The 72089-nt window shown below is 37.8% G+C and overlaps 3 pseudogenes across 3 annotated transcripts; all 3 read left to right on the top strand.

Annotated features, from left to right (window-relative positions):
* Window positions 1-39971: 39971 nt before the first annotated feature.
* LOC306647163 (ATM interactor-like) lies at window positions 39972-41962 on the top strand (annotated as a pseudogene). Its single transcript has one exon. The product of its transcript is annotated as an ATM interactor-like (transcript).
* A 9539-nt stretch (window positions 41963-51501) lies between these two features.
* Window positions 51502-69292, top strand: LOC306646747 (estradiol 17 beta-dehydrogenase 5-like; annotated as a pseudogene). The gene is made up of 9 exons (XR_013766935.1): window positions 51502-51654; window positions 53294-53461; window positions 54310-54426; window positions 55087-55164; window positions 55600-55722; window positions 59589-59694; window positions 60179-60344; window positions 67094-67176; window positions 69033-69292. The product of XR_013766935.1 is annotated as an estradiol 17 beta-dehydrogenase 5-like (transcript).
* On the top strand, window positions 56633-59165 carry LOC306646464 (ribonuclease P protein subunit p38-like; annotated as a pseudogene). Its single transcript has 2 exons — window positions 56633-56699; window positions 58499-59165. The product of its transcript is annotated as a ribonuclease P protein subunit p38-like (transcript).
* Window positions 69293-72089: the final 2797 nt, after the last annotated feature.

The raw sequence follows: 72089 nt of genomic DNA, 5'->3' as shown, positions 1-72089 counted from the left end.
TATTGTCTGTAGTGAGATTTCCTTTTTCATTATGTATTTTAGTAATTTGATTTTTATCTGCTTTCTCTTCATTAGTTTGGATAAGGGTTTATCAATTTTGTTTATTTTTATGAAGAACCAACTTTTTTTGGTCAATTTTTTTGAATTGTTTCTTTGGTTTCAATTTTATTGATTTCAGTTCTGATTTTAATAATTTTCTGTCTTCTGCTTGATTTTGACTTGTTCTTCTTTTTCTAGGGCTTTGAGATATAATGTAAGGCTACTTATTCATTAACTTTCTATTCTTTTAATGAAACAGCTCAATGCAATGAACTTTCCTCTTAGCACTGCTTTCATAGTGTCTTGGAGATTTTGATACGTTTATCATCAGTGTTATTTACCTTTAAGAATTTTAAAATTTCAAGCCTGAGTTTTTCTGCTACCTGTTCATCATTCATTAGTGTATTATTTAGTCTCCAGGCATTATAATAGCATCTATTTTTAAAATTCTATTGTTGATTTCTAATTTCATTCCATTATGATATGATAGAATGTAGGGTATTATCTATTTTTTTTTACATTTGCTAAGAGTTGCTCTGTGGCATAACTTGTGGTCTGTTTTAGAGAAAGATCCATGTGCTGCTGAGAATAAAGTGTATTTGTTTATTGATAGAAGAAATATTCTATATATGTCTGATAAGTCTAAGTTATTGATTGTATTTTGTTCTATAGTTTCTTTGTTTAGTTTTTCTTTGGAGGATCTATCTAGTAGTGAGAGAGGTGTGTTAACATCACCCCAAATTATTGTGTTGTGGTCTATTTGATTCTCGAAATTGAGAAGGGTTTGTTTGATGTACATAGGTGCTCCATTGGGAGCATTTACAATTATTATGTCTTGCTGATTGATGTATAGGTCCCTTAAATAGTACGGAATGTACTGCTTTGTCCATTCTGATTAACTTTGGCTTAAAGTTCAGTTTATCTGATATGAGGATATAAACCCCTTCTTATTTACAAGATCCATGTGAGTTATATGTTTTTTTCCATCCTTTCACCTTTGATCTGTGGATGTTTTTGCCTATGATGTGAGTCTCTTGGAGACAGTTTATTGTTGGATCTTTTTTTTTTAACCAACTCTGCCAGTCTATATCTTTCAATTGATGAGTTTAGGTCATTAACATTCAAGATTTTTATTGAGATATGATTTGTATTCCTGATCATTTTGGTTTATTTATAATTTTTAATTTGAATTAGTTTCTCATTTGGCTGACTATTCCTTTAGTGTTGTTCCTCCCTTTGCTGGTTTTCATTTTTCTTTTTCATTTCATCTTTATGGAATATTTTGTTGAGAATATGCTGTAGTGCACATTTCTAGTTGAGAATTCTTTTAACTTTTGTTTATCATGGAAGGTTTTAATTTCATCTTCAAAACTGAAGCTTAGTTTTGCTGGATATAGAATTCTTGGTTGGCATTCATTTCCCTTCAGGTTTGGTACATGTTTTTCCAGGACCTCCTAACTTTGAGGGTCTCAGTTGAATTCTCAACTGAGATCTGAATTAGTCTTCCTGTATATATAATCTGATATTTTTCTTTTGCAGCCTTAAACTTCTATCTTTATTCTGTATGTTAAGCATATTCATTATAATGTGACTTGGTGTGTGTTTGTTGTAGTTTTGTATATTTGGAGTCCTGTAAGCCTCTTATATTTGATTTTCCATTTGATTTTTTAGGATTGGTAAATTTTCTGATATTATTTCATTGAAAAGATTGTGTATTCCTTTGGTTTGTGTCTCTGCACCTTTATCTATTTTGGTAAAACTTAACAAAATTTTATTTTCCTAAACCTTTACAAAAGAAATCTTAGAGAGGTAAGTTAATTAAATTTGTTGTTTAGACAAAGTAAAGATACTTTTAAAATTGCTGGCAGGCATGGTGGTGCATGTCTGTAATCCCAGTGACTTGAAAGATTGAAGAAAGTGGAGGAAAGATCATGGACACACCTCACAATTTAACAAGGCCCTCAGCAACTTAGTGAGACCCTGTGTGAAGAATAAAGTAAGTTACTAAAAGTTAAAATTCTAATGAACAAATGCAATTCTGTATGCATATATGAAGAATTTCAACTGTTTGATGAAAATACTGTAGACAGCATTAACTATTTCATCTTACTGGATAAAAAAGAGTACATTGTCGAAATTCAGAAAGTTTGGAAGGATTGTTTCAAAATGTAAACATAAAGGAGAAAGGAAGCAGCAAGTCAAAGAAAGCAATACAAGAAAGTTTTAGATATAGGGATATATTTTGGTAAGGAAAATTAAAAGAGAAAGGGAATGATTTTGGATGAGAAAGTATTTTGTATGTTAAAGTAATATTTTTGTCCTAAAGTCTGAGATGGAAATAAAGAGAGGGCAAAACTAAGGATATAAGGGTCAGGTTGTGGAGGGTCAAATGAGTCAGTCTTAGGAATTTTTTTGTTTGTGTAAGTTACCATGATTTAAGTTTTTGTTCTCTTAAGGGTCAATATGATGTACTGACATAATTATAATTTTCTATGTTTAAAATAACACAATTTTATTAAAACATTGATCCAATCTAATTTATCGATATAATTTCTTGTGTCCATTAGGTTTCCATTCCTTAGGGAAGATGAGTTTTAAAGAATTAGGGTTTGTTTATGTACCTGTTTAAAAGTCCTTAAAATTATTGCTTCATAACTCTGTTTACATAAACAACAGTTGTTTTAGGTTATCACAGCACATTTGACACCTTAAATATATGTAACGGGAGATATGTATATATCTGAGGTCTATATATGTTTGTCTGAGATTTGTTTAAATGTTATGAAAAAGCTTAAACACAAAGCTATGTAGGTTTAATATAGGCAAGGTAAACAATAAGCACTTTCTTCTATACAATATACATCGTATCTGGACCTTTCACATATAAAATGGTCAATGAATCTTTCAGCATTTCTACCATTTGTATTGGGACCCCACCTGTTTGCTTTGACTGAATAGGATTTTGTTATTGTATATCTGAGGTGAACTTGTACCTTAGGTAATAGATCTATTTTGTGGTCATTAGCACTATTTCCTAAAGTAATAAGAGGTCTAAAATTATCCTTTGATTTTTGTCAGTACTGTTAACCTCTTTAGAACTGTAATTATAGTTATCCTACAGAGCTATGGATTCCTCATTTTGTTTCAAAAGTTAAAATTAAATTAACCTAAGGGTATCTACTTAACTGTGATGTAATTATTACTAGTTTCTTTGTATGTTAAAGGTATTCATGTTCACCAAGTATACAAGCCTCCTCAATGTAAAACTCAGGAGAGAACCTTATCAAGCTGGTGTCTTCCAAACTAAAATTGTTAGTAGTGATAGTCTTTTTTTTTAGGCTTAAGTGAAAACAGAAAATTTAGATTCCTTTTTATTTATGTCATTTAATTTTTTTGTAACTGGGTAAAAGTAACCTATTACTGATAAGTTATATATGGAGAATTATGCTATTCTTTATTGGGGTCAAAATTTAAGTGTATTTTGGAAAGATAGTAAGGAAAACCTAATTTGTTTAAAGGTTGGAAATATGGCTCATGGAAATATTTGGCTACTTTTTCCACAAAGGAAGTAAGTTAAGAATTCTCTTAGCCTTTCTGTTTGACTTGTGTTTCAGATGTGAGGTTAGTATGTTAACTGATAGTCACATATACTCAGGGAACAACATATGAGAACTTCATTTTATCATATTCCTAAATAGAATGACTTAGATAGGCAACCAAGATTAGCTTCAAATATAAAACATTTAAAGATTTGTCAAAAGCCTCACTTTAGATAAGGCTCTGCCTCTTGCCCCATTCTGTATTAGGACGGAACCAAAACAGGTTATAATTTAGTCCATTTAAAATTCTGTTCAAAAGGATTGATTTTCATTGCTTAGATTACTGTGATACCACAACAGAAACAGCAATAATGCAAACAAGTAAGGGTTTGGGTAAATTTATAAAAGGTATTTAAAGGGTATAAAAGGGTTTTCAAAAGAAATAGAATTTGTAAAATATTTTGTATGTGATTGATTTGATAAATTATGCGTTTATGTAGAGTCTAAATAGGTATCAAAGGTACATTAGTGTTATTATAAAAATAATGATTATATTTTGGTTTGGAGCTATTATACAAATGGGTTTTCATCCTTGTTAATTTTATTTTGTGTTTTCCTTATAAAACTTTATAACTATTGCCTAAAACAGCAGTTGCAGAAGTAAAACTTCTAACACAGTGATGTGAGTTAATCTGAGGTAATAACTGATCACTTACAGGACAGATAGGGTATAATGTTGACTCCTAGTCCAAATACTGACCTCAATAAAGTGGAAGGGGTAATTGTATAACTACAGAAATTAAAATTAAAACCCATTAATCCAACTTCAAGAGAGGTGGGACTGGCCTTCTGGATGTTTCCAATCAGACTCGGAAACCAAAGCCAAAGAAAATAAAAGAGCTAAGATACTTAGCCAAAATTTTGCCCTTTGCCCTTTAAGGTCAATCAACAACCAGGGTATGATGGCACCATTCCACAGACTCTAAAACGGATGAGTCATCTGACCTCCTGAACAGGGAATGTGAGTACACTGGAGAAAGGGAGCCAAGCAGTCAGTGTACATTCTGCAAAGAGGAGGGTCATTAGAGTGGGAAATGTCCCTAACACTTCCTTCTGTAGGAAGCCACATGTGGTCAGCAAGGTCCTGACTCATACTGGCTGATGGCATGACTGGTAGATTTAGAGACTAAGGAGCCATGAAGCTCTTTATAATTCAAAAGTAACCCCTGAGGAGTCTTAGCTGACTTTAGCAGTAGGAAGGAAAGAGGTTAATTTTTGATCAACAAGAGGGGTCTCACCTACTTCGTCTTGAATGCACAGCCAAGAAGCATACCAAAGACATTTATTTATTTTTATTTTTAACCTTTTAAATAATTTATATATTTTAATTTGCACCTTACAGGTATACATAAAAAATGAAATTCACTGTGGAATATTTATATGTGCACACAGTAATATTTTGTCAAATGGTTTCTGCATTTTTCTCCTCTTTCCCATTCCTTCCCCTCAAATTCTTCTACTTTCCTTATCTTCCCTGTCTTTATGATGTCTTCTCAACCCCTCCCTTTTCCCCCCTAGTTTTCTCTAACTTCTGAGTATGGGAGACAAAATTTGACCATTGATTTTCTGAGTCTGGCTAATTTTACTTAGTATGATATTCTCCAGTTTCATCAATTTGCCAGAAAATAACATACTTTCATTCTTTTATGGCTGAGTAAACTCCATTGTGTATATGTACCACATTTTCTAAATCCATTCATCTATTGGTGGGTACCTGGGCTGGTCCACATCTTGTCTACTGTGAGTTGTGCCACACTGATGTGGCTATATCAATATTGTATATTGATTCTAGTTTTTTTTTGGAGAAATACTGGGGAGTAGAATATCTGGGTCATATGGTGGTTCCATTCTTACCTTTTTGAGGAATCTCCATGCTGCTTTACAGAGTGGTTTTATTAATTTGCAGTTCCCCAACAATGTATGAGTGTATCTTTTTTTCCTACATCCTTGCCAGTATTTATTATTATTTGTATTATTAAGTGTTGTCATTCTGACGGGAATGAAATAAAATCTCAGTGTAGTTTTGATTTGCATTTCCTGATTACGAGAAGTGTTGAAAAATTTTTCATGTATTTGTTGGCCATTTATGTTTCTTAGTTTGAGAAATAGCTGTTTACTTCTTTGACTCATTTATTAATTAGGTTATTTGTTTTTATATTGTTAGGATTTTTGTGTCCTTTATATATTCTGGATATTACTCACTGTCAGAGGAGCAGCTGAAAAAGTTTTTCTCCTATTTTGTAGGTTCCCTCTTCACATTCTTTATCATTTCCTTTGGTGTGCAGAAGCTTTTTAATTTGATTCTATAACACTTATTGATTCTTGGATTTTATTTCTTGAGTTTTTTTGGATTTTATTAAGGAAGTCTCTGCCTGAACTAATATGATGGAGTGTTAACCCCCTTTGTTTCTAGCAGTTGCAAAGTTTCTGGTATAATTCCCAAGTCTTTGATTCACTTTGATTCACTTCGTGCAGGATAAAAAATAGGTATCTAGTTTTATTCTTCCATATGCGGATGCCTAGTTTTTCCAGCACCATTTGATAAGAAATCTGTCTTTTTCCAATGTATACGTTTGGCACCTTGGTTGAGTGTTGGATGACCATAAGTAAATGTGTTTGTCTCTGTGTTTTCTCTTGTATTCCATTGGTCTACGTGTCTATTTTTATGCCAATACCATGCTGCTTTCCTTTCTACAGCTCTGTAGTAAAATTTCAGATCAGATGATGTGATACCTTCAGCATCACTCTTCTTGCTCAGGGTTGCTTTGGTTATTCTGGTCTTTTATTTTTCCAAATGAATTTTAGGGCTTCCACCCCCCACCCTGACCTGAGAAGAATAACACTGGTATCTTGATGGGGGAATTTCTATATTTATTTTGATATTATGGTGATTTTGACAATATTAATTCTGCCTATTCAAGAATATGGAAGGTCTTTCCATCTTCTACGGCCTACAACTTCTTTCTATACTACAGGTTTTCATTATAGAGTTCCATCACCTTCTTGGTTAGATTAACACTGAACTATTTTATTTTGTTTTTGAGTTTATTGAGAATGGGATCGTTTTCTTTATTTCTTCCTTGGCAGAATAGTTATTGACGTATAGGAAAGTTATTGATTTGTGAATGTTGATCATTTATTCTCCTACTTTGCTGAGTCATTTATCAACTCTAGAAGTCTTCTGGTGGAGTATTTTTAGATCTTTTAGATATGGGATCATGTCAACCACAGAGATAATTTAATTTATTCTTTTCCTATCTGTATCCCTTAGTTTTCTTTCTCTTGCATGATTACTCTGGCTATAGTTTCAAAGGCTATATTGAATATGTGTGGTGAGAGTGGACACCCTTGTGATTTTCTTTTCTCCAATCTGATGTTATTTTTTGGTTTGTCAAATATGGGTTTTATAATGTTGAGGTAAGTTCCTTCTATTCTTAGTTTCACCAGTATCTTAAACATGAACGGGTGCTGGATTTCATCAAAAGCCTTTTTTGCATCTATTGAGATGATCATATGATCCTCATCCTTAATTACTTTTATGTAGTGAATTACTTTCATTGATTTGAATATTTTGACCCAACCTTGCATCCCTACCTTGAAACTCACTTGATCATGGTGTATTATATTCTTAATGTGTTCTTGAATGTAATCTGCTAATATTTTATTAAGGATTTTTGGAACTATGTTCATCAGGTATATTGGTCTGTGTCTTTTGGTATAAGGGTTTTGCTGGCTTCATAGAATGTATCTGGGAGTCCTCTCACCATTTTTATTTCATGGAATAATTTAAGGACTGCTGTTCATTCTTCTTTAAAAGTCTGGTAGAACTCAGTTGAGAAACCATCCAGTCCTGGGATTTTCTTTGTTGGAATTGCTGTTTCAGTTTCATTGTTTGTTATTTGTCTGTTTAAGTTTTGTATATTTTCTTGGTTCAATTTGGGTAGGTCATATGTGTCTGGAAATTTGTCAACGTCTTCTGTATTTTCCAGCTTTAGGAGTATGAATTTTTGAAATGATTTCTAATGATCCTCTGGATTTCAGAATGGTCTGTGGTGATATTACCATTTTAATCTCCAATTTTGTTCATTAGGTCTTCTATCTCTTTCTTTTGGTTAGTTTGTCTAAGTGTTTATCAATCTTATTTATCTTTTCTAAGAAACACTCTTTGTTGCATTCGTTCTGTGTATTTTTTAAAATTTTCAATTTCATTGATTTTGACTCTGATCTTAATTATTTTCTGTCTTTCACTGATATTGACATTAGTTTGTCCTTCCTTTTCTAAGACTTTGAGGTGTAGCATTACCTTAATTTTGGGGAGTCAATCTTTTTTAATGCAGTCACTCAATGCTATAAACATTTCTCTTAGAACTGCCTTCTTCCTGTCCCAGAGATTTTGATATGTTGTATCTTTGTTTTCATTTGTTTATGAGAATTTCTTTCTTGATTCATTTAAAAGAGTGTTTTTTAATCTCCATGTATTTATGTGGTTTTGGTAATTTTTCTTGCTATCAATTTTAGTTTAATTCCATTATAATATAGGATGTGCAAGTTTATATCAATTTTTTGTATTTACTAAGACTTACATTTGATTTATTTTGGAAAAGTCCTCAGGACCTGCTGAGATGAAGTGAATTCAGCTGTTTTTGGGTGGAATATTCTGTAGGTATCTGTTAGGTCCATTTGATTCATTATATTATTAAAGTCAAAAATATCTTCATTGATTTTATGTTTGGGTGACCAATCTATTAGTGAAAGGGGTATGCTGAAATTACCCATTATTAGTGTATTGGGGTTTATCTAGGATATAATGTCAACAAGTGTGTGTGTGTGTGTGTGTGTGTGTGTGTGTGTGTCTGTGTGTATTTAGGTACATTGACATTTGGGACATAAATATTTACTATTACTTTATCTTCTTGTTGGACTGTTTCCAAAGACAAAGTGGTTTTGTCTCTTCTGATTAAGTTTTGCTTGAAATCTGCTTTGTCGGATATGAGAATAGCAACTCCTGCTTGTTTTTGGACTTTGTTTGCATGGTATTTTTTCCCTGCTACCTTTAAATTTCAGCCTATGAATGGCTTTGGCTATGAAATGAATCTCTTGCAAACAGCATATAGTTGAATCATGTTTTTAAATCTATTCTGGTAATCTGTCTTTTCATTGGGAAATTGAGACCATTTAAGTTCAGTGTTATTATGGATAAATATTGTTGTATCTTGCCATCTTGGTTAGTTTGCTATTGTTATATTAATTGTCTTGATTTTCATTTAATTAGTTGCTTTTCTACTGAGCTTCATCTATTGGGAAGCTTTGGGGTTTGTTTATGGGGTCTTCTATGTAGCATATCTTGAAATATTTTTATAGTGCTGGCTTAGTTATCATAAATTCTTTTAGCTTATTGTTATCATGGAAAGTTTTTAGTTCTTATTGATTCTGAAAGGGATTTTTGGTTGGCAATTGTGTTCTTTTAGAGTTTGGACTATTTAACTCCATGTCTGCCTGGATTTTGGGGTTTGAGTTGAGAAGTCAGAAGTGAGCCTTATTGGTTTGCCTCTAAATATGACCTGACAATTTTCTCTTGCACTTTTTGAGGTGGGGAAATTTTCTGCTACTATCTCACTGAAGACATTCTTAAAGTCGTTAGCTTCTATCTCCTTGTTCTCTTCTATACCAATGACTCTGACATTTGGCTTCTTCAGGATGCCCCAGAGTTCTTGCATATTCTAGTCATGGTCTTTTATTTTTTTCTTTTATTGAATACTGAGAATTCAAGTTCATATACCCTATCTTTAGTGCCTGAATTTTTTTTTTTTTTTTACAAGTCTTGCAGTTCTCTTTTCTATGCAATCTATTCTGCTGGTGATACTGTCAAGGGAATTTTTAATTTGATTCATTGTGTCTTTGTTTCTAGTTTGTTCTGTTTGTCTTCTTTTCAATATTTCTATTTATTTATTGAAATGGTCTTTCACTTACTGTATTTGATCTCAATTATTTCCTATATATTTTACCTTATTGAATATTTTAATAATCAGTTCTTGATAGTTTTTCTCTGAAATTTCATTGACTTTTCATATCTGTGGGGTCCTTTGTTGAAGGACTGTGAATTTTGGGGGGAGGCTCATTTTCTGGTTTTGCATGTTTCCAGAGATATTGGATGTGTGCCCCAGTTGCATTGGATTCTCTTCTTGTACACATGTGCTTTGGTGTCTTTTTATATTTTTTGTTCTACAGACTTCTCTGTTTTTGTTGTATGAGAAGATGTCTAGGAGTGTGACCTGAGGTCCCCCTCTCACTGTTCCTCCTTGGGGCCTGGTAGTTGGTCTTAGGTTTTTGTCTCCTTTATTTGATGTGTTGAAGTATTGATGAAGCTCCAGTGGGGCTAGATTGTGTGGAGTGGAGTTCACCCTTACTTGGCTGAGATATGAGTGTTGCTCATCAGCAGGATCTCTCCTGTGCAAGCTTGAAATGTCCCAATCACTTTCCAGCTTCTCTTAGACAAAGAGGGAGCAAGGACTAGCTATAGTGTCCACAACCAAGGTACAGTGTTAAAATAAATGTTTGGTGTCTACCACTTGTAGAGGAACGATGGGGTCAGCATTTAACCATGAACCAGATCAGACATTAACCAGCAGGTGTCTAGTATGTTGCACACTGTGTTAATAATCACAACAACATGTACTGGGTAAGAATTATATAAACTATTTAATTCTATCAGTGGAATTACAGTTCCTCAAAGGAAAAGAAATATGGTAGAAAGGCAAGAGAAATGTTGAAATACTTAAAAAGTAAACAGAGGAAGGCAGGTGGGATGGGAATAGGAAACACAGTAGAATGAATTGTATCTAACTTTCCTATCCTTGTATATGAACACATGACTGATGTAACTCCACATCATGTGCAACCACAAGAATGGGATCCTAATTAGAATAAGTTATATTCCATGTATGTATAATGTGTCAAAATACACTCTATTGTCAGGTATATCTAAAAAGAACAAATAGAAAATGCAAAAATAAAATGTTTAATTCATAATAAAAATTGAACAGAGGGGAAGCAGGATATAGGTAGCAGACAATGGCTATAAAGATGGAGGAGTACAAAATAAGAAGAGTAATAAAATAAAGAGAGGAAAGGGAACAGGGACATTTGTTGTTAGAGAGGAAAAGAATGAAGGAGGAGTAAAAAGAGGAACAAAACTCAAGGTACAAATATGCAAGAAAATAAAAGATCAAAACAAACCAAATCAACATAAAATTTTACCCCACCAAAATCAAGCCAAGGATAAATAATAAATGAGTGAAGAAGAGAGCAATTAAAATGAAAGAAAAACTATTTGAATATATATATTTCAAAACCTATCCATGCAGTGAGAATTCACACAGACATACCTGTGAATACACACAGAAAATCATGCAAAATGGAAAAAGTAAAAACAAATAAATTAAAAAATTAAAAATAGCAAAAAAACAATAAAAAGTAAAATTAAAACAGGTGGAAAAGTTGGGGTATAGGAAAAAAATTCTTTTTTTTTTTAGTTCTTTCTCTGTGCTGGCCACTTTATCTTATTATATATTTTTTACTTTTTTAACTTATTTTTTTATTTTTACAGACAGCATTTTGATTCATTGTACACAAATGGGGTACAACTGAAATGAAAAGTTGTACACAATGTAGATTCATATCATTCATGTAATCATACATGTACATAGGGTAATGATATCTGTCTCATTCCACCATTTTTTATACCCCACCTCTCATTTCCCTCTACGTAATCTAAAGTTCCTCCATTCTTCTTTGACACCCCCCACCTTGTTCTATATCCGTCCACTTATCAGGGAAAACATCTTCAGTTTTTTGGGATTGGCTTACTTCATTCAGCATGATATTATCCAGTTCTATCCATTTATCTGCAAATGCCATAATATTATTATCCTTATGACTGAATAATATACCTTTATGCATGTATACCACAACTTCTTTATGCATTCATCTGCTGAAGGGCATCTAGGTTGGTTCCACAATCTAGCTATTGTGAATTGAGCTGCTATAAACATTGATGTGGCTGCACCACTATAGTATGCTGATTTTAAATCCTTTGGGTATAAACCCAGGAGTGGGATAACTGGGTTAGAAGGTGGGTTCATCCCAAGTTTTCTGAGGATTCTCCACACTGCTTTCCAGAGAGGCTGCACCAATTTGCAACTCTACCAGCAGTGTACAAGTGGGCCTTTTCCCTCACATCTACACCAACATCTATTATTATTTAATAATAGCCATTCTAATTGGAGTGAGATGAAATATTGGGGTTTTGATTTGCAATTCTCTAATTACTAGAGATATTGAACACTTTTTCATATATTTATTAATTGCCTGTATGTCTTCTGTAAAGTGTCTGTCCAGTTCCTTGGTCCATTTATTGAGTTCTTTGTATTTTTGGTGTAAAGTTTTGTAAGTTCTTTATATATTTTGGAGATAAGTGTGTGTGGTAAAGATTTTTCTCCTACTCTGTGGGCTCTCTTCTCACATTATTGATCTTATCCTTTGCTGAGAAAAAGCTTTTTAGTTTGAGTCCATCCCATTTATTGATTCTTCCTTTGATTTCTTGTGCTTTGGGATTCTTGTTAAGGAAGTCTGATCCTAAGCCAACATGATGAAGATTTGGGCCCACTTTGTCTTCTACTTGGTTCAGAATCTCTGGTCTAATTCCTAGATCCTTGATCCATTTTGAGTTGAGTTTTGTGCAGAGTGAGAGATAGAGGTTTAATTTCATTTTACTGCATATGGATTTCCAGTTTTCCCTGCACCATTTGTTGGAAGGCTATCTTTTCTCCATTGTATGTTTTTGACTCCTTTGTCTAGCATAAGGTATCTGTATTTATGTGGGTTTGTCTCTGTGTCTGCTATTCTGTACCATTGGTCTGCCTGTCTATTTTGGTGCCAATACCATGCAGTTTTTGTTACTATTGCTCCATTGTAGAGTTTAAGGTCTAGTATTTTGGTACATCCTCTTTCACTTTTCCTTCTCAGGATTGTTTTGGCTATTCTGGGTCTCTTATTTTTCTAGATGAATTTCATGATTGCTTTCTCTATTTCTATGAGGAATGACATTGGGATTTTAATTGGAATTGCATTGAATCTGTATAGTGCCTTTGGTAGGATGACCATGTTGACAATATTAATTCTGCCTATCCTAGAACATGGGAGATCTTTCCATCTTGAAAGGTTTTCTTCAATTTCTTTGTTTAGCGTTCTGAGGTTTTCATTGTAGAGGACTTTCTCCTCTTTTGTTAGATTGATTCCCAAGTATTTTATTTTTTTTTGAGGCTATTGTGAATGAGGTGGTTTTCCTAATATCTCTTTCAGAGGATTCATCACTTATGAATAGAAATGCATTAGATTTATGCATATTAACTTTATATTCTGCTACTTTTCTGAATTCATTTATTAGTTCTGGAAGTTTTCTAGTGGAGTTTTTTGGAGTCTCTCAATTTAGAATTATGTTATTGACAAATAGTGACAACTCGAGTTCTTTTTTTTTTCCCATTCATATCCCTTTAATTTCTTTGGTCTGTCTAATTTCTGTGGCTAGTGTTTCAAGGACAATGTTGAATAGAAGTGGTGAAAGAGGGCATCCCTGCCTTGTTCCAGTCCTTAGACGGAGTGCTTTCATTTTTTTCCATTTAGCATTACACTGACCATGGGCTTAGCATAGATAGCCTTTACAATGTTGAGGTATGTTCCTACTATTCCTGTTTTTTCTAGTGTTTTAAGCATGAAAAGGTGCTGTATTTTATCAAACACTTTCTCAGCATCTATTGAAATAATCATATGATTCTTAACTTTAAGACTATTGATGTGATGAGTTACATTTATTGATTTCTGGATGCTGAACCAACCTTGCATCCCTGGAATAAACCCCACTTGATAATGGTGTACTATGTTTTTAATATGTTTTTGTATATGATTTGCCTGAATTTTGATAAGGATTTTGCATCCATGTTCATCAGGAATATTGGTCTAAATTTTTCTTTCCTTGATGCATCTTGGTTTGGTTTGGTATCAGAGTGGTACTAGCTTTAAGGAATGATTTGGGAGGGTTCCTTTTTTTCTATTTCATGGAATACTTTGAGGAGTATTGGTATTAGCTCTTCTTTAAAGGTCTGGTAGAATTTGGCTGAGAATCCATCTAGTCCTGGACTTTTCTTATTTGGTAGGCTTTTGATGCCTTCTTCTATTTCATTGCTTGGAATTGATCTATTCAAATTGTGTATGTCCAGCAGGTTTTCAAGATGGCGGACGAGAAGGTGGCTGCATTTCATGTTGCTCCAGGACTCAGGATTCAAAAGAGGAGATATTGAGAGAATTGGGACCAACTCAAAGCAGCCGGGTGAGTTCCTCCCGTTGGGGAGGCGTCCTGGATGGGACGGTAGTCCCGGAACGCAGGGAACTTTGTGAAGTAGAGCTGCCTGGCGAGACACCCCTCCCCCCGCTGGAGCAGTGAACTTGGACAACTGGGAGCGTTGTAGAGGAGGCTGCTCAGCACAGCGCTGGGACTCGGAGCAACCACTGGGGCTCTGGGCAGCTGCCCAGAGGAGGAGCGGTGAGGAGAGCTGTTTGGACTCAGAGCGACCACTCCTGAAAACCGGGGACCTGCCCAGAGGAGGGGGAGGAGGAGCGTGGCCGCTTGGATTCGGAGTGACTATACCAGAGCTACAGGCGGTTGCCAGAGGAGGAGCTGCGCAGCGAGCTGCTTGGACTCAGAGTGACCGCTTCTGAACACCGGGGCCTGCCTGGAGGAGTAGGAGGAGGAGGAGGAGGAGTGCGGCGGGTCGTTTGGAATTGCAGTGACTGAATTAGAGCTCCAGGCGGCTGTTCAGAGGAGGAGACAATTGGTGAGTTGTTTAGACTCAAAGTGACCACTCCTGAACACCGGGGGGCTGCCTGGAGGAGAAGCGCGGTGGGTCGCTTGGTCTCGAGTGGCATCACCAGAGCTACGGGCGGCTGCCTGGAGGAGGAGTGCAGCAGGTCACATGGATTCAGAGTGACTCAGAGCGACTGCTCCTGAATACCTGGGAGGTTACCTGGAGGAGGAGGAGGAATGGGGCGGGTCACTTGGACTCAGAGTGACTGCCCAGGGCTATGGGCGGTTGGCGGGAGGAGGAGGCATGCAGTGAGTTGCTTGGACTCCTAGTGACCACACCAGAACACCAGGCGGCTGTCTGGAGGAAGAGGCATGCGGCGGGTCTCTGGGACTCAGAGCGATTGTACGGGGCTCCAGGTGGCTGCTCACAGGAGGGGCCACATAGCCAGGCGATTAGGTGCAGAGCAGGGTCCCAGGATCTAGGAGGCTTCTTGGTGGAAGAGCCACACAGAGACACGCTTAGGGGCTGAGCGAAGGTTCCAGGACTGCGGGCAGATTCTCTGAGGAGGGGCATCCTAAGGAGATTCATCTGCGAAGGGTGAGGCTCCCAGGCCCAAGAGGTAAGTCCGGACCCCTGGGAACTTTGCAGCGGAAGGCAGCCCACCCCAGGCAGTAGCTTTAAATTGAGGGGAACCTCTAGGAGGGAAACTGACCCACGAGACCTCCCCACTGGGTGAGTCTTCCCTGCTGAGTGAGGTTTCCCCACAAGGACGGTAAAACCAGAGACACAGGCCCAAACAGGCCTTGCCTCAGCCCGCAGCCTAGGTCCCCTTTGGATGACCATTGGTCAACAAGTGGAGGCACCTCTGCCCACTAGCAGGGAATATACACCACCTGAAGGCCACCACCCCTAGAGAGGCAGCTTCCTTGTGGAGCACCGCACTATCAACTTCCTCCAAGACTTCAGCCTACTGAAGGCTAAGAGGGGATATATAGAAATCTTCAGGGACATTGTAAGTCAGAGGAGGAAATCTGCAACATCTCAGCGGTCCACTGATACCTGAACAGTATGAGAAAACAAGGAAAGAAAATGCCACAAACAAATCTAGATGTTACATCAATAAAACCCAATGACAGCATGGCAGAAGAAGTGACAGAAAAGGAGTTCAGAATGTACATAATTAAAATGATCAGGGAAGCAAACGATGAGATGAAAGAGCAAATGCACACACTGAATGATGAGATGGAAGAGCAAATGCAGGCATTGAATGATCGCACCAATTGACAGTTAAAAGAGCAAATACAGGAAGCAAAAGATCATTTCAATAAAGAGTTAGAGATATTGAAAAAAAAACAAACAAACAGAAATCCTTGACATGAAGGAAACAATAAACCAAATTAAGAACTCCATAGAAAGCATATCCAGTAGGATAGAACACATGGAAGACAGAACCTCAGACATTGAAGACAAAATATTTAACCTTGAAAACAAAGTTGAACAAACAGAGAAGATGGTAAGAAATCATGAACAGAATCTACAAGAACTATGGGATATCATGAAAAGGCCAAATTTAAGAATTATTGGGATTGAGGAAGGCATAGAGAAACAAACCAAAGGAATGAACAATCTACTCAATGAAATAATATCAGAAAATTTCCCAAATCTGAAGAATGAAATGGAAAATCAAGTTCAAGAGGCTTATAGGACTCCAAATACACAAAATTACAACAGACCCACACCAAGGCACATTATAATGAAAATACCTAACATACAAAATAAAGACAGAATTTTAAAGGCTGTGAGAGAAAAGAACCAAGTTACATTCAGGGGGAAACCAATATGGATATCAGCAGATTTTTCAAATCAGACCCTAAAAGCTAGAAGGGCCTGGAACAACATTTTTCAAGCCCTGAAAGAAAATGGATGCCAACCAATAATCTTATATTCAGCAAAACTTACCTTCAAATTTGATGATGAAATAAAATCCTTCCATGATAAACAAAAGCTAAAAGAATTTACAAAAAGAAAGCCAGCATTACAGAACATTCTCAGCAAAATATTCCATGAGGAAGAGATGAAAAACAAAGAAGCAAATCAGCAAAGGGAGGAATTATCCTAAAGGAATTGTCAAATAAAGGAGGAAACAAGTTGTGTCAAACAAATAAATAAATAAAATTTAAAAAATGAACCAAATGACCGGGAAACCAAATCATATCTCAATAATAACCCTGAATGTTAATGGCTTGAATTCATCAATCAAAAGACATAGACTTGCGGATTGGATTAAAAAGAAAGATCTGACAATATGTTGCCTACAAGAGACTCACCTCATAGAAAAAGATACCCATAGACTAAAGGTGAAAGGATGGGGAAAAACATACCATGCACACGGACTCAGCAAAAAAGCTGGAGTATCCATCCACATTTCAGACAATGTGGACTTCAAGCCAAAGTTAGTCAGAAGGGATAAAGAAGGTCATTTCATATTGCTTAAGGGAAGCATAAATCAGCAAGATATAACAATCATAAACATCTATGCCCCAAACAGTGGCTCATCCATGTATGTCAAACAAATCCTTCTCTTTAGATTAGAGATAATATTTTACAGGAGCCAAGTAGAGAATATTACCACAGAAAGACTAATTCTGATCCCAAGTGGTGACATTTATACGTGGGGTGTCCAACATGATATTAGGGATTTTTCAAAGGACATTTGTGGCTGAAGGCACTTAGGCATGGTTGTATGTGCCATGTTAATAAGTTAAAAAAAACACTTCACGAGCTCAGTAGGAAAACGAAAATACTCATGTTCATCATTGACTGCTAAAGAGTCCCATTTTTAGATGTTTAAGCAGGTAAGCTCATGTATAAGAAATAATTTAGACTCCTTTGATATTCTCAAAGACATTTTCTCTTCTGTGCCTTTTTCTAACACCAAATAATGTTTAATGTGAAAAATGGATTTTTTTCACAAAACAGAAATTAATAATAATAATATAAATAATAATAAGCTTTCTATTTCTCCCAAAAGTTCTCATTGTTCATTTTGAGACAAATCATCCTCACCTTTAGGCAACTCTTTTTCTGATACTTCCTTAGAAGCATTTTGCCTGTTATAGTACTTCATAAAAAAATCATATATTCTTTTTGTGTCTCGTTCCTTTTACTCAGCATGTCTGTGAGTTTCATTCATGCAGTTGCAAGTATCTGTGGTCCATTTCATTTTACAGTAATTCTCCCTTATCTATAGGTTTGTTTTCCATGGTTTTTGATAGTATGGTCAACTATGGACTAAAAATGTCAAATGAAAAATTCCAGAAATAATTCTTAGGTTATAAAGTGCATGATATTTTCAGTATTGTGATGAAATCTCATGCATGCCATCCTGCTCTGTCCCACCCAGGATGTGATCCATCCCTTTGTTCAGGGTACCCCAGATAAATAGCTGCTCACCTCTTAGTCACCTTAGTAGTTGTCTGGATTATCTGTCACTGTATTGCACAGTTTGTGTACAAGTAATATTTATTTTATTGAAGAATGACTCAAAAGTGTACCAGTAGTGGTGCTGACATTTGGATATGCTCAAGAGAAGCTGTAAAGTGCTTCTTTTAAGTGAAAATGTGAAAGTTCTCAACTTAATGAAAAGAAAAAATGTATTCTGACATTTATAAGAACAATGGTAAGAGTGAATCTTCTACTTTGAAGAAGGAAAAAAGAAACCCGTTCAGCTTTGTTGTCTACTTCAAACCAAAAAATTATGGCCAATGAGTAGCGAGTGCTTGGTTAAGATGGAAAAGGCATTAACTTTGTGTGTATATGTGTAGGAAAATGCACAGGGAAGGTAGGGCTCAGTACTCCATGGTTTCAGTCTAGGAGCCTATCACCTGCAGAGAAAAGGGGACTACTGTATTATTGAAATAGTCCATTGAATGGAAGCATAAACCAAATCTTGTTTATTCACCTGCTAATGGATAATTTAGTTGTTTCCAATTGCTGCAATCATAAATGCAATCATAAATTTCTATGAGTATTCATGAAACTCTTTTTTTTTTACTGTACTATATTGAATCTATTTTTTTCAACAGTCTGGGTATTTGAGGACAAAGGGGCAGAACATTCTGGTTTTCCCAACCTATCCTATACTCCTTATTTCTCTCCTCTCTCCTCTCTCTCTCTCTCTCTCTCTCTCTCTCTCTCTGATTGTGTGTGTGTATGTGTGTTCAGGACATATGCAGACAGCCCACATCTCTGAGAGGAGTCAATCTTGAATACCATTACCAAGATACACAATTGAACTGCAGGCCAGATTGTTCTGTGCTACCAGCTATAGCAGGGGCTGGTGTTGGTCCTGACCAAGTTCTTCAGTGAGAAGAGAATCAAAGAGAACTTGTAGGTACAATCTCTCCAGAATGAGGCACAGGTACTATATTGGGACAATATTTTTGAATGAGAACATGCACCATACCTCATTTATTTCCATGTATCTCTCCCCTACGGTTTTACAGGGAACTGCGTGGAAGAATGGGAAGAGAGCACTAGATTGAGAGTCCTAGGGTTTATTGTTTCTAAATCTGGCTTTGCCTCTTACTAATTCTATAATGCCTGGTAAATTTCAGCCCTATCACTTCAGCTAGTTTTAGGAGTCTTTGCACATGATAAAAAACTTTAAAGACCCTGGTTCCTGTCCTTCATCCTCTCTAACAAACTTCTAAGATTAACTCCAAATAGGATTAGTTGCTGTTAAACCATTGGGACACTGCAGGAATTTTTTGACCACCCTAGTACTTGGTATGGCTCTGTTCTGAGATTTTTCTTTATTAACTTAAAATTGTTTCTACGTCAATCTGCTCTTTGGACTGAAACCCTAAATGCAGAAATTTCTCTGAATCGACTTTTATTACTGTTTCCCCTTTTGAAGCTCATGGCATGAAAGGAACTAGATTTCAGTTTATAGACTGGCCAAATTAACAAAAGGATAAAGTCATTTCTTAAATCCTTTCTCACAGATACTGCAGATTCTCAGATGAGTCAGTGAACTTCAACTTACTTTGTTTTGAATCACAAAAGAATTTTTGAAGAATATGAAAGCTCTTTCCAATTTTAAGATGATAGCTAAAAATATTAACATGTATGAAAAATGTCCTTTTGATCATATTATTTATAATGTGCTTGTTGTAGAATACTGCATTTGAGTTTATCAATTTATAAACAAATATGGTAGGCAAATCTAAATCTCATAGCTAAAGCATAAAATGGTAAAGTTTTTGTGGACCAGAACATATTAAGGGACCTGTGAAAATGTTTTCTTTTATTCATGTTAAAATCTAAATTAAAAAGAACATAATGAATGAATAATAAAATAATACAGTAATAATATAATAATGTGTATAATAATAAATCAAACCTGATAGAACTTCCTCCATTCTGAGACAATGTAAGATGCAATTTTAATAATTTCTACAGCAGATGGGCACAGGAATGCAATACACAAATGGTATGAATCTACATCATGCACAACCATAGAAACAAAAAGGTGTACCCCATTTGTGTACAAGGAATCAAAATGCAGTCTGTAAAAAAAAAATAATAATGATAAAAAAAGGCAAACATACATAGGGGAGTCATAGTCATAGTGACCGGTGACCTTTCTCCCAAATGTGGCAGATCCTCTCCAAGACACCATCTATTGCTTGCAAACTTTCCCCTTCTCTGGCTTTCTTTCCCTATTATGAGGCCTATTTCCTCATTTGTCTAAATGCACATTCTGAAATGAAACCAGATCATGATATTAATTGACCCACAGTCTTAGTACCTAACTGTCCCTACATTCCAAAGGCAAAACCCTCTGGAATTTCCCCAGATCCTCAAGTCAAGACTGTTCCTTAAATGCCACTTTGATCCATCAGAAGGGTAACCTCTGGGGAGCCCTTTCATCCCTTAAGTTTGTCCACAAACACAATATTCCATCAACTTAAATACTGCATGATTTCAGGGTCAAGAAGAGCGAGGAGTCATCAAATGGACAGAAGTTGAAAAGTGATTGATGTAAGGGGAAATAATATTATAATGATGAGAATAAAAATCTAGACTCAAATCAGTTTTCAAAGGACCCTCCCCCCTGCCATTGGGAAAACTATACAGGATTCTAAAACATATTTCCTGAGAAAAAGATGGAAAATAGCATTTCTAGTCCCAAAGCTTTTGAGGTGTAAGTCTATGATCTGCCTCACCAGATTGTTGGTCTCTCCTCTTAGTCATCTTGGTGGATGAAGGTTAATAATACACCTTCTGGCACCTGCTCTTGAATGATAGTCAATGGATAAGGACAAGATATGAAGAGAAAAAGACTCACACCAAAAAGGGGAAACAAATAGAAATACCAATCACTGAGCAACAAGCATTCTTACAACTCACAATCCAGAATAAAGTAATCTCATTCTGTAGGTGTGTCCAATAGAGATACATCCTATCTTCTCAACAGCTAAGAAGTGGCTTAATGGAGGATCCTGGGTCGCTGAGGGTGCTCGGCATGTTCCTGAGTGAATGGTGGAAAAGAGCAACACGTCCTCACTGCCACCAGTCTCCTGAGCTAAGGACAAGAGCTGAGACTGAGCCTCAATTAACCACAGCATTTTGGTGACACTTCCCATACCCTCTAGAATATTCAGTCTGCATCGAACTGTGCCTCACTTTGGAGATAACGTCCACGTGAATGAAGGAACTGGGTGTGCACTTGCAGTCTGCACATAACAGGGAGCTTGCGCGTATGTGTGGTGGGCCAGAAGTAGGGACTTGGTTATAAATTCAGAGATCTTAGCACATCCCGAGAGCACCATCCTATAAACCTCTCTTTTATGGGTTCTTTCCCTTTTTCAGTGCTATCAATCACCTACCTTTATCATCATATCCTGAAGAATATTGACCTTGAGATATTGACATTCCTACCAGAGTTTCCTCCTTCTAGGCATGATGGTGGCAATTTCGGTATTTGGTGGAGGTGGTTTGGAAGCAGGATCCAGTTTCAGGCTATTCTCCTTGCTTTTTCTTTTATTAAAATAGAGCAAATTCTTTACAATAAGGATTTTTTTCCTGATAACCAAAATAATCCTCAAAAATTACAAAAGTTTAGAAAAAAAATCGTACATTTTCTTTGAATATTTCTTTAAGCAAAAGTTTAGGTGGGTGTGTATATGTTCTAATTTATGGACTCAAAGTCATCTTCACCATATGGATTATATGTTTTCCCTTTCATTAACATAATCATTGGTCAGAGATACTAGTCAATGATTCCAGTATACTTTGCTTGCTCTAAATAAGTGCACCTTATTAACATATTTAATTTCTTTATAGCCAAAGCATGTTTTGGCATTTGTATTATTTGATAGTGGCATTCATTCCTAATTCTTCCAGTAAAACTTATTGAATGTTTTTGCCCAGACATTATGTTATCAATAAATTGCTAAAAATTAAATTCACATAACATGACATAAGGAATCTAGTGGAGGAGATACAACATGGATTAAAAAGATGAGTTCCATTAACACACACCACCACCACCACCACCACCACTACCACCAAGGTATTCTGTTGTGAGAAATCAGTAGGTAGCACTTGGGAGGTGATTCTGCCTGGTCTCTCACATTTATTACATTAAGTAAGCAGGGGAACTGCATTCCATACTCTTTTTTTTCAGTAAGTTTGTGCAGTGTTTAGCCTTGGTATATGGAGATAGCTGCTTCCTCCAAGGAAACAGAAGGCATGTTTCTGTCAAGGAAAATAAAGAAAACGTCTCCCTCCTGTCAAAGGGCAGCCATGCTCACTGCCCATTAGGAATCGTTTGACTCCCTGAACTCAAGGGTTTTCCCCTGTGATCAACCTACTGAAGGTGCAAGTACCCCTGGGCCCCTTCCCTTCACCTGCTCCAAGTTAGAGCTCCAGGAATCAGCACAAAGGTGCTATGACAAGGGACACAGATATTGTCATGCAAAAGAAACTGTCTTTCATCTGGCCCAGAAGGCTCCTGATTTCTCCTAACGTCTGTAAAAACAGGTCAAGCTGAATTGACCTAGCAGACAGGTGAAAAATCTCAGGCCTTTCATCATTCTTGACAGTGATTTGAAGGCGAATGAAGGAAGATGGGCCGATAGGCCTGTGTGGAGGAGTGGGAGTGTTAGGTGCTGTTAAAGGGGGTCTGAGAATATTTCATTGAAAAGTTGAGAAGAAGTTTGAGTGAGCTGTAACGATGTTAGGTGAGGGAACAGTATACTGGGCACAAGGAACAGAAAATGCTCAGGATATGAAGGACAGAGAGCCTACAGTATTTTAATGAGAGTTATTAGGCTCAGGTTACTTAGAGTTTTGTGAGCATAAGATTCAGATGGAAATGGGGAACTTTATCATGTCAACAGTTGGGAGGACTTTCTTGTTTATCTGGGAGAAATGGAGAAGTATTGTGAGTTCTGAGCCAAGGAGGTTTGTGAACCAATGTTTTATTTTCTTATTTTTAAAAATTTCTACTTTTTATTGGTGCATTCTAATTATACACAACAGGGGGAGTCAATATGCCATGTTTGTATATGCAGAAACATAATTTGATCAATCTCATTCCCAGTTCCTTGCTTTTCCCTCCTCTTCAACCTCTCCTGATTTATTTGCTAACCTCCACTGATGTCCCTTCTATTATTATTAATTTAGTTAGTGCATTATAATTCTATATAAATTTTTATGTATGCATTATAATCATGTATATTATATGTGTTATACATACATATTTCATTCTTGTATATTTGTACATGAACATAGCATACTTTGGTAGTTTTTGTACCCAAGTACTTTCCGAAGACTTTCCCTCATCCCTCCCTCTTGATCCGATCCTTCTGCTCTGTTGGTCTCCCGTCTATTTTCATGAGATGCCTTAAAAAAAAATCCTTTTATCGGTTTTGCCTGCCTCTTGCCTGCCCATCACCTGCTTTTCACCTACCCATTGCTCTCTGCCCACCATCCATCCACTGATCATCTGCCCTTAGCCTGCAAGTCAGGATCTCCTGCTACCTGCTGCCCATTTTTGCCTGAAAGTCCATTGTCACAGTACCTGCAAGTTTGGTTACACACAGCTGCCACCATCTTGGGACACAAGCCAGGGTCTGGAGCTATATTGGGGTACCTGCAGATCTGGTTTCACCTGCAGTCTTTCTGCAGGGTATGCTAGTGGCTGCCATCTGGCTGTCTCTTTGCAGGGTCATTCCCTTTGTGTGAGTGCATCCCTGGTGGTCTCTCTGCAAGTTGAAAGGTCAATGAGCTCTTGGGACTGCAGCAAGGCAGAGCCTGGGGGATCTGAAGCCCAGGTTCCTCAGATTGCAGTTGGGTCTGTGTGGTCCAGTCTGGGCCTGACAAGCCTGTGAAAGCTGGAGACTAGGGGCAGTTCCCTGGGGGGAGCAGAGGTTGAAGAAACTGGAAGAAACTGGGCTCTCTCCAGCTCAGTGCGTCTAAAGTGGAAAGGGATGGAAGAGGTTTACTGCAATGGGTAGGAAGACTGGAAGAAAGTGTGAGGGCATCTTGCTATCGGCTCACCCACCCAATCAGTGTGGCACCCACTGAACCTGAGCTAACATCAAACTGCAGACAACCCCACCTATCGGTGGAGAAAAGAAACAGAAAATTTTTGAAAGCCAATGGAAGCAATTATCCAATTTTCCCCTGAGACCTTCCTTTTTATCCCTTCTCTCTCACATCTCTACCATGTTTGAATCCAAATGTGTTTCATGTATCAATTTATTGAGGATGAGATGTCCAAATAGTCTTATTACAGTTTTGTTGTGTATTCTTATATTTTTACTTTTTAAAAAAATCTGTACATATTGTTTTTCTCACTTGTCTCCCTGGATTCTGTTCCTCACTTCTCTCATACTAACAGCCAACCTCTATTAATCCCTCCCTTTTACTTCTGTCTTCTCTCCTCCCCCATAAACATCACATCTTACACTGTTTCTGTTCCCCCATTGTCCATCAATTGAAAAGATAAACACTTCTAGCAATCTTACTGTTTATATTGTGGACAATAATTAAACACTTCATTTCTGTTTATTGTGACAAAACTGTAGACACCTTAACAGGAGCCATTTGGTTTAAGGTTGTATATTTTTTGCATTGGGTGCTGTTGATATTGGTCTCCCCCTTAAAGATGAGGGAAAATACAGGATGTGAAAGATAACTTCAATAAAGCAGCAGAGATTACAAAAAGGAATCAAGCAGAAATCCTCAAAAATGAAGGAAACAACAAACCAAATTAAAATTTCAATGGAAAGTACTATCAATAGACAAGGCTACTTGGAAGATGAACCTCAGCAATGAAGCCAGAATATATACTCTTGAAAATAAAGTTGACTTCACAGAGAAGATGGAAAGAAACCATGAACAGAACTTCCAAGAAATATGGAATAACATGAGAGAAGACCAAATGTAAGATTTATCAGAATAGATGAAGGTGTGGAGATACAAACCAAAGGAATGCACAGTCTTTTCAATGACACAATATCAGAAAACTTCCCAATCTAAAGAATGAAATGGAAAATCAGCTACAAGAGGGTTAATGAAAGCACCCAGAAACCACTCTGGATGCAGGAACTCATGCAAGAGATTTTATTAAGTGGACAGGCAGAGTGTCTGTGCACAAGGTGAGAGAGAGAGAGAGAGAGAGAGAGAGAAAGAGAGAGAGAGAGAGAGAGAGAGAGAGAGAGAGAGAGAGAGAGAGCGAGCATGAGAGAGGGAGAGCGAGCATGAGAGAGGGAGCAAGACTGAGGAGGAGAGAGACAGAGCTAGCGAGAGAGGGAGAGCGAAAGCATGCTCATAAGAGGGAGAGTGAGGGAGAGAGAGAGAAAATGGCGGGGGAACTATTCTTAAGTAGTGGAATTTCGCAGGCTAATAACAACAGACCAATGGCTGGTGAGGAGGTTTGGGCTAATGTGACCAATTACTGCCTAGGAAGTCTGTGGACTAACAATCTGGGTGGTAAAGTGGTGTGGGGGAGGGAGAATAATGGCAGCAGCAAAATAACAGATCTTATGCCAATACTTACAGGACCCCAAAAGTACAAAATTACAGCAGACCCATACCAAGGCACATTATAGTGAGCATGAAAAACATACAGAATAAGGATAGAATTTTAAAGGTTATGAGAGAAAAAAAAATCAAATTACACTGTAGGGATTTCAGGTCAGTCTATGTGCACAAGAGCAAAAGTCCTTCCAGTGGAGCACACTCCTCAGGACCAAAGGCACTCTCCTCAGGACCAAAGGCACTCTCCTCAGGACCAAAGGCACTCTCCTCAGGACCAAAGGCACTCTGTTTGAATGACTTAGAGATGCTCTGCAACTCCTCTGTCCTTGAGACCTGGAGACATTATCTTGTTATATTACCCTTTGGTAGTAGTGGACTCTAAGAAGCCAGCGAGTTATGTGATCTGCACATGTGCAAAGCTAACTGTACTATGTAACCTAGGTAACTGGATATGATCCTGGAATAGATGATTAACGGGACTGGCTTTCCCATGAGAGCTACTTCTTGCTCTTCACCATCCTGTGTGCTTGCCTCTCTATTGCGCTCCCCTTAACCTTATAGCTGGACCCTAATTAACTTTTACATTCTATACAGGGGAAAAGCAACTTGGATTTCAGCTGATTTCTCAACCCAGACCCTAAATGCCAGGAGGTCCTTGAATAACGTATGTCAAACTCTGAAAGAAAATGGATGCCAAACTGAGAATTTTACATCGACCATATTTAAGCTTTAGATTTGAAGATGAAATAGAAACCTTCCATTGATAAACAAAAGTTAAAATAATTCACAAAAGAAAGCCTACACTACAGAATTTTCTCAGCAAAATATTCCATGAGGAGGAAATGAAAAAGAACAATGAAAATCAGCAAGGAGAGGAACTACACTAAAGGAAAGATAAACCAAAGGAGAAACTAAGTTAAGTTAAAAACAAAAATTAAACCCAAATGACTGGGGATACAAATCATATCTCAATAATAACCCTGAATGTTAATGGCCTAAACTCATCAATCAAAAGACGTAGAGTGGCAGATAGGATTAAAAAAAACAAAAAGACCCAACAATATGTTGCCTTTAAGAGACTCACCTCCTAGGAAAAGACATCCACAGACTGAAGGTGAAAGGTCAGGAAAAGTTCCTTTTTCCCCCTTCTCTCTCTGGTTTTTAAATATGAAAGAAAATATTTACCCCTTGATTTTCTGAGTATGGCTTATTTTGCTTAGCACGTTCTCCAGTTCCTTCCATTTATCAACCAGTAATTTCATTCTTATTTGTGGCTGAGTAAAACTCCATTATGTGTATATCCACCACATTTTCATTATTTATTCTTCTGTTATTGGGTGCCTAGGCTTGTTCCATTACTTGGCTATTGTGAGTTGTGCTGCTATAAACATTGTTGGCTGTGTCACTACAGTGTGCTAGTCTTAGTTCTCTTAGATAAATACCAAGGAGAGGTAAAGTTGGGTCATATGATGGTCCCTTTCCTAGTCTTTTGAGGAATCTCCATAATTCTTTCCAGAGTCATTATACTAACTTATAGTCCTAGGAACAGTGTATAAGTGTACCTTTTCCCCTACATTCTCTTCTGCAATCATTGTTATTTATATTCTTGGTGATTGCCTTTCTAACTACGGTGATATGACGAGAAGACCAACACGACAGGATGGAAGATACAGAGACAAGTCCTCACAACTGCAATTACCTGATCTGCGATGATGAAGCCGAAAACTTACATTGGAGAAAGGACAGCCCTTTAAGTGGTGCTGGGAAAACTTGATACCCATAAGTAGAGAATGAGGCTAGATCCCAGGCTCTCACCTTGCCCAAAAATCAGCTCAAAAAAGATAAAATACCCATGAATTAGATCAGAAATTCTATAACTACTAGATGAAATCATAGGATAAATAAGCCAACATATTTACAGAGGCACTGACTTCCTTAATAAGATTCCTAAAGCTCAAGAAATACGATTAAAAATCAGTAAATAGGATTAAATTGAATTTAAAAGAACAAAGGAAAGAAGAACATTAAAAGACAGCCTACAGAATTGGAGAAAATCATTGGAAACTTCTCTTCAAATGTGATTTTAATATCCAGAATATATAAATAACTTGAAAATGTTAAAACCGATTTTTAAAAAAAACAGTAAATGCATGGGTAAATGGTCTAAACAGACGAATTGACAACAAACCTGAAAAAATATTAAAAATCTTTATCAATCAGGGAAATACAAATGAGAGGTGATGTGTTTTAAAAGGGTCACTCTAATGCTTGTAGAGAAGTTACTACAAAAAAAAAAAGAGAAGATAATTCCTCTCTGAGGGTCCTATACAATCCTGTGATAAGTGATGTTGGCTCAGATCCCAGTATCTGCAGGAAATATGGTTATTGATTTTAGGAAATCATGACTATTTCAAGTCTTGGGTCAACACAACTTTCTAATATATTGTGTGTATGGTGAGAGGAAAAAATTGACTTCAGAGATTCTGGGTTAGACAACTAAGGCAAATCATAACCATGTACTGAGACAAAGAAGACCTGAATTGAGCAGGTTTTCATGGGAAGATGATGAGTTGGATTTTAGACATGGTCCATTTGAGAAGCCATGATGTCCCAAATGAATTTCCACACAGATGGTTGTACAAAGAAGTCTAGAGTTTGAGAAAAAGTGTAAGCCAAAGATTCACACTAGGAATTTTTTGGCAGATTTGTTACCTTAGACACCATGAAATTAAATATTCAGATATGAGATTGGATAAGTGAGGTAGTGTGGACAGTGAAGAAATGACATGAGGCACCCCATGGGTAAGGGGTTTCTAAAAAAATGAGAAACTTAAAAAGTGGCCGAATTAGTGCAGCCTCTCTGGAAAGCAGTGTGGAGATTCCTTAGAAAACTTGGAATGGAACCACCATTTGACCCAGCTATCCCACTCCTTGGCCTATACCCAAAGGACTTAAAATCAGCATACTGCAGAGATACAGCCACATCAATGTTCATAGATGCTCAATTCACTATAGCCAGATTGTGGAACCAACCTAGATGCCCATTCAATTGATGAATGGATAAAGAAACCATGGTATATATATACAATGGAATATTACTCAGCCATAAAGAATGATAAAATTATGGCATTTGCAGGCAAATGGATGAAATTGGAGAATACCATGCTAAGTGAGATAAGCCAATCTCAAAAAACCAAAGGACGAATGATCTCTCTGATAAGTGGATGATGATACATAATGGGGGGTGGGAGGGGTTAGTGTTAGGGTTAGGGTTAGGGAGGAGGGCAAGAATGGAGGAAGGAAGGACTCTATAGAGGGAAAAGAGGGGTGGGAGGGGTGGGGGGGAAGGGAAAATAACAATGAATCAAACAACATTACCCTATGTAAATTTATGATTACACAAATGGTATGCCTTTACTCCATGTACAAACAGAGAAACAACATGTATCCCATTTGTTTACATTAAAAAAAAAAGTGGCAGAGAAGCAGTATCTGCTTGTACACAAGTGGAGGTGGGGAATGTTTTGTTCAGAAAACCAAGTAATGAAACCATGCAGTGGGAAAAGAGCCAAATGGTACAGTAGGTCAAGGAAGATGAGAACTGAACATGGACCATTGAATTGGACAAGTGACCTTAAGAAGGTCAAGACCAATTCTCATAGCTTGGTGGAGGCAAAGCTTTGAATGAAGTGGTTTCAAGAAAGAGTGGGAAGGGAATCAGAGACAGAAGTTTGCAAAGCTTTCAAAAAAAAGTTGGCTAAAAAGAGTCACTGAAGGAGAAAATGGAGTCCAGTGGGGATATTTTTTGATGGCAGAAATAGCTTCATACCTGTGTGCTTTTAGGAAAAAAGAGAGGACACTCTATATTTTAGGAGAGAGAAGAGAGAATTGCTGGTATCAGACACAGTTCTCTGTCACTGCTATAACTAACTGCCACAAACATTGTTGCTTCAAACAACACAAATTTATTTTCTTACAGTTTTGAACCAGCAGTCCAAGGTCAGCTTCAGTAGGCTAACTCACCATGTTGGCAGGCTTGTGTTTCTCCTTGAAGGGAGAAGAGTCAGATGCTTCAGCAAGAGTCTGATTCTTCCCCTGTTCCAGCTTCTAGGGGCCTTGGTCACGGCCCCTTCTTGGATCCTCAAAGTCATCTCCATAGCACCTTTGAATCTCCAACTTACATTTCCATGCTCAAAGCTCGTGTGGACCTGTGACATCTTTGTCCCACTTATTAGAAGGCTGTAATTACATTTGGTGTGCTCACATGATCCAGGAAATCTTCCTTCTCCTGGTCCCTAACTTAATCCCCTCTGCAAACCTCCTTGTTTCATGCCACATAACATACTCTTAGGTTCCAGGAATTTAGGCATGGGATATTGGGAACCATGATTCCTCCTAGTCTACTTGCTATATGATTAGTCTGGGACGTCCAGGTCTTAATATCCCAAACTTTCTGGTAGGAATAGTTATACCAATAGGCCCTACATACTTGAAACTCTAGACTTTCATCTCAGATATGAAGAAGGAAGCCATATCTATATATAAATATGTTCCTTCAAAATACGTTATCACCTTGACCCTATTATATCATCCACTTTTTGTTACGGACCCTTTCTTCTTTCAGTTTGACTTTCTATCCAGGTTATGTTGACCTCACCTGTCATTGTTCATGCAGAAAATTCAAGCTGTTCAGTTTACTGCCATTCTCAACTCCCAGAGGATCGTACTCATGCCTAGGACACAGTTCTGGTGACTGCTTCCATGTTTGCTACTTATACTGCTTCCTCTGGGAGAGTGTAACTTCAACACGTTGCAGCCTAAGCAACGCTATGACTCTGGTTTCTCCCAAACCTGCATGCATCAAGGCCCCTGTTCATGAAGATTTGACATTATAGGTGTCTTTTGTCTTCCATTCCCATTCTTCCATCCCACATAGAAGTTTTCATATTAAAATTAGGTTAAATCACCAGAAACATAAACACTGTATTGCAACATTTCCTGCATAGAGATTAGCTCCTGGGTGAGGCTTCCTGTCATTTTTCTTTCCTGTCGGTCTGCCCTTTCACCAACCAAATAACACCAATATGTCTACTCCAGAGCACATTTTTTCCAAACTTTTATTTACACGTACTGCTTCATCCAAAGGCGAGATTCCTGGCACGGTGCTGCAGGCCTGCAATCCCAGTGATTCTGGAAACTTTCATGTGAAAAAATCATCACATTCTCACTGTGATTTTAGTGCTGAAGATGGTTCCCTGCCCACCCTCTATTCTACCCCACTTGTGTGGTTAGGTCACTCGGGTTGATGCCATTGTTCTTGGCATGAGGTCACTGTGGTAGGAGCGCTGTGACTTAGCTGTAGTCAGTGGCACATGACGTGGTTTGTTCTGAGGGTTTAGGCAAGCTTCCTCTTACTCTAAGAAGAATAATTGAAAAAGCAAAAGTCCCCCATTGTTGAATTGATACATCATGTTGTATTGTAGGGTCTGAAATTGCCGAGGTTGTCCTCACCCAGCCTGAGAATGAAACAGTTTACAGAAGAAAGACCCAGGAGAACAGGGAGAACTTCGGCACCCTCAGTGGTGGCTCCCAGAACTTCCCCTTCTTCTGGGCTTCTTGTCTTAGCAGTAACACATTTCTCTGAGGTTTAAACTAATTGAGATAGGTTTTTGTTTTTTAAAAAAAATCAACCTAAAAAAATTAACTTTTTTTAATCAATCAAAAGAGTTAATAATTTTCTCTCTACAGTCTAACCCCTGTGTTTTCAGATAGTCCGGGAAGATTCCTAATCAGTTAAAACAGCTGAGTCACCACCGAGAGCATTCACCGCAGTGAATTCCAGAGGCAAACCTGGTATGGAGTAGTAGTCAAATAAAAAGTATTGCAGATAAGGCAGTGATCAAAATAGCTCCACTTCAGCTCTACCCATGGAGAAGTCACATCAGAACAGTTCCTTCTTTAGATATCACTCACTCTATAAATCAAGAGTGCAAGAGGAAGGTTTGACTTAAAATTCCATGGGTTTTGAATTCCATCAAATATCATAATTAATACTCCATGTGGATCCCCTTGAACACCTGTTTTTTTTTTTTTCGCCCCCCCCCCCCAAATTTCCTTTGAGGGCAAAACAATGTTTCATCTCCCCTACACAACATATTGGCCCTTTTCTGCTTCCCCTAACTCTCTTACTTTTTAAAGCATTACAGTCTAATCCTTCACCCACTTCATCCCTCAGCCCCCTATTCCTGACCCCATTTTTAAATCTCAGTGAGGTTCAAGTGTTTGCTTTTTCTTGTTCATGTGGTATGCATATCCTAGAGAATTCATTTCTCAAAACAGTATAACTCCTAGGGAAAACTGCTGATGCCAGCACAGTTTTTTATTTTGTAGTACTGAGGATCAAACTCAGAAGCACTCTACCACAGAGTTGCACTCCCAGCACCCTCTCCCCCTTTTAAGGATGTTATTGTGAGACAGGCTCTCATTGAACTGCCCAATCTTACCTTGAACTTGCCAATCCTCCTGCCTCAGCCTCCTGAGTAGCTGGATTTATAGTCATGTGCCATTACACCTGGCCAGCACTTCATTTTAAGAAATTGTATCTATATGGTTTTGCTGAGCCCATATTTGCAGGTCTCTGTAAATGGACACGTCTCTTTTAGGCAATGAGTGAAGCAAAAATAGAAGCCATTATTTTCTTAAGGCAGACGAATGGTTATTTCTTAGGACTCAAGGATGCACTCTTTCCTTTCCTCCCCCCTCTTCTCATTCCTGCTTTCTGAAGTCCTCCCATCTCTCCTTCCTATGTCTCTCTTCTCTCTCTCCTGTGGGGCTCAAAACTCTTCAGGTCTCTTGAGAGCTGTTTTTTGTTCAACCCGATGGTAAACAAACTGGGGCAAATTTGAATCCTTGCCAACTCCATGAGCCCACACTGGTTGTGCAGAAGCCCCTTTGTCTGAGCCAACGATTTCCCCAGTGAACTCAGGAGGATGGAGGCTTCACACTTGGCCCTGGAGAAAATACTGTGGGCAGGGAGAAAAAGTGAGTAGGGGAGCTGTGGGCCTCAGTCCTGGTGGGCACGTCCTCTACCCTGTAAGTTGGTATTCACCTAAGTCCTTGAGGGGGCAGCCCCCTTCAGCCCTCCCTCCAAGCTTTTGGGCCCCAGGAAGGCTGAAGTGGTCAAGTTCCCCTTGTTTTTCCCCTTACATTTTCTGTCTGTCCAAGTCCTCTTCCCTTACTACTCACATGACCTCAAAGTTCTAACCATTACGCTTGGTCTTTAATCTGTGGGTCTTTTATACAGTGGGAACAGTGGATTCTGAGGGGTTCTGAGTGCCCCAGAGTCCTAGTCATAAACATTATCATGAATTGTGCCCAACTGGAGGCAAGACAGAGGCTGTTTTCTCTGACCCTGGCTCGCTGGGAAGTCCACAAACTGGTGGTGGCCATACTCCTCGGCTTGTTGCCATGAACCCAGAGCTCCATGAACCCGTATCGCCCCCAGCTCAAGGCCACGCTGAAGATAGATCACAAGCAGGTCTTTTTTATCCACGGGTGACCCAGGCCTACTTTTTCCATTGTCCCCGAATCCCCAGGTGGACACAGGAATCTTACATGGAAATTGAAAAGACTCAAGAGTGTGTCAATTATAGCAAACGAACTTAGAAAGTAGCTTCTCAGAACTCTGAGAAGTTTATAGTTTCCTTAGAAAATACCAAATGATAATTTTTTTTTTCTGGGATTGGCTTATCTTTTTTTAAATTTATTTTAATTAAAATTCATAAATTTACATAGGGCAATGTTGTTTGATTCATTCTGTTATTTTTTTCTCCTTCCCCCCACCCCTCCCACCCCTCTTTTCCCTCTATACAGTCCTTCCTTCCTCCATTCTTACCACCCTCCTTATCCCTATACCTAAAACTAACCCTAACCCTAACACTAACCCCTCCTACACCCCGTTATATGTCGTCATCCGCTTATCAGCGAGATCATTCGTCCTTTAGTTTTTTGAGATTGGCTTATCTCGCTTAGCATGATATCGACCAATTTCATCCATTTGCCTGCAAATGCCATAATTTTATCATTCTTCATGGTGGAGTAATATTCCATTGTATATATATGCCACAGTTTCTTTATCCATTCATCAACTGAAGGGCATCTAGGTTGGTTCCACAATCTGGCTATAGTGAATTGAGCAGCTATGAACATTGATGTGGCTGTATCTCTGTAGTATGCTGATTTTAAGTCCTTTGGGTATGGGCCAAGGAGTGGGATAGCTCGGTCAAAGGGTGGTTCCATTCCAAGGTATCTGAGGAATCTCCATACTGCTTTCCAGAGTGGCTGCACTAATTTGCAACCCCACCAGCAATGTATGAGTGTACACACATCCTCTCCAACACCTATTGTTGCTTGTGTTCTTGATAATCGCCATTCTAATTGGGGTGAGATGAAATCTTAGGGTAGTTTTGATTTGCATTTCTCTTATTACTAGAGATGTTGAACATTTTTTCATATATCTGTTGATTGCTTGTACATCTTCTTCTGTGAAGTGTCTGTTCATTTCCTTAGCCCATTTGTTGATTGGGTTATTTGTATTCTTGGTGGAGAGTTTCTTGTGTTCTATATATATTCTAGAACTTAGTGCTCTATCTGAAGTATGAGTGGCAAAGATATTCTCCCACTCTGCAGGCTCTCTCTTCACATTACTGATAGTTTCCTTTGTTGAGAGAAAGCTTTTTAGTTTGAATCTATCCCAGTGGTAGATTCTTGCTTTTATTTCTTGGCATATGGGAGTCCTGTTAAGGAAGTCTGATCCTAAGCCAACAAGTAGAAGGTTTGAACCTACTTTTTCTTCTGTAAGATGCAGGGTCTCTGGTCTGATTCCAAGGTCCTTGATCCATTTTGAGTTGAGTTTTGTGCAGGGTGAGAGATAGGGATTTAGTTTCATTCTGTTACATATGGATTTCCAGTTTTCCCAGCACCATTTGTTGAAGAGGCTATCTTTTGTCCACTGCATATTTTTGGACCCTTTGTCTAGTATGAGAAAATTGTATTTATTTGGGTTTGTGTCCATGTCCTCTATTCTGTACCGTTGATCTACCTATTTTGGTACCAATACCATGCCGTCTTTGTTATTATTGCTTTGTAATAGAGTTGAAGATCTGGTATTGTGATAGCCCCTGCTTCGCTCTTTCTACTGAGGATTGCTTTAGCTATTCTGGGTTTCTTATTCTTCCAGATGAATTTCATAATTGCTTGCTCTATTTCTGTAAGGTACATCATTGGGATTTTGATTGGAATTGCATTGAATCTGTATAGCACTTTTGGTAGTATGGCCATTTTGACAATATTAATTCTGCCTATCCAAGAACATGGGAAATCTTTCCATCTTCTAAGGTTTTCTTTAATTTCTTTCTTTAGTGTTCTGTAGTTCTCATTGTAGAGGTCTTTCACCTTTTTTGTGAGATTGATTCCAAAGTATTTTATTTTTTTGATGCTATTGTGAATGGGGTAGTTTTCCTAATTTCTCTTTCTGAAGATTCATCACTTACATATAAAAATGCTTTGGATTTATGAGCATTGATCTTGTAACCTGCTACTTTACTGAATTCACTTATGAGTTCTAACAGTTTTCTGGTGGAATTTCCAGGTTCCTCTCAATATATAATCATGTCATCAGTGAACAGGGATAGTTTGAGTTCCTCTTTTCCAATTCGTATCCCTTCAATCTCTTTGGTTTGTCTAATTGCTCTGGCTAGAGTCTCAAGAACGATATTGAATAGAAGTGGTGAAAGAGGGTATCCCTGTTTTGTTTCAGTTTTTAGGGGGAATGCTTTCAGTTTTTCACCATTTAGAATGATATTGGCCATGGGCTTAGCGTAGATGGCCTTTATAATGTTAAGGAATGTTCCCACTACCCCAATTTTCTCTAGTGTTTTGAGCATGAAGGGATGCTGTATTTTATCAAATGCTTTTTCTGCATCTATTGAAATAATCATGTGATTCTTAACTTTTAGTCTATTGATATGGTGAATGACATTTATTGATTTCGTGACGTTGAACCAACCTTGCATCCCTGGGATAAAACCCACTTGATAGTGGTGCACTATCTTTTTAATATATTTTTGTATGTGATTTGCTATAATTTTGTTGAAAATTTTTGCATTGATGTTCATTAAGGAGATTGGTCTGAAATTTTCTTTCCTGGATGTGTCTCTGTCTGGTTTAGGTACAGGGTGATATTGGCTTCATAGAATGAGTTTGGGAGGGTTCCCTCCTCTTCTATTTTATGGAATACTTTCAGAAGTATTGGAATGAGCTCTTCTTTAAAGGTTTTTTAGAACTCGGCTGAGAATCCATCTGGTCCCGGACTTTTCTTTGTTGGTAGGCTGTTGATGACCTCTTCTATTTCATTGCTTGAAATTGATTTATTTAAGTTGTGTATGTCCTCCTCGTTCAGTTTAGGTAATTCATATGTCTCTAGAAACTTGTTGATGTCTTCGAGGTTTTCTGTTTTGTTGGAGTATAGATTTTCAAAATAGCTTCTAATTATGTTTTGTATTTCACGCGTGTCTGTTGTGATATTTCCTTGTTCATTCCACATTTTAGTAATTTGAGTTTTCTCCCTCTTTCTCTTTGTTAGTGTGGCTAAGGGTCTATCAATTTTGTATATTTTAACAAAGAACCAACTATTTATTTTGTTAATTTTTCTGATTGTTTCTTTTGTTTCTATTTCGTTGATTTCGGCTCTGATTTTAACTATTTCCTGTCTTCTACTACTTTTGTTTTGGTCTGCTCTTCTTTTTCTTGGGCTTTGAGCTGTAGTGTTAAGTCATTTATTTTTTGATTTCTACTTCTTTTGTTGAATGCACCCCATGAAATAAATTTTCCTCTAAGTACTGCTTTCATAGTGTCCCAGAGATTTTGATATGATGTGTCTTTGTTCTCCTTTACTTCTAAGAATTTTTTTATTTCCCTCCTGATGTCCTCTGTTATCCATTCATCATATAATAGTGTATTATTTAATCTCCAGGTTTGGAGAATTTTCTGTTTTTTATTCTGTCATTTATTTCTAATTTCAATCTATTATGATCTGATAGAGTACAAGGTAGTATCTCTATCTTCTTGTATTTGCTAACAGTAGCTTTGTGGCATAAGACATGGTCTATTTTAGAGAAGGATCCATGTGCTGCTGAGAAGAAAGTGTATTCGTTCTTTGTTGGATGGTATATTCTATATAAGTTGATTAAGTCTAAATTGTTGATTGTGTTATTGAGATCTATGGTTTCTTTATTCAATTTTGGTTTGGACGATCTCTCCAGTGGTGAGAGAGTATTATTGTGTTGTGGTCTATTTGATTTCTGGAATTGAGAAGGATTTGTCTGATGTACATGGATGAGCCAATGTTTGGGGTATAGATGTTTATGAGTGTTCTTTCTTGCTGATTTATGGTTCCCTTAAGCAGTATGTAATGTCCTTCTTTATCCCTTCTGAATAGTTTTGGCTTGAAGTCCACATTATCTGACATGAGGATGAATACTCCAGCTTTTTTGCTGTGTCCGTGTGCATGGTATGTTTTTTCCCATCCTTTCACCTTTAGTCTATGGGTATCTCTTTCTATGAGATGAGTCTCTTGCAGGCAGCAAATTGTTGGATTTTTCTTTTTAATGCATTCTGCCAGTCTATGTCTTTTGATTGATGAGTTCAGGCCAGTAACATTCAGGGTTATTACTGTGATATGATTTGTATTCCCAGTCATTTGACTCATTTTTGTTTTTTACATGATTTGGTTTCTCCTTTATTTGGCAATTCCTTTAGGCTAGTTCCTCCCGTTGCTGATTTGCATCATTGTTTTTCATCTCTTCCTCATGGAATATTTTACTGAGAATGTTCTGCAATGCCGGCTTTCTTTTTGTAAATTCCTTTAGCTTTTGTTTATGATGGAAGGATCTTACTTCATCGTCAAATCTGAAAGTAAGTGTTGCTGGGTATAAGATTCTTGGTTGGCATCCATTTTCTTTTAGGGCTTGGTAAATGTTGTTCCAGGCCCTTCTAGCTTTTAGGGTCTGGATTGAAAAATCTGCTGATATTCTTATTGGTTTCCCCCTGAATGTAACTTGGTTCTTTTCTCTCACAGCCTTTAAAATTCTGTCTTTATTTTGTGTGTTAGGTATTTTCATTATAATGTGCCTTGGTGTGGGTCTGTTGTGATTTTGTATATTTGGAGTCCTATAAGCCTGTTGAACTTGATTTTCCATTTCATTCTTCAGATTTGGGAAATTTTCTGATATTATTTCATTGAATAGATTGTTCATTCCTTTGTTTTGTTTCTCTAAGCCTTCCTCAATCCCAATAATTCTTAAATTTGGTCTTTTCATGATATCCCACAATTCTTGTAGATTCTGTTCATGATTTCTTACATCTTTTCTGTTTGGTCAACTTTGTTTTCAAGATTAAATATTTTATCTTCAATATCTGAGGTTCTGTCTTCCAGGTGTTCTATCCTATTGGTTATGCTTTCTATGGAGTTTTTAACTTGGTTTATTGTTTCCTTCCTTTCAAGGATTTCTATTTGTTTCTTTTTTCAATATCTCTAACTCTTCATTGAAATGATCATTGAAATGATCTCTTGCTTCCCGTATTTGCTCCTTTAACTGTTGGTTGGTGCGATCATTTAATGCATTTGCTCTTTCATCTCTTCCTTCAATGCCTGCATTTGTTCTTTCATCTCCTCATTTGCTTCCCTGATTGTTTTAATTATGTACATTTTGATCTCCCTTTCTGACATTTCTTCTGCTGTGCATTCATTGGGTTTTATTGATATAGTATCTAGGTTTATTGGGACATTCTTCCCTTGTTTTCTCATATTGGTCAGATGTCAGTGAGACTTTGTGATATTTCAGAATTCTTCTATTGGCTTATATTGTCCCTGTAGATTTTCAGTGTATCACCTTCCTGCCTTCAGTAGCCTGAATCTTGGAGTAACTTGATAATGCAGTGCTTCCAAGGAAAGCTGCACCTAGTCCTCTACTGGTTCCAGGACTTGGAGCTGGCTCTGTGTGGAAAGGCTCTCACTGGGGGTCTGCTCCGAGAAGCTAGCCTGGAAAGGTGCTTCCTGCGGAGGGGGCCGGGCTGTGGGCTGCTTGGTGAAGTCCCTGGCTGCCCTGTCCTGGTCCCTGAAGCAACCTGTGGGCAGGAACTCGCTGCCCTGGTTCAGGAAACTGAAGCTTGTTTCTGTGCAGAAAGGCTGTCACTGGGGGGCCTGCTCTGAGATGCTGGAGAATCTGGCCCTGTGGGAGGAGCCCACTGCCTGAGTGCACAGGGCCGCCTGGGGAGGACTCTAGCTGCCCTGCCCTACTCTTAAGCCACCCCAATAGGGGCTTGCCACCTGGGCAGCACTTCACCGATTCACCGGGTGGGGGAGACTCACCCCGAGGCTCTATTTTAGTCCGAGTCTCTCAATGCCTCCCCTTCTTCAATCCTTGGTTCTGAAGCCACTGGAGATGCAGTCACGCTCTAGTCCGCCTCTTGGATCACCCGTGGAAAAAGCCTGCAGCAGGGGGCAGGGGGCAGGTCGGCCTGGAGAGGTCTCTGGCTGCCTTGCACTGATCCCAGAGGCTGCTTGCAGGTGGGAGGTCACCGCTGGCTTGGGGACTTGTGGCTGGCTCTGTGTGGAAAGTCTCTCACTGGGCGGTCTGCTCCGAGAAGCTAGCCTGGATAGGCGCTTCCCGCAGGAGGGGGCCCAAAAGATAATTAATAGGCACTATTCATAAATCATGATGTTGTTTCTCTTTATAAGAAATTTAGGGGGCTGGGGATACAGCTCAGTTGGTAGAGTGCTTGCCCTGCAAGCACAAGGCCCTGGGTTCAATCCCCAGCACCAAAAAAAAAAAAAAAAAAAAAAAAAAAAGAAAAAATTAGGTAATTTAGGGGAGCGGGTGGGGGGCCAGGCGGGGGCCTTGGTGGCCTCTGTGGTGGAGGTTTCGGGCGCTCCTCAGGTCCCAGAGGCCGCGCGGGGCCTCGGCCCTGGTGTCCCTGGGGTCCCGACTGAGGGGCCCCCGGCTGCCGCCTGCAGTGACGAGGCAGCAGCCCGCGATACAGCTGTCCCAGAGCGAGCTCTCGTGGGCGGTGAGGATCAACATCCTCTGTAGAGAGTGCGGCCGCGGCGAGATCTTGTCCAAGAGCCAGCGCTCAACATGCAGCTGGTCAAGAGCCACCGCCTCCAGGATGGCATAGTAAATTCCACAGTAAGAAAAGATTTGCAAACCACACCAAAATTCTACTGTTGTCGAATTGAAGGATGCCATAGAGGTCCCAACAGACCATTTTCGCAGTTTTCTCTGGTCAACCAGCACTTTATGAAAATGCAAGCTGAGAAGAAGCATAAATGCAGCAAGTGCAGCCATTCCTATGGTACTGAATGGGACTTGAAAAGGCACGCGGAGGACTGTGGAAGACCTTCCAGTGCACATGCGACATTTCTTCAATCAATGTAAAGACAGATGTGTCCCATGTCTCACAGAACTTCCTACCTTCTGCACAGTGGATCGGGCCTGACTCTGCTGTGTCATCTTGTTCTCAGACTGATCTGTCATTTGATTCTTAAGTGATTCTTAAGTGTCCCTTCCCATTAGTGTTCACACCCAAACGCTTCTGCCCAGCTCTAAGATAACTTCATCTATAGCTGCTCAGACTGATGCATTCATGGACACTTGCTATCAACCAGGTGGTATCTCCAGAGAAACCCAAACCAGTGAGATGCAAAGTGCCCCAGGTGGCCAAGTACAGATGGACCAAGCTGGAATGTGTGGAGACATTTTTGAGAGTGTCCATTCATCCTACAGTGTTCCTGCAGACAATATTATAAGCAGCAGCTTAATAGCAGAGGCAGTAACTAATGGTTTGTTACCTCAGAATGACCCTAAGACTTTAAATCAACATATTGAGAAATCTGCGCCCATTTTGAGTTCCAGTGCACACAATAGTATGCTTCCTTCACAGAACAGAACAGATAATCAGACCTGAACCATGGACTTATTGGGTGATTTAGAAAACATCTTATCAAGTAATCTTCCAGATCAGGCATTGGATAACTGTAGTCTTTTGTCTGACCCAAACCCTGGGCCTGACACCCAGCTGCCATCTAGTTCAACCCAGAATCCTGGAATAGATTTTGATATTGAAGAGTTCTTCTCAGTTTCAAATATCTAGACTCAAACTGAAGAGTGAGCTTAGCTCAATGAACACTGAGCCATTTCTTGGAATCACTGGGTATAGGGACCCAAACTGACTTCTTCCTTGCAGACACATCTGTCCAGCCCTTTGGGTACAGGGAAGTTCTCACTTCCTAGGCCTTGAGATGTTTGACATGCAAATACAGACAGACATAAGCTTCTTCATAGAGAGTAGCCCTCATCTGCCCCTCAGCAGCATCCTGAAACACTCCAGCTTTTCCATGAGCACTGATTCATCAGACAAAGAGACCCAAACTGAAGGAATCTCTGCTGCTAAAAACTATCTGCTCTGGAAAGCAAAGTTCAGTTGAACAGCACAGAAATACAGCCCATGAGTTGAGGTTTTGAAACCCCGGGGAGCTCGTTCTTCATCAGCAATGAAACTCAGATAGCAGTGGATGACTTTCTTCTAGCTGATTTGGCCTGGAACACGATGGAGTCTCAGTGCAGCTCTGTGGAAACTCAGACGTGCGCCGAGCTGCACACGGTCTCCAACTTCTAACAGCGAAGTCCAGACAATGCTGCTGTGGTTGGAGACTCCTGTTGCTGCAGCTTCATCTGCTTTGCCATCTCTCTACTGATTTGCAGACACCACGGGAATTTACAGCTGTCTTCAGCTTTTGCAGCTATGTAGTCACTGCCATCCCTTCTCTCATGAGCCATTACTGATGCTAACGTGCCAACAGTCCTTTCCTCACAAGAGGTTTGTTGCTGTGAAATTATTAGTGCCTGAAGAAAGGGCAGCAAGCCCTTAGTATAAATAGTGAACCTTCTGATTAAGAGTACAATATCCAGACCATGGGGACACAGTTGTTAAATCAAGCCTGTTAGTTCAGCCTGAGGTGTGTAGTGTGCCCTACTTTAAAAAAAAAAAAATTCCTATGCTCTTTTACTACCATCAATCTAGAAACCTTCTGTGCCCAGATGTGTGGGGGGTTTTCCCATGTACTAGCAAGCAGCTCTGCAGCGGATGCCGCTGGGTGTCCTCTAATGCTCTTCACTTCTGACACTACCTGGAGTCCAGGCCTTCAGAGTGTCTAACTCACCACCTGTAAATTGGGGTTGCCACAATCCTCTCCCTGGGTTCAATTTATTCACCAGAATGGCTGGGAGAACTCAGGGAAACACGTTTCCTGGTTTTTGCAAAGGAAACAGATGAAGGGTAAGGTATGTGGGAAGGAACTGGCTTCCATGCCCTTGCCAGAAGGCTATCCTTCAGGCATTCACATGTTCAGTTGTCTGGAAGCTCACGGAACCCAGTTCTTTTGGACCTTTATTGAAACTTCAGGGGCATGATTGATTAAATCACTGGTCATGATCAACTTAACTTTTTGCCTCTCTCCCCTCCTCAAAGGTAGAGGGGTGGAGCATGGTGAGGCTAAAGATCCCACCCCTCTAATCATGTCTTGGCCTATGAACAGACTCCATCTTTAAGCTGCCAGCTACCAATGATCCCATTACCATGCCCCCCCCCCCAAAAAAAAAAATGCTGGAAATGACAGGGATTTTAGGAGTTGTCTACTACCAGGGAGGAAGACCAAATATCTTTTTAACATTACCACATTTACAAACACCCTGCATTCCACAGCAGACCAGAGTGGGGCTCCAGAGCTGCTTCCCACCATGCAGCTCCAGGCTGCATCTGACTTTTGTTCTCAGTGTTAAAGAAGTAGGGAAAGGGCACCACCCCCCAACCCCAGATTTCAAAACTTTATACTTCTAAGCTTGATAATAGGGCAAGAGTGCAATCTATAATGATTTGAAAGTTACTTTTCCTTCCATCCACCACCCATCTTTGAATAAAGAAACACAGGTCTAGCAAGTATATCATTTGTTTCTTGAAGCTAGCAATTACAGAATAAATCCATCTAAAATACCAGACTTGCTTATTATCAAGAACGTTTTCTGTTTTGAGAGAAGAACACCATAAAGTATGCTTTGGAGGTTCTCTAGTTAGTAGATCCTGTTTTGTTTGTTTTTGTTTCTTTTTTTCTTTCTTGGTACTAGGGATTAAACCCATGGGCACTTAACCACTAACTTATTTTGACGCAGTCTCAAAATAAGTTGCTTAGGGCCTCACTAAGTTGCTGAGGCTGGCTTTGAAGTTGAGATTTTCCTGCCTTAGCTGGGATTACAGGTGTACACCACTGTGCTCAGCCTGAATTCTTAATTGCCCAATTCTCAGGCAGGTGCAGCCTGTGTGTTCTTGAAGTTTACCCCAAAATGCTCTGTTCCTTCTGTAGCACCTGCTTGTGCTGCTGAAAGCTAAATCCTCAAAATAGAATTCAAGAAGGAGACTAATGATTCATTAAAGTAAATTGTTGGTGTTGGTAGTAATGCTTATCCCATTTGTCTGAAAGAGAACTTGTAATGGATTAATAACGTATCGAGCTGATGAACTAAAACGTAGTAGATAAGTTTGCTTTGGTCACAGTTGCCTATGTTTATGCCCCACACAATGGAGCACCTACATACATCAAGCAAATTTCTCTCAGTATCAAGAATCAAATGGACCACAACACAATAATGTTGGGTGATTTTAAAATGCCTCTCTCATCACTAAATATATCTTAGAAGCAAAGACTAAATAATGAAGCTTCAGAACTAAAAATACAATTAATAATTTAGATTTAACAGACATATGTAGAATGTTTCATCCATCAGAGACTTAATACACTTTCTTCTCAGCAGTACATGGAACATTTTCTAGAACAGAACATATTGTAGGCCACAAAGCAACTCTTAGCAAGTATTAAAAATAGAGCTAATACCCTGTATTCTCTCAGATCATAATGGAATGAAATTAGTAAGCAACAATAAAATAAAAAATAGAAAATACTCTTAACACCTGGAGACTAAATAATTAATTATTGAATGATGAATGGATATAAAAAATTAGGGAGAAATAAAAAAACATATTAAGAAGTAAATGAGAATAGTGATACAATATATCAAAATCTCTGGGATGCTATGAAGGTGGTTCTAAGAGGAAAATTCATAGCAATGAGAACATATGTTAAAAGAATAGAAAGATACCAAATGAATAATCTAACATTTCATTTCAAGGCCCTAGAGAAAGGACAGATCAACACCCAAATCAATGGAAGACAAGAAATAGTTAAAATCACAGCCAAAAATCTGTAAAATTGAGATTTAAAAACAGTTAAAAAAACCGATGAAGCAAAAAGTTGGTTCTTTGAAAAAATAGAAAAAAAATTGATAAGCCCTTAGCTAAGATGACTAAAAGACAGAGAAAAAATAAAATTATTTAAATCCTTGATGAAAAAGGAAATATCACCACAGACACTACTAAAATACAAAGGACAATCAGAAACTGATTTGAAAATTTCCACTTTAATAAGCTAGAAAATATTGAAGACATTGACAAATTCTCTAGGAATACCCAAATTGAACCAGGAGAATGTAGAAAATTTAAAAAGATCAATTTCAACTAATGAAATTGAAGTAACCATTAGAATCCTGCAAAGAAAGAAAAGCCCAGGACCAGATGGTTTTCAGCTGGGTTCTATCAGATCTCTAAAGAAGAACTAATATCAGTTCTCCTCAAATTATTCCATGAAACAGAAAAGGAGAGAACTCTTCTAAACACATTCTTGAAGGTAGCATCACCCTAGTACCAAAATCAGACAAAGACACACCAAAGAAAGAAAACTTCAGACCAATATCCTTGATGAATATAGATACAAAAATCTTCAATAGAATACTGGAAAATAACATGAAACTACATTAGAAACATGGTGCACCATGATCAAGTGGGTTTCATTCCATTCTGTTCAATGAGCGGAAATCAATAAATATAATTCCCCACATAAATAGACTTAAAGACAAGAATTACATGATTGTCCCAATGGGTGCCGAAAAAGCATTTGACAAAATACAGCATCCATTCATGTTTAAAACACCAGGAAAAACAGGGCGAGGAGGCTCATACCTCAACATACCACAAACCCAAAGCCAACATCATTCTAAATGGAAAAAAAAAAAAAAAATGAAAGCATTCCTTCTAAAAAATAGAAAAAGACAGGAATTCCCCCTATCACCACTTCAGTTCTACGTAGTTCTTGAAACTCTAGCCAGAGAAAGAAATTAAAGGGATATGGATAGGAAAAGAAGAGCTCAGGCTCTCTCTGTTTGCTGACAACATGATTCTATTACTCTAATAAATCCCTGCTGCTTAGCTCTGACCCTTGTGTCCGTGCATTTGATTCTTAAAATCCATGTGACAAAGAACCCAACCCCATGCTCCATGCTGCACTAGCATAAGAGGGAAAGGTCTACAGTGATGGTGGCCAGATGTAGTAATTTAAAAAGACAGAAAGAAGGCTTCATTTCAAGTGACCTTGAACATGTCAATAACCCCTTGCTGTAGCTGCAAAATGAAAGTTGAAACTTCCTTTTTGTATTTTTTAAGAAAGATTCTCAGCTTTTTTAAAAAAAATATTTTATTTTAGTTGTAGGTGAACACAACACCTTTATTTAATTTTTTATGTGGTGCTGAGGATCAAATCCAGGGCCTTATGCAGGCTAGGTGAGTGCTTTACCACTGAGCCACAAGCCCAGCCCCTGTATTTAGTTTTTATTGGCACATTGGGAATCCTTATGCCGTATTTGTAATGCACTAATAAAATTTGATTAACCTCCTTCTCAGTACCTTCCCTTTCCCTCCCCTCTTCCCTCCCCTGATCCATTTGCTGCACTCTACTGATCTCCCTTTATTACTATGATTTAAACAGTGATACATATGTGTGCATATACTTCACCATGTCCTCCCCTTCTTCCTTCCTCACTCTGATCTCCTTCCTCTGTTGGTCTCCCTTCTACTGTTGAACCTATATCACAGAGTGCGTGGTTCATGGAGTCCTGCTTGATACGTAGCAATCACTCAAAATGTTCGCTAGTGTCGTTGATTCCATTGCTACTCCCCATACTGTACTTCCCAGTGAGTGAGCTGGAAAAATACTGTGTTTATTTCTATTTTTCTTTACTCCTTCACTAATTTGAGTCATGGTTAGTTTTCCATGGTATGGAAAGTGACAGTTTTCGTCAGTTTAATTGTTCACTGAGGGAGATTCCTGCTAGTATTTTGTTTCTAGTATTTTCTTTTTCTTTCTTTTTTTTTTGAGAAGCTATGTGGCAATAATGATAAGGAATATTAGTTTATAGTTTCCTTTCTTGTCATGTCTTTGTCTGGCTTTTGAATCAGGGTAGTGCTATCTTCATGAAATGAATTAGACAGTGTTCCTTTTGGAAGCATATTAGCAGAATTGGTGTTAATTCCTCTAAATGTTTGATTGAATTTGATAGCAAAGCCTTCTGATTATGGCCCTTACTTGGTGAGGAAGCCTTGGCTTACTGATTCAATCTCATTACTAGTTACAGGTCTTTTCAAATATGCTATCTCTTCATGATTCAGTCTTCGTATGTTGTGTTTCTAGGAATTTGTTTGATCTGGGTTATTGAACTTTTGTTCTATAATTGTTTATACTTATATGTGTGTGTGTGTGTGTGTGTGTGTGTGTGTGTATGTGTGTATACATATATCTCCTAAATTCATAGCAATCTACTTTGTGTTGATACCAACTTATCTTACATCTTAGACAAAATCTCTGTTCTTATACATTTGTGTCCCTGCCCACTTTATATTATTGATGTCACTGCCATTTACTACATGTTTATGTGCACTGGATACATATTGATATTGACTTAAAGTTTTGTTTTTAGACAGGGTGTTGCTATTTTACTCTGGTTGTCCTTGAAATCCTGGTCTCAAGCAAGTCTACTGCCTCAGCCTCTGAAGTGGCTGAGAATGTGCATCACCAAGCTCTGTTTGATTTATACGTTTTGTATGAATTCAGTTGTATTAATTTACTTATTTATTGGTTGGTTGGTACTGGGGATTGATCCCGGGGACTCTTTACCACTGAGCTACCTCCTCAGCCCTTTTTCTTTTTTAATTTTTTCTAGGACAAGGATTTTGCTAAGTTGCTGAGGGTCTCACTAAGTCACTGGACTCAAAATTGTGATCCTGCTGCCTCTGCTTTCTTAGTCACTAGGATTACAGGTGTGTGCCACTGTCCCTGCCTCTGAATTTTATTTTAAATATTGAAGAAAAAAGGATTTATTAATTAAAATTTCAAAGTTGTTTGTTGTTAGAGTTGACCTTATAATTCTTTGTACTGGATGTCTTCACGCCTTCATATGTCTTTTAGCTATCATGTAGCATCTTCTCATTTCTATCTGAATAACTCTCTGTAGCATTTCTGGTAGTACAATTATAGTGACAATGAATTATTCTTAGTTTTTGTTTGTCTTGGATCGCATTATTAACTCCCTAATTTTTGAAGGACACTTTTGCCAGAGAGAATTCTTGATTGTAAGTTTTTCTTTTCTTTCATGACTTTTAATATATCACTCCATAGGTTCTCCAAATGTCTGTTGATTTTTTTTCCTCCAGAATTCCTTGTACCTCAATGAATCAATTTTCTCTTGAGCTTTCAGGATGGGCTCTTTGTTTTTGAAAATTTGATTATAATGCATGTGGGTCTTGGTCTCTTTGAGTTTTGTCTATCTGAATTTTTTTTTTTAACTTTCTGCACTTCTGTATTTGTATCTTTCTTCAAAGTTGGGATGTTTATGATGACTATAATCTTCACATAATCTCAGTGTCCCATACTCTCTCTCCTCCTTCTGAAATTCATACTATTAATGCTAGTGACTTGATGGTGTCCCCTCAAGACATTTAGGTACGGTTCACATCTGTTCATTTTTTTTCAGCTCTTTAAACTCAACAATTTCAAGTATTCTACCTGCAGTATGTTGGTTTTTTAATCTTTCTCTTAAATTTACTGTTTTGGCTCTCTGAATAAGTTTATTAATTTTATTTTTTCTCACTTCATTATTTAACCCCAGAATTTCTGTTTAGTTTTGTTTTTATGATTTCTATTGTTATTCTTATTTTTTGTGCACGTATAATTTTCCTAATTTCCTTTAGTAGTACTGTGTGCACATTTGCTTTAGTAATTTTAGCATGTTTAAGACAGTTGTTTTACTCTTTTTTCCTATGAAGTCTGATGACTGTGCTTCTTTAGGACTTTCTTGGGCCTTCTTATTTTCTTCCTCATAGCGAATGGGCCTTATTTTTATGTTTCTTTGAATGCATTTTAAAAAATTAGGCATTTAAAAAAATCCACCTCTCCCACTATCTACACATTTGTTCCACATCATGAGAATTCTTAATTAATGTGCTTCCTATAATCCTGGTCTTATGATCAACCTAACATGGAAACCTTTGTTCTACTCAGTTCTTAATGAGCATGATTCTTGCCTGAACTATTTGAGGCTTTTTTGATTTCCCTGAATCAAAATTATTTTTGAATGTGCTAATATTCCTAAAGTTATCACCTTAGTTTCTTTTAATTTTTTTATTTCCAACAAAGTTGCCTTGATTTGTTTTCTTCTTTTATTTAATTGTTCAATTTTTTTTATTTTTACAGACTGCATTTTGACTCATTGTATACAAATGCGATACAATTTTTTTGTTTCTATGATTGTGCATAATGTAGATTCCTACCATTCATGTAATCATACATGTACATAGGGTAATGATGTCTGTCTCATTCCACCAACTTTCATACCCCTGCCTCCTCCTCTCTTTCATTTCCCTCTACATAATCTAAAGTTCCTCCATTCTTCTTTGACATTCTCACCCAATTATATATCCATCCACTTATCAGGGAAACATTTAGTCTTTGTATTTTTGGGATTGGCTTATTTCACTTAGCATGATATTCTCCAGTTCCATTCATTTATCTGCAAATGCCATAATATTATTCTTCTTTATGGCTGAATAATATTCCACTGTATATATATATATATATATATATATATATATATACCACAGCTTCTTTATCCATTTATCTGTTGAAGGGCATCTAGGTTGGTTCCACAATCTAGCTGTAAACATTGAGAATTGAGCTGCTGTAAACATTGATGTGGCTGTTACTGTAGTATGCTGACTTTAAGTCCTTTGGGTATAAACCGAGGAGTGGGATAACTGGATCAAATGGTGGGTCCATTCCAAGTTTTCTGAGAAATGTTCACACTGCCTTCCAGAGGGGCTGCACCTCTACCAGCAATGTATGAGTGTGCCTTTTCCTCCACATCCATGCCAGCACCTATATTGCTTGTGTTCTTGATAATAGCCATTCTAATTGGAGTAAGGTGAAATCTTAGAGTTGTTTTAATTTGCACTTCTCTAATCACTAGAGATGTTGAGCACTTTTTCATATATTTATTAATCATCTGTATGTCTTCTGTAAAGTGTCTGTCCAGTTCTTTGGCCCATTTATTGATTGGGTTCTTTGTATTTTTGTTGTAAAGTTTTGTAAGCTAAGCCCATGGCCAATATCATTCTAAATGGAGAAAAACTGAAAGCATTCCCTCTAAAAACTGGAACAAGACAGAGGTGCCCTCTTTCACCACTTCTATTCAACATCATCCTTGAAACACTAACCACAGCAATTAGACAGACCAAATAAATTAAAAGGATATAAATATGAAAACAAGAACTCAAGTTATCACTATTTGCTGATGACATGATTCTATATTTAGAGGATCCAAAAAACTCAACTAGAACACTTCAAGAACTAATAAATGAATTCAGAAAAGTAGCAGGATATAAAATCAATATACATAAATCTAATGCATTTCTATTCATAAGCGATGAATCCTCTAAAAGAGAAATTAGGAAATCCACTCCATCCACAATGGTCTAAAAAAAAAAATACTTGGGAATCAATCTAACAAAAGAGGTGGAAGACCTCTACAATGAGAACTTCAGAACCCTAAAATCTGGTTTTTGTTGATTGGTATTCACTTCATCTAGTATAGACATTTGATTATTTACCAAATCTCTTATAAGAGATTTGGTTCATGCCACCTTGTGTTTTGATGCTCTCATGAGAGAATTTGGAACTACTTAGTCCAACATTTTGCTGATATCATTTTTTTTGTGGTAGATTTTCAATAGCATCATAAGATTTCCTCATTAATGCATTATAGTTGAAATAAGTATTTTCAAACAGTGCAATTAAGGTGGTTTCTAATTTCTTAAGTGGATATTGTTGAGAAACATCATAAATTATATGAAATATCTTTAACATTTTTTGTGTATTTTTTTTTTTTTCATATTGGGGATTGAGTTCAGGGACCCTCTACCACCAAGCTACACTCCCAGCCCCTACCCACTTTTTTGCACTTTTTTGACAGGGTCTAAGTTATCAAGGCTACCTTTGAATTTTGTGATCCTCTTGCCTCAGTCTCCTAAAATGCTGTTATTACAGGCTTTAGTGTACTTTTTTAAAAAAAATAAACCATAGTTTAAAAATTTTTTTTAGAAACTGGATGACAGATAAAAAAACACTAAAAATATTGCAAATTGTCTAAATACTGAATAATTAATACTACACTAAATATCATGTTAGAAAGTATTTTTTTGCAACATTCTGAGAATAGTATCTGTGTTAGCATTGGATATTCATAGTATAAAGTAAAGAATAAAGAAACAAAAAAATTGCTGATGGGAAAGGGGAAAGGCATAAGGCAAATTTTCTTTCAATTTCAACTATTGATTTTTTTTTATTTGGTCAAGGGTCACTTTTTAAAAATATACCCATTTGTCTTTTATGTAAGTTGAGTATATATTTGAGTCTCTGTGTGCATAGGAGTATTAACAAAAGGATAACATTCAGTCAACTTTTTTTTCCCTGTGACAAAAATACCTGACAAGAACCACGTATAGCAGGAAATTTTATTTTTGCTTACAGTTTCAGAGGTTTAGTTCATGGCCAACTGATTCCATTGTTCTGGGCTCGAGGTGAAGCAGAACATCATGGTGGAAAGATGTGGTGGAGGAAAGTGTTATATTTATGATAGCCAGAAAGGAGAAAGGGAGATAGGGAAGGAGGGAGGAGGAAAGGGGAGAGAGAGAGAGAGAGAAAGAGAGAGAGAGGGGGAGAGAGAGAGAGAGAGAGAAAGAGAGAGAGAGGGGGGGAGAGACAGAGAGACAGAGAGAGGAAGAGAGAGAGAGAGAGGCAGAGAGAGAGAGAGAGATGAGCCAGGGACAAAATATAATCCCCAAGGGCATGCCCCTAGTAACCTTCTTCCTCTAGACACACCCCATCTGCCTACAGTTACCAACCAGTAATTCATTCAAATGATTACTTCATCAAATGGATTAACCCACTGATAAGTTACAGTTCTTATAATTGAATCATTTCACCTCTGAACGTGCCTACATTAATGAACACATGAGCTTTCTAGGGGGACACCTCATATCCAAACCATAATAGATAGTTAATTGTTTGAAATGATACATGATAAAAAGGTGACTTCACCATATCAAAGACAAAAAGGAAATTGGTAGCTAGTACATTTTGCTTCTTTAACACATGGTTACTAATTGTCACCAAATATAATAATTTTCAATAACATGTGAACTCTGAAGGCAAAATTTCCTTTTGCAAGAATGTTATGATTTATTATCACTATTTAATAATTTACTTAAGAATTCACTTTTATAAAAAGTAAATTGTCTCTAATTCTGTTTTCTTTCTGTGGAATACTGCTTTAAAACTTGCTCCTCCCACGTGTCACGTTATCCTTAACCTTTGGACAGGAAGATATGGTATTGCCTGTTTGTTGTTCATATCACCTGTGACAGCAGAAGACAGAACAGTGTGTGCTTTGCCAGTGGAGTGACAGGCTATGGATCACAAACATCAGCGTGTGGCACTAAATGATGGCCATTTCATTCCTGTACTCGGACTTGGCACCAGTGTACCTGAAAAGGTAACAGTAGTGTCTTGGGCTTCAGAGTTTATAAAAATAAAGTTTTAAGATGAGTGCAAGTTGGCTTGAATTTTCAAGTTTGTATTCCTGTGTGACTTAGGTCATCATTCTCCAGGCTAAAGCGAATCTGTACTCCAGAGAGAAGGTTGTCATACTTTATACCTTGGCATGATCCGGTGGGACACCTATTGATAATTCTGGGCTTTCCAATATCAGCAATATGGCTGTTTTACTATCTTATCATATCTTTTTTTTTTTTATTGTAAACAAATGGGATACATGTTGTTTCTCTGTTTGTACATGGCGTAAAGGCATACCATTTGTGTAATCATAAATTTACATAGAGTAATGTTGTTTGATTCATTCTGTTATTTTTTCCCTTCCCCCCACCCCTCCCACCCCTCTTTTCCCTCTATACAGTACTTCCTTCCTCCATACTTGCCCCCCTCCCTAACCCTAACACTAACCCTTCCCTCCCCCCCATTATGTGTCATCCTCCACTTATTAGCGATATCCCTTTGCATTAATGACTTGGCTAATTGGAACAAAAGCTTCTGACCTATCTTGGCTTTCCACATATCTTCCTCACTATACTTCAACATTTCTAGCTGCTGATATTAAGTGAGAGGCATGCAACTCTTCCTTTCAGTTGAATATTTAGTGGTCATTGTAGGGCCGTCAATTGTACTAATTTCAGTTTTTTGTGTCTCAGTGAATAGGGATGCCCAAGGAGAGGGTGACATACTGTTAAAAAAAAAAAAAGCAATATCTGGGATGTGTGATTTTAAGTGGGACACAATAAAATGCGTTATGTCAGTATCCCTAGAGTACGAATCTTTATTCGTAGAATTTAGACCTATACTTTTGTACTTTATTGAGAATGCCTATTTAGAAAAGAGGTAACATAAGAGACTGTTATAAATGGAAGTGCTTATTTTCAAATTGGTACCAGTCTAGCAACTGGACACTTGGGTTTCTCACCATTTCCTAACTGATGATGAAGATGATTCTATCTTAACTATATATACAAATATTAGGATTTATGTATCTTTATGTATCTGTTTATCTTGGAGAACTGGAAGTTTTATGTGTGCTAACAGAAAGTCTCTGTGAAGCCAGTTAGTAAAGAAAAATGAAGAATTTAGTTTCTGAACAGCTTTCCTTGAAAATGATATTTCTTTCTCAAAATTGAATTCCATGGCAATTTATTGAGTTGGATGTTAATTCACTGGGAGAGAATTCATTGAATTTTGTACCAAGTTTCTTCTATATTCCATCTCATGACCATGTTTTCTGAAACAATTTATTTTGTAACTTCACTATATAAATAGTAGCCTTGACTAAAAACATGCTGAATGTGAATTCTTCCAACAAATCACTGAGCCTGGACATATTCTTTGGAAGCCCCAGTGCCAGTGATCCACCAGTGATTTCTCCGGACTGAAAATGTTCTTGGGTTGCCCAAATTTTCTTAGTAATTGGAAAAGATCCACGTAAGTTGAGATTTTTTTTTTTAACCACATATACATGATTACCCCAAAACATAAGGAGAAATTGATTCACATGAATTCCACTCTTTCTATTTGGAATTCCTTTCATTACATGGATCTCCAAATACTTCTTTTAATTGTTCTTCCAGGTTCCGAAGAGTGAGGCATTCAAGGCCACCAAAATAGCAATAGAAGCTGGGTTCCGCCATATTGATTCTGCTTATGTTTATGATGTAGAAGAGGAGGTAGGAATGGCCATTAGAAGCAAGATTGCAGATGGCACTGTGAAGAGAGAAGACATATTCTATACTTCAAAGGTATTATGTATGTTGTGTATTTATGTGCATATTTATTTAATGCAAATGTGTGAAGATGACAATATATGATTGGATCAGTATGTTTTTGGTAAATTATTTCTTATTAGTAAACTTTTATTTACATGTTCATGCATTAAAACTAGGATAGAAAACAGATAATGATGATGTCTGCCATCATCCCTGGGGGGTCCAAATTTATGATTTAATGTGAAGTTCTTTTACTTGTATGAATATCAGATCAAAGAGTGTGATTCATCATGGCTACATAATCAGTCAAAATTATGACCAGATAATGGTTTTTCTTATCTCCTGGGTAACTTTCTAAAATCTGTTATTCTGAATCTCAATTTTTTACTTCATTAATCAGTGACAGCAGTATAAGAGAGATTATTTAGTTATTAAAAATACATATCTAAGACATATCTATAATGTGTTCTACTATGTCCAGCACATATTAACCTGTTCTAAACAGTTTCCTCTTTCAATTATATAAATAAAAGGGATACTAATTCTTCCCCATTTGGTGGAATGGTTAAGAGATTTAGACCAAGTTTGTTTACTATTTCGTAAAACTCAATTGAACATAATTCAGATAATGGACATTGTTATTTGAGAAAGAACTTTATCTCTTGGATTATTTCATTCCATCAGTAGGTATATGGACCATAACCAGATAGTAAGATTTTTATGTGCAAGACAGATGAGAGGAAACAAAGGAAAGAAGAGAGTTATGTTTTCCTCACAGTCATCAGTTTCCAGCCAGTAGAAAAATGTCTCTACATTAGTTAAACAAAACAATGAAACTGACTATAGTATTAATTCCAAATTTCATTCTTTAACCTCTGCAGCTTTGGTCCACTTTTCATAAACCAGATTTGGTTCAATCATCCTTGGAAAAATCACTGAAAAAACTTCAGCTGGACTATGTTGACCTCTTTCTCATGCATTTCCCTCTGCCTTTGCAGGTAAGGGGTTTGGGTTCAACTTGTTTCCTTTCCACTGTCCCTTATCCCTGCATTCCAACAGGTTTGGTTCATTTTGTCTCATTTTTCATTGGTAAAATAATATTTCTTTGGGGCAATTCAAGACTTGTTAACAGTAATACCCAAGAGTTACTTTGGCTTTCTGACACCCATGTTAATCTTGTAAAAAAATAAAACAGTGAGTGACAGACCCCGTTTTCTTCATATGCATGCTTTCGGACTGTCATGCTTGCAGGGACATAAGGATCTCTGATCCTTTCACCTGGGTCATGAACACAAGACATTATCACTGGATACTAAAGCTAGGTAATTACTGCCTTTCCCAATGAGACAGAAGCGTTTCCCAAAGGAAAGTATAGGGGTTGCAAAAATTAACAGAAGTTCTATGAAACTCCCACCAGGACCTGGGAGTATTTTATAATTATACATATGAAAGATGTAAAGGATTAAGGGGAAGCCCATCTCCAAAGGACATTCCTTACCACTTTAAATGCAAAATATTTTACAAATGCCAGAATCTAGAATATAGCCCCACCTACTTCATGAAAACTTAATGTTCTAGTCCCAGAAGTACCTGGCAGCATGGCTAATTGTTGCAATACAAATTTGGTGAAATTTCTAAAACGATGGCTTCAATTCCAGCCTGGGACACAGTTGCTTCCAAGAGATGAACAAGGAAAACTATTATTTGAAACAGTGGATCTCTGTGACACATGGGAGGTGAGTGTTTGGAGGAGAGAACGCTGAGGAGCAAACTTGGAGAGGGAGAGTCAGGTCTGACCTGCACCTTGAGAATGGGATATCCACTGCAGGCCTTTGTTGAAGTCTAAAGACGTCACGAGGGTTGTTCTGATGCAGTGGGGGGGAGGAAAGCATTACAGGAGGGTACCAGGGAGCACTGGGAAAGAATTGTGGGATAAGCATCTCTTTCCTTCCATATTCAGTAATCCCTCTCAGTTCCTAAGAAGGACACAGGAATTCTCTTGCTGTCATGATCTTTTGCTCCCATTTTCTTGACAAAGTTTCCTCATCTAGACAATCAATACCAGTGGCTTCACTGGCATTTCTTCGCAGTTTTCCTTTCCCCAACAATTTTTTTCTGGCATGTGTGTTGACAACTGCATGAGTTATTCTTCACAACCCCTCCCTCCCCAGGCCATGGAGAAGTGTAAGGATGCAGGATTGACAAAGTCCATTGGGGTGTCCAACTTTAACTGCCAGCATCTGGAGATGATCTTGAACAAACCAGGGCTCAAATACAAGCCTGTGTGCAACCAGGTGAGCACCCTCAGGCTTCTTTCCTTCTGTTCTTCTGTGCTACTGCCAGGCTTCCATTGGTCATCCTGTCCTGTTCATTTTACCTTTGTGGACTAGAAGATTTTGAGGTCAGAGCCTCTGTCTGCAAGGACATAGAGGATGCTCAGTGATGACTGTCCTTGACAATACCTTAGTGAAACACTGGAAAAGTCTTGAGAGAAGCTGTGTTTAAGAATTTAGAGAGGTGAAGGGTAGTAGCTGTTATTCAGACTTGGGGTGGTGGGCTTAGCTTGAGCTATGAAGGATGACCAATGGCTGTGTAGGAGAAAGTGCTGTGGAAAGTCTATAGAAAGTCTATAGAAAGAAATGGCAGGAAAATATGGAGTGGGGCAGTAACCAAGGACACTGTGAAAATAAAAACAGAGCAGTGGTAAAGGTTCCCAGGGGGTTCAGATACCTAGGTCTTTTGGTGAGCATCTCTGGTTTCAGGTAATCTACCAGAGGCATAGTTACAGGAAAAACGAAGTGCAGACTGCACATCATCTGGATTAGAAGGAGGAGTCACCTGCTTGTGGGAATACTAATAATGGATGGAATCAACACTTAGGGATTTTGAGCAGAATGCAGACCTGACCCAGTGCTGGACCACAGTTTAGTCTGTTTCTCCTTTCTTTACGACATCAAATTAGCTGGTTAAGCCCATCTATTCTGTGCCTGGCTCTGTGCTCTAAGTTATTGCCTTAGGCAAATTCCAGTCATGGAGTGAGGGTCCTTGATTGAAAAATATAGCTTAAAATTTCATGAGTTTGATATGTGATGATGGAGGCTGTGATTTCCAAATATAAAGACTAAAAATAAGTATGATTTTAATAGTAATCTCACCATCATTTTTTACAATTCCCACTTTCAAGTCTTTAGAACCTTTGAAAGAATGATACAGAACATCTGTATTTCCCCAAGTAGATCCAAAATTGTCGACGTCTGCCATGCTGCCACATGTAGGTAGGTGATGAGGTTATAGCTGCACGCACACGTGTAATATCTCACTGAACATCTTTGTAAGTCCTGGGTACAAGTGTTCACTCCTACAGACTTGGAAAACATCTGCTGGGAATAAAGATCTCTCTGCTGTAATTACAGTTGTGTTATCAGATCTATGGAAGTTATCGATTATTCCCTGATACCATTTAATATCCAGGTCACCTTCACATTCCCTACCTTTTTAACCACAGTACAACTGCGGCTCACACCTAACTCTGTGTCCTGTTCCTCAAGCTCTTTTCACCTGGGATTGCCATCATTTCTTTTCCCCCCAGGATATCTGGGCTGGATATCTGAACATCAGATTGTGTTCCTATAATGATAAATAGTTCATTTCTCTATTCCAAGCTTTATAAAACTTTATGAAAGTTTTAAATGCTTTATTACACCAATGTTAACCATTTTTTTGGCAAGAGCATGTCATCCTCATGTTATGTCTATCAAATTGCAGCTCAGCAGGAAGCCCGTAATGACACGCTGCCCTGCTGTGGGTGATACTAAGTGGATCTCTTGGTTTGGCTGGTGGTAGCCAGATTCCTTTTCTGGTAAACATGTTTCCCCCTTGAATTAGTAGAGACCTATCAAGTGATGCTTGTCAGCAGAGGAAATCCTATTCATGACAAATATGAGACACTAGTTAAATATTGATTGATCACTTTTGCCTGAATTCATTTGTTTTATTGGGGTTTGTGAAGATTTTCAGTTTTAACTATTCTTTATACTTTTCTTACCTAACACTTTCTTGTACAAAATTTCAACATTTCAAATCAAGACTATTTTTCCCCCTTTAAAATAGTGTAAGCCTTAATTGCTTGTCTTTAATTATCAAAATTCTGTAGAGTTACTGTAATAATCAGCATCAGTGGGGGAAACTATTTTTGTTCTCTCTCTCTCTGTGCATCTATTATAATGGACTAGAGCATCTTTTTTATTATTTAAACAAATGGGATACATGTTGTTTCTCTATTTGTACATGGAATCAAGGCATACCATTTGTGTAATCACAAATTTTCATAGGGCAATGTTGTTTGATTCATTCTGTTATTTTTTTCCCTCCCCCCACCCCTCCCACCCCTCTTTTCCCTCTATACAGTCCTTCCTTCCTCCATTCTTACCACCCTCCTTATCCCTAACCCTAAACCTAACCCTAACCCCTCCTACCCCCCATTGTATGTCCTCATCCGCTTATCAGCAAGATCATTCGTCCTTTAGTTTTTTGAGATTGGCTTATCTCACTTAGCATGATATTCTCCAATTTCATTCATCTGCCTGCAGACTGGAGCATCTTTATTTACAATATGTGTTAGAAATGATTTGCTTTTGCTCATTATTGCTTTTGAAGCAGAAATCTATGCAGCTATCACTAGCGAGACCCCTAGGTCTTTCAGACTTACCCTCATGAGTCTTTGCCCAAATTTTTGTTATTGGCATGAGTCAGTGTCTAAGGCTGCAAGAATTCTTCCCCCATTCCAGATTGGAATTCTTCGTGTCTCTTTATAGTGGAAAAAGGGTATTTAGCATCCAAGATCTGGTCCACACAATTATTCCTTCTCAGAAATGCCTTAAAAAAAAAAACTTTTCAGGGTATAGAAATACTGAATCAAGGCAGGCGCACATGCGCTGTGGCTAGTGACTGAGGCAGAGGGCTGCGCAGACGCCACAAGGAGATTCTGCAGATCAGAGAAGTTACTGCCTATTATGCTATCCCTTGACTGTAGAGCAATTAATTGATTTTCAAAATGCCTGCAGCCCTAAGCTTGGGCAAGGGGATCCATTCGCAAGACGAGATCTCTGGTTGTAAAGAACACGTTGAACGACCCCTGTGCTCTCTGTTGGAGCTCCCTGGAGAGGGAGGATATACACTTCATATTACAGACACTTGAGGAGAAGTTTAAATCTATTGGGCTTCGGAAAATTGAGGATAAGAAAAAAAAGGGGGGGGGGGAAACACCTTTATAAAGAAGCACAGGGTAGAAAGATGCAGCCTAGACATTGATACAGTGATGATCTGAAAGACAAAAGGACAGAAGCTAACCAGCAAGTTTCAGGGTGGACACCTGTGCAGGTCAGGAAACAGCTGCCATCGGTGTTAATGAAGTCACCAGAGCCCTGGAAAGGAGTGAACTGTTTTAGTGTGCAAGTCAGCCAAGCCTGCCATCATCACCTCACACTTGATTCAGCTAAGTGTAAGCAGAATTGTTCCTGCCTGTCGGGTTCCCCGCCTCAGTGAGGACACTCGCCCCGGTCATTGGCTTAAAATGTGTTGCTAGCACTGGGATTCAAAAAGCTGACTTTGTGGATGAAGTAAAGCTCTCATTCCCAGAGTTCCCAGTTTAACTGTACCATGGCTTCAAGACAGAATTGAAGATTCTGGAGTCAATTTAGAGCCTTTGGGAAGCCAAGACTTTGGAAACTTCATTTGAAGACCTCTCAAACACAAGAGAAAACTTGGTCAGCAAGTCTCTGTATCTTTACAGCCTCTTAAAATAAAGAAACTGATTCCCAACCCTAATAAGACAAGGAAATCACCCAAAAGTAAAAAAAAAAAAAAAAAAAACCTACTTCAAGTAATCCTGTATAAACTTTTCATTTCATGCAATTTATGAAAGGACACCTTGTAATGAAGCCTTGAAACAATAAGGTGAAAAATATTTATGTAAAAAAAAAGAAAAAGAAATACTGAATCAATATTGAAAAAGGAATATTGCTACTTAATGTTAATTTTTTTACTTCAAATTTCATATTATAGTTTTTTAAAATTCAGTTTCTTTTACTTTGACATTTTTGTTTTCATATTAACATTAGCATTTAGTAGAATCTGATACCTTCTATCATGTCCATGTCAGGTAGAATGTCATCCTTATCTCAACCAGAGAAACTGCTGGACTTCTGCAAGTCAAAAGACATTGTTTTGGTTGCCTATGGTGCTCTGGGAAGTTCCCGAAGCAAATGGTAATAAGGACAAGAAGCTCCCCTAAAACACCATCGTTGACGAAGTACTTTTAGTCCTATAATATTGTTTTCTTTCTTCCTTCCTCCCTTTCTTTCTCTCCCTCTCCACGTACTGAGGATTGAACTCAAGGGCTCTCTACCTCTGAGCTACACTCCAAACCCCTTTTAAGATTTTATTTTGAGATAGGGTCTTGTTAAATTGCTGAGGCTGACCTTGAACTTCGCAATGCTCCTGCCTCAGCCTTCCTAGAGGCACATGCCACTATGTGCAGCCTGTTCTGTAGAGTCACCTACGGACTGGCTCCTGGGGAGGGGAGAACTTGCACTATGAGAAGATCACATATGAGACTGATGCTGCTAGTCCAGGACCACATTTGAGGCTCCTTGGTCTAGAGTGATCTAAACAGAACTTGGTCTGTTTTGGAAGCCTTCTAACAAAGCAAATACTCAGTCTCAGGACTCCGATATCTGCCTTGTCTTCCAGGGTTGACCAGAGCACTCCAGTTCTCTTGGATGATCCAGTTCTTGGTGCCTTGGCAAAAAAGCACAATCGATCCCCAGCCCTGATTGCCCTCCGCTACCAGCTGCAGCGTGGGCTTGTGGTCCTGGTCAGCAGTTTCAATGAGAAGCGGATCAAAGAGAATATGCAGGTGTTGAGGGATTTCGGGCTTCAGGGCTCCTGTGCAGTATCCTTCACATGTGTGCTTCCTAAGCTCTCAAACATATGTGTGCTGAGTTGGCTTCTCTGTTTTTGTTGATGCATATATGATACATGGGCATTTCTACCATTTTCTTCATCCTACCATGGCAACAGGAAGACGGCATGACTGGGGAGCATTAGGATTGGACAGAAAACAGAGGCTGGGGTTTCAGTATTAAGTCAGCAATGTCTGTGTAGTCCTGTGCAAATCACGTCTTTTTTGTTTTTTGAAATGAGGGTGTTGAATTAGGTGATCTTCAATCTAATTTTTATGATTTTATTTGCATTTCTCTGATTGCTCCTGGGTTTAATATTCATATATTTATTCACATTTACATTTATTCACTTTTAATTTTCTCTTTCATCAAGTGCCCACTTATTTGCCTTTACCCACTGAAATAGGTTGTCTTTTATTTTCAAGAGATCACTATTATACTACTAACTATACCTGTATAGCTATCTCCTGAAACATGGAAGTTAAAAAATATTCATTTAGCTCACAGGAAACAATGACCCTTGGCTCCCCTGGATATTTCTTCTGCTTCGAACTGGACTCTCTTATATATTTGCAGTCACCTCTCTCATGCATTTGCAGGACAGTGAAGCTCCTCTAGTTCAGTTTTTTTTTAACCTTGGAATTATGCCATTTTTGTGTAAACAACTGGAGATGGAGAATGTTATACTAAATTAAATACGTCTGACTCAGGCATTCAGTGTTTTCTCTCCTATGAGAATGATAATATGAGAATGATAATATAGATAATGGGGAATTACCTTTAACTTTTGCTTAAAATTTATTAAACATCATTAGCTGATGTAGTAGAAATAAAGTAATCCTCCCAAATATCACCATATAATGCAGAAATTTCATCTCTGAAAGGCTATGAATTTATCATGAATCAAGATTACTAAATATCCTCACTTTTTTTTTCCACAAAGAACTTATTTTTATTAGAGTCATATGGTGATAAATAGTAGTTGGGTTCATCCCAGCATATTCACACATGCATAGAAATCTATTTCAGTTCTGACCCCCCATTTTCCTTCCATTCCCCACTTCCTTCACGCTACTAAGTTTCCTTTTTGCTCATCTATTAATTTGTATTTGACTGTTTCTTTATGTAATCTCATCCTTCCTGCCCCCTTCACTTTATTTTACTCTGGCTTCTACATATAAAATATTCAACCTTGAGTTTCTGAGTTTGGATAAGTTCACTTAGCATCGTATTCTCCATTTCCGTCCATTCACCAGCAAATGCTATATTTTTTTTATTTGTTCTAATCAGTTATACATAGCAGTAGAATGCATTTTGACACATCACCCATAAATAGAGTATGATTTCTCATTCTTACGGTTTTACATAATGAAGAGTTACACCGGTCTTGTAATCTATATGCACACAGGGTAATAATATCTGATTCATTCTACTAGTCTTCTTCCCCACATACTCTCTCCCCCTCCCTTCACTCCTCATTGTCTAATCCAAAGTACCTCTATTCTTCTCTGGTCCCCATTATTGTGAATTAGCATCTGCATATCAAAGAAGCATTTGCCCTTTGGTTCTTTGGGATTGACTTATTTCTCTTAGCATGGTAGTCTGTGTTCCATTCATATACCTGCAAATGCCATAGTGTCATTCTTCTTTATGGTTGAGTACTATTCCATTGTGTGTGTGTGTGTGTGGGTGTGTGTGTGTGTATATATATACATATATCACATTTTCTTTATCCATTCATCTGTTGAAGGGCATCTAGGTTGTTTCTACAATCTAGGTATTGTGACCTGAGCTGCTATAAACATTGATATGATTGCATCATTCTTGTAAGACTTTAAGTCCTGGGGTATAAATGGGGAGTGGGATAAGAGGGTCAATTGGTGGTTTCATTCCAAGTTTCCTGAGAAATCTCCATACTGCTTTCCATTATGGTTGCACCAATTTGCAGTCCCACCAGCCGTGCATGAGTGAACGGCTTTCCCCCACATCCTCACCAACATTTATTGTACTTGTGTTCTTGATAATTGCCATTCTGACAGGAGTGAGATGAAATTGTAGAGTAGTTTTGATTTACATTTCTCTAATTGCTAGAGACGTTGAACATTTTTTCTAATATATGTTGATTGATTGTATTTCTTTTTTTATTAAAATATTTTTTATTTTTACAGACACATTTTGATTCATTATACACAAATGGGGTATAACTTTTCATTTCTATGGTTGTACACATTGTATATTCACACCAATCATGTCATCATACATATATACAGGGTAATACTGTTTAATTATACTGTTTTTTTCCATCCCCCGCCCCGCCTTTTTCCTCTACACCATCCAAAGTTCCTTCATTCTTCTCTTCCCCCCGCCCACCCCGTATTGTTATATATTGTCATGCACTTACCAGAGAAAACATTTGGCCTTTGGTTTTTTGGACTTGGCCTATTTCACTTAGCATGATATTTTCCAACTTCATCCATTTAACAGCACATGCCATAATTTTATCATTCTTTATGTCTGAGTAATATTCCATTGTGTATATACTACAGTTTCTTTATCCATTCATCAATTGAAGGACATCTAGGTTGGTTCCACAATCTAGCTATTGTGAATTGAGCTGCTATGAACATTGTTGTGGTTGCATTCCTGTAGTACACTGATTTTAAGTCCTTTGGATATAAACTGAGGAGTAGGATAGCTGGGTCAAATGGTGGATCCATTCCAAACTTTCTGAGGAATCTCCATACTGCTTTCCAGAGTGGCTGCACCAATGTGTAACTCCACCAGCAATGTATGAGTGTGCCTTTTCCCCCCACATCCACGCCAACACTTCTTATTGCTTGTGTCCTTGATAATAGCCATTCTAATTGGAATTAGATGACATCTTAGGGTGGTTTTAATTTGCATTTCTCTAATTACTAGGGATGATGAGCAATTTTTCATATATTTGTTGATCACCTGTAGATCTTCTTCTGTGAAGTGTCTGCCATTTCCTTAGCCATTTATTGATTGGGTTCTTTGTATTTTGGGTGTGACGTTTTTTAAGTTCTTTACAAACTTTAGAGAAGAGTGCTCTGTCTGAAGTGTGTGTGGAAAAGATTTTCTCCCACTCTGTAGGCTCTCTTTTCATCTTATTGATTGTTTCCTGTGCTGAGAAAAAACTTTTTAGTTTGAATCCATTCCATTTATTGATTCTTGCTTTTATTTCTTGTGCTATGGGGTCTGGTAAGGAAGTCTGGTCCTAAGCCAACGTGATGGAGATTCGGGCCTACTTTTTATTCTATTTGGTGCAGGGTCTCTGGTCTAATTCCTAGATCCTTGATCCATTTTGAGTTCAGTTTTGTATAGGGTGAGAGATTGGGGTTTAATTTCATTTTACTGCTTTGGATTTCCAGTTTTCCCTGCACCAATTGTTGAACAGGCTATCTTTTCTCCCTTGTAAGTTTTTGGCACCTTTGTCTAGTATGAGGTTACTGTACTTATGTGGGTATGTCTCTGTGTCTTCTATCCTGTACCATTGGTCTACCTGTCTATTCGGTGCCAGTACCATGCTGTTTTTGTTACTATTGCTTTGTAGTAGAGTTTAAGGTCTGGTATAGTGATACCTTCTGCATCACTCTTCCTGACCAGGATTGCTTTGGCTATCTGGGTCTTATGTTCTTCCAGATGAATTTCATGATTGCTTTTTCTGTTTCTATAAGAAATGTCATAGGTATTTTAATTGGACTTGTGTTAAATCTGTATAGTGCCTTTGGTAGTATGACCATTTTGATAATATTAATTCTGCCTATCCAAGAACATGGGAGATCGTTCCATCTTCTAAGGTCTTCCTCAATTTCTTCTTCAATGTTTTGTAGTTTTCATTATAGAGATCTTTTACCTCTTTGGTTAGATCGATTCCCAATATTTAATTTTTTTTGATGCTATTGCAAATGGAGTTGTTTTTCCTCATTTCCCTTTCAGGTGTTTCAGCACTTATGTATAAAAATGCTTCAGATTTATGCATGTTGATTTTATAACCTGCTATTTTGCTGAATTCATTTATGGGGTGTAGAAGTTTTCTGGAGGAGTTTTTTGGATCCTCTAAATAGAGAATCATGTCATCAGCAAATAGTGACAGCTTAAGTTCCTCTTTTCCTATTTGTATCCCTTTAATTTCTTTAGTCTCTCTAATTGCTCTGGCTAGATGTCAAGGACAATGTTCTGTGAAGTGTCTGTTCAGTTTCTTAGCCCATTTATTGATTGGGTTATTCATTTTTTGGTATTAAGTTTTTGAGTTCCTTATATATCCTGAGATTAATGCTCGATCTGAGGTGCATGTGGTAAAGATTTTCTCCCATTCTGTAGGCTTTCTCTTCACATTCTTCATTGTTTCCTTTGCTGTGAAGAAGCTTTTGTTTGATTCCATCCCACTTATCGATTATTGATTTTACTTCTTGTACTTTAGGAGTCTAGTTAATTTTAGTAATTTTGAATTTTCTCTCTCTCTTTGTTAGTGTGGTAATGGTTTATTAATTTTATGTTTTCCAAGAACCCGTTTTGTTTGGTCAATTTTGTGAATTGCCATCTGAATGCCATCTGACTTCAGCATGTTGATTGGGTTGTGCTTGGTAGTGTTTCACCTCTCCTCTGTATAGTTTTTTATTCTCCTGCCAACTAACCCAGGCTTTACTTCATCTCATGGCCTAAGCCCAAAGCAGTGAGTAGACACAGGAACAGTCTTTTCACTCCATGCTCACAACTGGTCTATCAGAGCTTCTGGCAAATTACATTGAAAAATTCAAGGTACAGGCAAGACTAGATTTAAGGGCTGGGGAAATAAACATCACCTCTTAGTGGAATGAGCTCCTGATTTAAATAAGAAAGTGTGTTGATACAGGAAGATGAAAAGTATTGAGACACATATTCATAATATACCCTATTTATATGTTCTGGATATTTATTTTTAGACTCAGATGTTATTGTTAATGTGTCATCTCCTGAACTTTAACTGTGCTTGCATTCTCTTTATGGTCTATTTTCATGCACTAAGTTCCTACTCTCACTGCAATAAAGTTTTTCTTGCCTTTCCTTTGTGATGAATGTTGCCTTTTCATATTTTGAAAACATTACAATATTCTACTGTATTAACTTGTACAAGTATGGTGATTTTTTCCTTCTAGATTTGGTCTTTAATTCAACTGAAATGTTCTTGTTAATATTATTGAAGTAAGGAATCACACATAGATGCATATATTTAAATGGATATTTGAAGATCCACGTTGCAGTAGTTGAAATTTTATATTACTCATTGATCTTGATTGCCAGCTTTATCATATGTCAAATGTCCATTGTTTTTCCAGTCACTCAGGTGACTTACTCACTTTTCTGTACTTCCTTAGTCATGTTGTAAAATAAGTCTTGTTAAGAATGATAAAACTACTTTCAAACTTCTCTATCTATTTAGAATATTTGGCAATTTGTTACTGTTTATTATTTTAAATAATGAGAATTATCCTATCAATTCCCCAGAAAGTAAGTTTTCAAGTGTTTAATGTTGCATTGAAAATGTTAATTAAACTAAGATAACTGATTGTTTGGCCATATTGATGTTTCCAATCCATGATTATGATAAAAATTCCCAATTATTTAGGTGGTCTTTTAATATACTTCAATGAATTTGATATTATTCTCATTATAAATTATATATATTTTATTAGAGTTAATCACCGAGAACTGATAATTTTGATTTTCTTTTATCACTTTTCCTTCTAATTTTGAAAATTTCCCAGTGTACAGAAAAGTTCATAGAATAATCTAATGAACATCTCTTACCTACATTTTTGGCATTTCATTCTGTGCATTCCATTTTTGGAGTACTCCTATGGATTTACGGATCCATTAGTTTCAGTGTGCTAGCAATGATTATATTAATATGCTAGTGATTTCTTCTGTCTTTATTTTTTTCTTTTTGGTATTGAGGATTGAGCCCAGGGGCACTTAGGCACTGAGCTACATTCCCATTCCTTTTTATATTTTAATTTGGGGCAAGGTCCCACTTAGTTGCTTAGGGCCTTGCTAAGTTGCTGAGGCTGGCATTGAATTTGTGATCCTCCTGCCTTTGCTTCCTGAGCCACTGGGATTACAGGTGTGTGCCACTGCACCTGGCTAATGATCACCTTTTTAAAATCTTAACCTAATCCTAATTTAGACAATGATAATCTTTTCAATTCAGTTTTGGTACCATTTGATGATGATAAATGGTTCTGGACAATTTAAGACTTCAAATATAGGAAAAATTATTCTGGTTATCAATGGGATATAGAAATCCATATCCATTCATGAACCTTACTAAATCATATTGCTCAAAATTAAATTTAATCTTCTATTCAGATCTTTTGTCTGTAAAGTGATTTCAATGTATTATAAAGACTTGGTTTTCTCTTTCTTTTTCACATGGTATTCTTTAGCCATGTGAAAGAGTTTTTATTGATATCTTTAATAACTTTTGGAAACTTCTCGCTCATTGTACTGATTTATTTAGTTGTGTTCATGGTCAAACCCAGGACAATGTGCATCACAGGCACGTGCTTGGCCAGTGAGCAACCTCCCCAGACCTTCTCATCTGTTCTAAGCATTGCCTCAGCCCCATTCAATTGGATTCACTTATATTTCTTAGACTGACTATATGCAATATAACAATAATGGAAATCTTCTTCTGTGATAGGTTTTTGAATTTCAATTGACCCCAGAAGACATGAAAATCTTGGATGACCTCAATAGGAATGTTCGATTCTATCCTGTGCTCTTGTAAGTAAATTTGATAAATATATTGGCTCAATTTATTTCTGAGAACGAATATAACATCATTGTTATAAGTTACCTCAATATGCGGAGGACAGAGACCAGTTTGAATCAGTGATGAGACGGGCTTTTATGAATCTTTGTCTGAGATTCTCATCAGAGCTCTGTTCTATGAGTGGGACCAGGGTCAGCATGAACTTCCTCATAGTCACCTTGGCATGTCTCATTCCATGGAATGATCCAGATAAACCAATATCATTGCTGAATGTACACCTGTAGGTAGTTCTCTCTATCCTATGACTTTGTAGTGGATACACACTTTGGTATTACCAATATCGTGTTGTGAAGTGTTTTTAAAACTAGTTTTCTGTTATCCTCTTCTATATCTCTTAACTTCTTATGAGGTTGAAGGCATCTCCATCAACCCTGTGACCCCATCTCCTCCCTATAAAATTGGACGGAGTTTCATGACTTTGATAGTTTTAAGTCACTCACTTTCTCTTCACTGCACATGTGGTCAGAATGCAGAAACTGCTTCTGTCTACAGAATAGCTGTCATTAGTGGAGTTAATAGAAACAGTGGGCTTTGATTTTCTGAAATACAGAAATCTCAATGCAGTGGGTAAAGAAGTGTAGAGAAGAGAGACGTGAAACTGAAGGACAGCATGTGGGAAAAACCTCCTGAATAAGGAGAATATACAGCCAACAAATGCTCTTTACCTTCCTTCGTGCTCTGAGGCTACAGAATCTGAGAAAGAAATATATTAAGAAGGTAAACAGGACAACATGTTCCTCTTTCCTGTGAGAATTTAATTCATATTAGAAACAACTGTGATACTGTGAGAAAGGGATTAGCATAATGCAAAATTATATGTACTAAAAGATTGGTAGATATGTCATTACTGATATTTTTATCAGTACACAGAAAAATGAAAAATTATGTAGGGACCAGAGATTGAGGGAGTCCGAGTGGCAAGCAATGAATAATTTTTACTACCTAAATGTTATAATAAATAATTATTTCTATTGCTTTATATTTTATCTTCTTTGTAAAGTTTGGACATCTCCAAAGTATATGGTAAACTCTTAGAATTTGAAGTGCAATGTTATACATGAAATTATTTCCATTTCTGAATTTAACAGAACATATTAGGTGAGATGGATGATGAGTAAATAATTAGTGAATTAGGATAGTGGAAGTGAAGTTGCTAGCAGTAATTTATACACTTTGAAATATTTCCTCAATGTTGACCAATGTCTGCACTTGTCCTTATTCAGAACAAGGAGGAATCAATTTTCTTTGAGAAAATTGAGAGCTAGAAGTTTCATTGAGAACTGGAATAAGGCAAGATGAGATACTGCTTTCCTGTTCTGACAGATGTGAACAGGGATAAAAATATGTTTAAATTTTAGTCCCTCTGTGTTTTCTGTGTTAAATTCCAGGTAAGAAAATAGAATTATGCCTTCAATGGTGGAATGAGACAGACATCATTGCCCTATGTACATGTATGATTACACCAATGGTATGAATCTACATTGTGCACAACCGTAGAAACGAAATTATGTACCCCATTTGTGTACAATGAATCAAAATGCAGTCTGTAAAAAATTAAAAACTAAATAAAAAATAAATAATAAATACACAGTACGTCAAAAAAAAAAAAAAAGAAAATAGAATTATAATTTCCAGAAAACATTTACTATAATGTCATGCTCATGAAATTAAGAAAGGCATGCTTACAACCATGCTCTAAGGAAACAAAATAATCAAACATGACCTAATGGCTGCTTTTAGAAATCACTTTACCATTCTAGAAATGGAGTCACTGAACTGATATTATGTATATTTTTTCTCATTTTAGTTTTAATGGACATCCCGGTTATCCATTTTGGGAGGAATGTTGACATGGAGCCCTTTGTCATCACTTTGACCTTGAACCCCTGCTAAGGAACTGTGATGTGGGCGGCATCTCAGAGGCTGGTCGTTGGACACATTAATTCTAATCCATGCTGTTTGTTAACTCACGCTCACTGGAACTCTTTCCACATGTCAGGAAGAAAAGGGCTAAATTTTTGTTGCCTTTCAAACAATACAATAAAGTTGTTTTCCTAAAGATTCTGAGCACTATCGAAAACCTCACTCAGCTACAAATCCGGGTGAAATGTGGAGAGAGGGGAATCTGAGCAGTGCATATTTAATTGATGACAGCATAATTTGAATACGTAAACTTATACACAGGATGAAAGAAAGGGAAGAGGAAATAATAAGACACCTATGATGGAATTCTTTATGAAAAACTGGGGCCTGAACAAAGGTGTGGGAAAGAAAGAACGGAGTCATGGAATCACCTGGAATGCAACGCAGTTTAAGTAGTTTTTTAGTTAGCATTTCACAGCTGTGGCCAAAAGATCTGACAGGAATAATTTTAAGGAGGAAAAGTATTTTGGGGGTTCATGGTTTTAGAGGTCTCAGTCCATAGACAGTTGACTCCATTCCTTGGGAGTAACGATGAGGCAGAACTCCATGGCGGAAAACTGGTGGAGGAAAGTGGCTCAGAACATCACAGTAGGAAGTAAAGACAGAGAGTAAGACTCACTCAAGACAGAAAATATATACCCCAGTGCCACACCCTCATGACCCACCTCCTCCATCCACACCCTACCTGATTGCAGTTACCATCCAATCAATCCCTATAAGGGGATTAACACACTGATTAGGTTAAGGGTCTCATAACCCAATCATTTCACCTCTAAGTTTTCTTGCATTGTTCACAGATGAGCTTTTGGGAGACACCTCATATCAAAACCATAATGGTAGTAAAAACGGGAGTGGTCACAAGAAGTGTGTCCAAGGCATGAGTACACGCCTTTGGGAGTTAAGAGTGACACCAGACTTGAAAGAACGTATCTTTATAGATGTAGTTTTCTTCTTCCTTTCTGAGACGAAAGTCTAGAGTTTCAAGTATCTAGGGCCTGTTGATAAAATTATTCCTACTAGAAAGATTGGAAAACTAATGCCTGGATGTCCCGGACTAATCATATAGCAAGTAGAATAGGCTAAATCACGTTCCCCAATTATCCCATGCCCGAATCCCTGGCACCTGAGAATATATTACCTCTTAATATGGTGACTACACAATTCCTCCTGGAATATTTATCCATAAAAGTGTTTGAAATACAAAACAAGTACAATAAAGTATTGCTAGAAGAATGAAGAATGAGTGATGTGATCAACTAATAAGACAAATGCCATAACTTGCTTTAATGATTAGGAAATTAAGCTAATAAGGTGCATATCTTTAGAACAAGCAAAATATACTGGAATCACTGAATACTAGCTTGGAAAAATATTATATTAACTTGGAAAATACTAATTTGGAAAAATATTTATGTTAATGAAAGAAAAAGATACAAGCCATATGGTGAAGATGACTTTAAGTTTATAAATAATAATAAAAAAAAAAACACACCCAAGAACCCATATGCTTGCTTTTAGAAGTCATCAAAGGACATGTACCATTCTTTTTTACTTTCTAAGCTTTTGCAATTTGTATGCATTATTTTCATTTTCAAAAAACAAACATCTGCACTGTAAATAATTTATTATAATAAGAGAAAAAGCAAGGAAAATAACTGAAACTGTGAACCCTGCTTCCAAACCACCTCCATCAAATGCAGAAATCCCCACCATCCTGCCCAGAAGGAGGAAACTCTGGTAGGAATGTCAATATCTCAAGGTCAATATTCTTCAGGATATGATGATAAAGGTAGGTGATTGATAGCACTGAAAAAGGGAAAGAACCCATAAAAGAGGGTTTATAGGATGGTGCTCTCGGGATGTGCTAAGATCTCTGAATTTATAACCAAGTCCCTACTTCTGGCCCACCACACATACGCGCAAGCTCCCTGTTATGTGCAGACTGCAAGTGCACACCAGTTCCTCATTCACGTGGACGTTATCTCCAAAGTGAGGCACAGTTCGATGCAGACTGAATATTCTAGAGGGTATGGGAAGTGTCACCAAAATGCTGTGGTAATTGAGGCTCAGTCTCAGCTCTTGTCCTTAGCTCAGGAGACTGGTGGCAGTGAGGACGTGTTGCTCTTTTCCACCATTCACTCAGGAACATGCCGAGCACCCTCAGCGACCCAGGATCCTCCATTAAGCCACTTCTTAGCTGTTGAGAAGATACGATGTATCTCTATTGGACACACCTACAGAATGAGATTACTTTATTCTGGATTGTGAGTTGTAAGAATGCTTGTTGCTCAGTGATTGGTATTTCTATTTGTTTCCCCTTTTTGGTGTGAGTCTTTTTCTCTTCAACTTGTCCTTATCCATTGACTATCATTCAAGAGCAGGTGCCAGAAGGTGTATTATTAACCTTCATCCAAGATGACTAAGAGGAGAGACCAACAATCTGGTGAGGCAGATCATAGACTTACATCTAAAAAGTTTTGGTACTAGAAATGCTATTTTCCACCTTTTTCTCAGGAAATATGTTTTAGAATCTGTATAGTTTTCCCAATGGGGGATCTTTTGAAACTGATTTGGGTCTGTATTTTTATTCTCATCATTATAATATTATTTCCCCTTACATCAATCACTTTTCAACTTCTGTCCATTTGATAACTCCTCTTCTTGACCCTGAAATCCTACAGGACTCAAACTGATGAAATATTGTGTTTGTGAATAAACTTAAGTGATGCAGGGGCTCCTCAGAGGCTACCCTCCTGATGGATCAAAGTGACATTTAAGGAACAGTCTTGACTAGAGGACCTGGGGAAATTCCAGAGGGTTTTGCCTTGGTAATGTAGGGATAATGAGGCACTAAGACTGTGGGTCAATTACTATCATGATCTGGTTTCATTTCAGCTTTGTGAGTTTAGACAGCTGAAGAAATGGGCCTTATAATGTAGGA

Source organism: Sciurus vulgaris, assembly GCF_902686455.1.
Source record: "Sciurus vulgaris genome assembly, chromosome: 16".
In the NCBI taxonomy this organism is placed as follows: domain Eukaryota; kingdom Metazoa; phylum Chordata; class Mammalia; order Rodentia; family Sciuridae; genus Sciurus; species Sciurus vulgaris.
Note: the sequence above shows the minus strand (reverse complement) of the source record. Positions and strands in the feature narration are given on the sequence as shown.